This window comes from Pelodiscus sinensis, chromosome 20, assembly GCF_049634645.1.
Source record: "Pelodiscus sinensis isolate JC-2024 chromosome 20, ASM4963464v1, whole genome shotgun sequence".
Lineage (NCBI taxonomy): Eukaryota > Metazoa > Chordata > Testudines > Trionychidae > Pelodiscus > Pelodiscus sinensis.
In genome coordinates, this window is record NC_134730.1 from 14,985,952 (window position 1) to 15,052,470 (window position 66,519).

At 46.1% G+C, this 66,519-nt stretch overlaps 1 protein-coding gene across 3 annotated transcripts; it reads right to left on the minus strand.

The window, feature by feature from the left end:
• Positions 1-1,431: 1,431 nt before the first annotated feature.
• On the minus strand, positions 1,432-60,189 carry LOC142819121 (uncharacterized). Of its 3 annotated transcripts, XR_012896871.1 has the most exons (4): positions 55,169-60,189; positions 29,724-29,876; positions 2,806-3,251; positions 1,432-2,505 (listed from the first exon to the last, which is right to left on the minus strand). XR_012896871.1 is itself a non-coding variant. In XM_075903794.1 (3 exons), exons 1-3 carry the CDS (start codon positions 55,215-55,217, stop codon positions 2,353-2,355), a joined length of 648 nt encoding a protein of 215 aa, XP_075759909.1. In that variant the 5' UTR covers positions 55,218-60,182; the 3' UTR covers positions 1,432-2,352. The 3 variants fall into 3 exon arrangements, 1 of the variants encoding a protein (XP_075759909.1); XR_012896870.1 differs by lacking the exon at positions 55,169-60,189 and having other exon boundaries at positions 29,724-33,763; XM_075903794.1 differs by lacking the exon at positions 29,724-29,876 and having other exon boundaries at positions 55,169-60,182.
• Positions 60,190-66,519: the final 6,330 nt, after the last annotated feature.

Genomic DNA, 66,519 nt, shown 5'->3' on the forward strand with positions numbered 1-66,519 from the left:
GCATATGATTTTACATGGGGCCTTGCCACAATTTAAAAAAAAGAAAAAAAATAATTGTATAGAACAGAAAATGCAGCACTGGTTCAGGGCTTAAGGAACTTAAAAGATTCAAAATATTCAGAAACTATTTGTCCTCACACTGATGTAAATCAGGAATAGTACAGAGTCATGTCAGATTAAAACCATTCTATGTGAGTGGATAATCAGAGCCTCAATATACAGGGTCCTTGAAAGGCAGTTCAACTTCATTGTTTTTTAATATCAGTTGTATTAATAGGCCCCAACTGCAGTTTTAAACCTGAGATTTTAATGGCTGGTATGACAAAAAGCCAAATCAGCAGGAACAGGTTTTAGAAAACAAAATATAAGCTCTCCCTCTGCCACTCAACCTGTGTCTCTGTGTTTATGTAATAATACAGAATTTTAGCATTAAGGCTGCATGAGTCCCTGGAGTAATTTGAAAATACCAGTCAGAGGAGATGCCAGGCCACTCATGGCCTTGCTCCCGGGACCTCAACATCCTGTGGCCCAAGGATTGTTGCTCTCAGCTCACTGAGGGCAAAGCCTCAGGGATAGTCTCTCCAGGGATAACTGACCACCTCTCTTTATTCTATTTAGCGAGATCAGCTGTTACTGTGGGGTGATCACCACCAGCAGAGCCAGCCGCCCAACCCCAGAGGAGCTACAGGGTCCAGGAGGACTTAATGAGGGAGCATGTGGCTGTCTTCTGGGACATGCAGCAGACGCTGGCCCAGAAGGTCTGGGATGACACACAGGGTACGTCTAGACTACATGCCTCTGGAGAGAGAGGCGTGTAGATTAGACTACCCGGCATAGGAAATCATTTAAATTTAAATGGCTTCATTTAAATTTAAATGGCTACCGCGCTGAGCCGATCAGCTGTTTGTCAGCTCAGCGTGGTAGTCTGGACGCTCCACAGTCGACATCAAAGGCATTTGTTGATCTCCCAGGTATGCTTCCTGGGATGAGGCATACCTGGGAGTTTGACAAATGTCTTTGTGTCGACTGCGGAGCGTCCAGACTACCACGCTGAGCCAACAAACAGCTGATCGGCTCAGCGCGGCAGCCATTTAAATTTAAATGAAGCGGCGATTATTTAAATCGCCGCTTCATTTTCCTACGCCGGGTAGTCTAATCTACGTGCCTCTGTCGCCAGAGACATGTAGTCTAGACGTACCCACAATGTCCAGCCCAGATATGGACCAACCTGGTGCAGCAGGGCCTCAATATGCGTGCCATTGTCCGGGAGATGGCAGCCTATCTGACTCCTGTCCCTGCCCCCCTTTTCATGCCAACCCCTGCTCCCCCACCCATGCCAACCCCCACTTCCCTGGCCATGCCTGTCCCTGACCCCCTTACCATGCCTGACTCCGCCCCCCTGCTAGGCCTGACACTACTCCAGCCCCCCCTCCTGCCTACCCCTCTGTTCTCCCTGGAACTCCTCACCCCCAAGGTTTCTGAAGTCCCCGGACCTGAGGTGGAACTTCCAGCCACACCATGCGCCACTCTCAGCTCCAGCTCTGAGCCTCTCCTCCTTCCTCTAAGGTTCTCAGCCCCACCTCTCCCTCCCCATATCCAGGTTCTCAGCCCCCTTTCTCCCCAGTTACTTTAAAAAAAATACTTTTTTTTGAAAACAAAACTATTGTTTTTATTGAATATACAGGGAAGGGGGGAAGGGAGGGGTTATTGTGGGAAAGGCATAGAGGGGCAAGGCAAAGGCCCCTAGTGGGGAGGCCCTGGGGAGAGGTCCTGGGGTCCTTCAGTATGTGCACCCCCACCTGATGAGTCTGGCAGATGGCAGCTCTGCGTGGCTGCTTGAAGACCCATACCTCCCAGCTGGCCTCTGCCCCCCGCCCCAGAAGGAAGACCGCCCCCTTCCTCCACAATGTTGTAGAGAACACAACAGGCTGAGACTACCTGGGGGATGTTGTGCTCTCCCACATCGAGGCAGGTCAGGAGGCACCTGAACCGCACCTTCAAGCGCCCAAAGGTGCATTCCACCTGGATGCGAGCCCTGCCCAGGCGGGCACTGAAATTGTCATTGCTCAGGTCCAGGTGGTCGGTGTACAGCTTCATAAGCCACAGCATGAGGGGGTAGCATGCGTCCCCTGTGATACACAGTGGCATCTCCACATCCCCAACCCTGAAGTGAGTCTGAGGGAAGAATATGCCAGCCTCCAGCTTATGGTAGAGGCTGGAGTTTCTGAACACGTGGGCATCATGCACCCTCTCCAACCATCCTACGAAAATACCCAAAAACTGTCCATGGTGGTCGACCAGGACCTGCAGGACCATCGAAAAATGGCCCTTGTGGTTGATGCACTGGGCAGCTCAATGGTCTGGGGCCTGGATGTGGATGTGGGTTCCATCTATGGTCCCCCTGGAGTTAGGGAAGCCCAAGGCAGCAAATCTGGCCACGATGAGGTCCAGGTCTCCCAAACGAATAACTCTGCACAGCAGGACAGTGTTTATGGCCCTCACCACCTGCAGGAGACAAACAAAGACACAAAAACAGTGAATCAAAGGGGGTGCCTGAGCCCTTGAGAGGTCCCTGACCCTCCCCTTGTTCTCCCCCACAAACACTCAAGGAACTACCCCTATGAAGTTGCCCTCTCGTCCCTCCCCCCCGGCAGGGCTGTGTGAGGTTGGGACTGCAGAACCCCTGGGGGGCAGGGCTTTTCTCCCACCCCCATTCCACTCCCTATACCCCAACCCCATTTTCCCTAGGTCCCCTTTTCCAGTACTCCCCCCCCATCCAGGGACTCCAGTCTGAGAGTGTCTTACCACCATGAGGAGGGCCCCGACAGTGGACTTTCCCACGCCGAACTGGTTGCACACAGACCAGTAACTGTCTGGCGTGGCAAGCTTCCAGATGGTGATAGTGACCCACTTCTCCAGGGGGATGGCGGGTCGCATCTGGGTGTCCCATCGATGGAGGGCAGGGGCAAGCCATAGACACAGCTCCTTCCTCATTCGTAAGTTGGGGAGCCACTGCTGGTCGTCCCACCGCTCCATCACCTGCCGGTCCCACCAGTAAGAACTGGTGTCCAGCCTCCGGAACCGTGGTGTGTGGTTGCAAGGGCCTTGTTCCCGCACATAGGCAGAGGATCTCGATGAGCTCTGAGTCCAACTCATGCAGGACCATGAAGGCAGCCTGCAGAAACTGCAGCATGACAGTGTGGGGCCATCGCATGCCCAGAGGTAGCTCCGGCTCCATGGCAAGGAGTATGCTGTGGTATCCAAAAGCAGAGCATGCACTGCAAATGCTTTGCTGTCCCTCAGAGAGGTAGGCAAGCAAGCAGAAGAACCTGAGAAATGGCTGTCCAGGGGGGTCCCTTTAAGCACGCATCTCAGATAGTCTTAGACAACAGCACCTGGAAGTAATTGCTGACTTAATGTCCCACCTCAACTGGTTCCGGGTGGCCTTAAATGCAAGATAGCGTCCAATCAGTGTTTTCCAGGAAAAGCTTATTCCAAAAGAAGCTCGCAGGGTAGACATACCCTAGGATTTTAACAAGGCTCAAAAAAGAGCTAGATTCATGGAGGATAGATCCATCAATGGCTATTAGCCAGGCTGAGTAGGAATGGTGTCCCTAGCCTCTGTTTGTCTGGAAATTGGTGACAGGAGAGGGATCATGTCTGGTATTAGCTACTGGTACAGGCATTCCCCGGGTTACATACAAGATAGGGACTGTAGGTTTGTTCTTAAGTTGAATCTGTATGTCAGTCGGAACTGGCGTCCAGATTCAGCCGCTGCTGAAACTGACCGCCAGTTCTGACTTACATACAGATTCAACTTAAGAACCCCAGGTGTCCCCAAGTCAGCTGCTGCTGAAACTGATGAGCGCTGATTCCAGGAAGCCTGGGGCAGAGCAACTCTGCCTCGGGCTTCCTGTAGTCAGCGCTGGTCAGTTTCAGCAGCGGCTGACTCGGGGACGCCTGGGGCAGAGCAGCTGGGGTGCTGCTGGGTTGCTCAAGTAGCGCCGCTCCTCGGCACTACTGGACCAACCCAACAGCACCCCAGCTGCTCTGCCCCAGGCGTCCTGATTCAGCCACTGCTGAAACTGACCAGCAGCGGCTGAATCAGGACCTGGGGCAGAGCAGCTCGGGTGCTGCCGGGTTGGTCCAGTAGTGCCCAGAGCGGGTGCTGCAGGACCAATCCGCAGCGCCCCAGCTGCTCTGCTCCAGGGTCCAAAACAAAAGCCTGGTCTGCTGGGGGGGGGCACACTATCCGCGCTCCCCCCCAGCAGACCAGGGACACGGGGAGCAGAGCAGCAGCGGCAGCGGGGTGCCGTGCCTCTGAGGCTTTGCTCTGGCACGGGACCCCTCCCCCCCGCAGCTGCGGCTTCAGGATTGCTACCTGCGAGCTCCGGGGCGAGAAAGCCCCGTTCGTAAGCTGCTCCGGTGCCCCTGGTCTGCTGGAGACCGTCTCCAGCAGACCAGGGGCACCGGGCGGGTTCCCGCGCTTCTGAGGCTTTGCCAGAGCAAAGCCTCAGAAGCGCGGGAACCGCTGCTGCTGCCGCTTGAGACCCGGTGCCTGTGGTCTGCTGGGGACCATCCCCAGCAGACCACAGGCACTGGGTCCCAAGCGGCAGCAGCGGCGGTTCCCCGCGCTTCTGAGGCTTTGCTCTGGCAAAGCCTCAGAAGCGCGGGAACCCGCCCGCTGCTGCCGCTTGGGTCCCGGTGCCTGTGGTTTGCTGGGGACCGTCCCCAGCAGACCACAGGCACCGGGTCTCAAGCGGCAGCAGCAGCGGTTCCCGCGCTTCTGAGGCTTTGCTCTGGCAAAGCCTCAGAAGCGCGGGAACCCGCCCGGTGCCCCTGGTCTGCTGGAGACGGTCTCCAGCAGACCAGGGGCACCGGAGCAGCTTACGAACGGGGCTTTCTCGCCCCGGAGCTCGCAGGTAGCAATCCGCTACCTCGACCTCCGGGGCGAGAAAGCCCCGTTCGTAAGTGCGGATCCGACGTAAGTCGGATCCGCGTAAGTCGGGGACTGCCTGTATTGGAAAAAGCCGTACATTATTTTGACTTTCTGTTGAAATAACGCAATTGCAGCGTGGACACTAGTATTGTTTTTCCGGAATAATGGTCATTATTTCGGAAACGGTGCAGTGTAGACACACCCTAAGAGTGGATATCATAGAGGTCTATAAAATCATGACTGGAGTGGAAAAAGTGAATAAGGAAAAGTTATTTACTTATTCCCACAATATAAGAACTAGGAGCCACCAAATGAAATTAATAGGCAGCAGGTTTAAAACAAACAAAAGGAAGTTTTTCTTCACTCAGCACACAGTCAACCTGTGGAACTCCCTGCCAGAGGATGTGGTGAAGGCTAGAACTTTAACATGGTTTAAAAAAGAGCTAGATAGATTCATGGAGGTTAGGTCCATCAATGACTATTAGACAGGATGGGTAGGAAAAGTGTCCCTAGCCTTTGTTTGTCTGGAGATGGATGTCAAGAGAGTGATAATGTGATGATTACCTGTTGTGTTCCCTCCCTCTGGGGCATCTGGTATTGGCCACTGTCGGCAGACAGGATAATGGAATAGATAGACCATTGGTCTGATCCAGTATGGCCATTCTTATGTTCTTATATTCTTATTAGTACTGTTCCCATGACTAATCATTGCAGGACCTAGTTTCCAGAGGGACAGCAATGTAGTTTTGGGAGGTTTTTTTTGTGGGGGAGGAGCAAGGGGGGGATGGAAAGGTATTTTTACAGTTTGATTTTAAAATGTGAAATAATTACAAAGGCTATTTCAAGAAAAGAGACAAAGCTGTATCTTTAAAATTAAAATCATCGGGCCAATTGGGGAAAAAAAAACAGAATTCATTGTTGTTGGAGCAGATTAGCAGGTGTTAATTGCTTCAATAAACATTCCATCATGTTATTTTTCTCAAGATTCTGGTCTCAATAGAGATGGAAGTAGGAGTTTTCCCCATCTAAGCAGGTTGTTGGATCAGTTAAAAGAAATGGCTTCTTTTCAGGTCTAATGATAACGACAGGATTTTGGAGGCTAGAATCAGAATTAACCCTAGTAATGTCATCACTCACTTCATCTCTAATTTAGTGCTTTCATTGTATGTATAAGCCATCAACTGGACATTTTCTTGTTTTATCATAAAATTATAGATTAGGGTTGGAAGGGACCTCAAGAGGTCATCTAGTCCAACTCCCCATCCAAAGCAGGACCAACCCCCAGTAAATTTTTCCAAACAGGGATTTGTCAAGCCTGGCCTTTACTCTGCTCTTGGGCTCCTAAAAATTTTTGATGATCAAGCCTTAAAAGGTTATAAATATGGAAGCTTTTCCTTTTAAATATTTTGAATGTTAAATACATGAATTGGTGGTAACCTGAATTAAATACACAAAGTAAACAAATTCAGAATTAAGGCAGCTATGGGATCCTTAATTTTTTTATAGTTCTAAAGAGGGAGATGGACACTTTTATAGTTTAAAGAAAATGTTTAAAGTAGTAATCATTATTACTCTTTGAGGCACATGGTTCTCATGGCAATAAAAGACACTAACCAAAACCCTAATCTCTTCACTCAGAGGTTGGGTCATCAACAAGAAAGAAATAAACTTCGAAAGGAAGTTTTGTCATTTTCCTTCATCTGTCTGGGAAGAGAATTCTGACTCCAGCACTGTCGTGGCTACGGTATTTTATGCCATCCACATATAATATATCAAAAGTAGGATTCCGTAATGCTTTAATATCGAATTACTAGAATTGCAAAAGATACAAGATCTAATTCAGCATGCCTCGCACACCAAAAACCTTCAACTGATTTTAAACAGAGTTTTGGGTTCACAAAGAATGTGGAATTGCACCTACAATGTCTTATTTATTTTTATTAACATACAACAAAAAGGCCCCTTTCCCTAAAATGTAGGAATATCTTTAAAAACAAAAACAATAAAAATAATTCCAGTAGTGAAATTTCACTCACACTGCTAAGCTTATCTAACCCGATGATTAATTTTAGAAGAGAATAAGTACAGGCAGTCCCCGACTTACGCGGATCCGACTTATGTTGGATCCGCAGTTACAAACGGGGCTGCCCCAGAGTACACGGACTGCGGGACCTCGCGGTCCTGCCGCTTGTGTACTCTGGGGCTTTCTCTGCGTCTCCCTGGTCTGCAGACCAGGAAGACGCAGAGCAAAGCCGCGGAGGGGCTCGGGCAGCCCAGGGGCGCCTGGGCTGCCCGAGGCCCCCCCCCCCGCCTCCCCCTCCCGCAGAGCAGCTGCGGGGGGGGCTCGGGCAGCGAGGCAGCCCAGGCGCGCCTGGACTGCTCCGCTGCTGGCTTCCCCGCGGCTTTGCAAAGCCACGGGGGAAGCCGGCAGCGGGACAGCCCAGACGCCCCGCGGCTGTCCCGCTGCCGGCGTCCTCAGAGGCTTTGCTCCCCGTCTCCCTGGTCTGCTGGTCTCCAGCAGACCAGGGAGACGGGGAGCAAAGCCGCGGAGGACCCAGGCGGCGGGACCGCGGTGCATCTCGGTCCGCCGCCCGTGTCCTCCTGGTCTGCTGGGGTGTGGGGGGGGGGGGGCGCAGCTAGTACGCCCCCCCCCCCAGCAGACTAGGCTTTTCTCCGGACGCCTGTGGCAGAGCAGCTGGGGTGCTGCCGGTTGGTCCCGCAGCGCCGCTCTGGGCGCTACTGGTCCAACCCAGCAGCACCCCAGCTGCTCTGGTCCTGATTCAGCCGCTGCTGGTCAGTTTCAGCAGCGGCTGAATCAGGACGCCTGGGGCAGAGCAGATGGGGTGCTGTTGGGTTGGTCCAGTAGTGCCGAGGAGCGGCGCTACTGGAGCAACCCAGCAGCACCCCAGCTGCTCTGCCCCAGGCGTCCCCAAGTCAGCCGCTGCTGAAACTGACCAGCGCTGACTACAGGAAGCCCGAGGCAGAGTTGCTCTGCCCCGAGCTTCCTGGAATCAGCTGCTGATCAGTTTCAGCAGCAGCTGACTTGGGGATGCTTGGGGTTCTTAAGTTGATTCTGTATGTAAGTCAGAACTGGCGGTCAGTTTCAGCAGCGGCTGAATCTGGACGCCAGTTCCGACTTACATACAGATTCAACTTAAGAACAAACCTACAGTCCCTATCTTGTACGTAACCCGGGGACTGCCTCTATAGTGCTTTTCCCTTCCTGACAAACCCAACCCACCTTCTTCCCTAAGGGTATGTCTACACTGTAACACTATTTTGGGATACTGGACTATCCCAAAATAGCTATTCCGCGTCTTCACAGCAAGCCTGTTATTTTGGGCTCACTATTCCAATGTCCCTGTAAACCCCATTTTATGAGGAGTAAGGGAGTTTTCGGAATAGCGCTTTATTTTGAAATTTGGTGCTGTGAAGACAGCGCCAAATGGTGAAATAAGCTATTTCAAAATAGCATCGAAATAAGATACACAATTTGCGTAGCTCAAATTGTGTATCTTATTTTGAGTTACAGTGCTGTGTAGACGCACCTTAACAGACCAGCACAATATGAGCAATAGACAATGTGGGGAGTGAAAATGAAAGGCCACGGAGAAGGCCCTATCAGCAGTTCCCTCTCTGTTAAATCAAAGGGCTCCTTTTTGAGCCCAGCCACCAATCACAGCAGTGGCAATAGCATGTGGTGGCTGCCATCTTGAACCAGGGATCTCTACAGCTAAAATAAATGAGTTGCTACTGTCTGAACTAACAAGCTAAGCTTTGTAGTAGAGAATTGCAACAGACTCACATCCTGAGAGAGGGACATGTCATGTACTCTTACAAGTGAGTTGCAGTAGCATAGAAAGAGAGGTGGTTTCTGAAAAGGTAGGACCAAAGCTATATGATAGAGGAGCTTGAGGCTTCTTTTACTTACCAGCAAATGTCAGTAAAAGACTCTGAAAAGAATTCAGTGAAAATAAATACAGAATCTTCTCAGCAGAGCCAGCTTAATACACTAGGCCTGATTCTCCACTGCCTTGCCCTTGTGTAGTCATTTCCATCTGTGAAAAGGAGGAGGCTAAGAGCTAAAACATCAGACTGCTTTTACAGTGACAGATGATTTGTAAGTAACTATATGAAATACAAGGAAGAGGAGAATCAAGCTTATAGTGTGGTGTGTATCCACCTTTATTTTGAATATTGATCTACAAACATGGATGCAGAAACATACTTTTCTAGAACACAAGCTTTCTGGATAAAGCCTTAACTTTGGTGAGACCTTTTGTTTGTTTTTGTTAAATAAAGGGCATTGTCACTGAGGGTGTGTCTAGACAGTGTCACTATTTTGGGATACTTCCAGTATCCCGAAATAGCATTTCCCACATCTTAACAGCGCACCCATTATTTCTTTCGAAATAACAGGCATGCTATTCTGACATCCTGTAAACCTCGTTCCATGAGGATTAAGGGATGTTTCGGAATAGCGCTCTATTTTGAAATTAACTCGAAATAAACTACGATGCTATCACCACCATTAATGAATAGGGATAGATTTAAATAGACATCTAAGGGCTTTTACTTTTCACCTTTCCAACGTGTACTTTTTACACATCACTCAAAGTGGACAAAGTATCAGTAAATAAATTAGTTAGATTTAGGTTTCCTACTGCTACGTAGAGCCCCTCAGCAAGGGCACAACACTTTCCTTTCATAGATTCTGTTGGAGAATCTATGCCTTTCCTTGTTTCCAGTCTGTGGCGGGGTAGCCCCGCCCCTCCCGGGAGTCGCCGGCACGCCGCGGAGAGGGGGGAGGACTCAACCCCCGGGACGGCACAGCCCGCCGCCTGCGGCTTCAGCGCAGGGAAGCCGGCGCCCCGGCCGGGGAACGAGCCGGGGCGGGCGGGGGCGAGGGAAGCCGCCGCGGCACAGGCGGCCGCGCACGGGGCAGGAGCGGGAGAACCGGCACCCCGGCCGGGTGACGAGCCGGGGCCGGCAGTTAGCGCCGGAGGGGGACGAGGGCGGGGTGACGTCAGGGGGACGTCACCTGACGCTCTACCCTGGGAGGGCCCGCAGGCAGACGAAGGGGCTGACGTCATCTGCCTGCGACCGGCGGCCCATTCAAAAGTGGCCGGGCGGCCGGCAAAAGGGGAAGACGCCGAGGAGACGTTTCCCCCGCAAAGACCAGCGAGCGTAAGCTGGTGTTGGAGGCCCTGGGTGGGGGCCGAGGGAACACCCAGGTGAACCGCTTGGTTCCGGGGGGGAAGAAGTGGCCCAGGGCAGGGATGTGGACCCTGAGAGCAGGGGAGTTTAGGGGTCTCGACCCCCCCTGTTAGGTGGGGAGTTTTTCCCTCACCTTAGGGCCCTGGGCTGGGGTCCGGAGCGAGGGCGGGCCCGGACCCCCTTCCCCCAACCGCCGCGGGGCATACCGAGTAAGTTGCGTGCAGCGGCAAACAACGCTTTGGTGACTGAGGGGGCGGACATAAGCCCCCCCCGGGGGTCAATCCCCTACACGTGGTGGAGAATGTGGGTACAGTAGGCCCCGGAACGGGGGCCTGGACGGGGTAAGCGAAATTAACAAGGTATCGATTAGCAGGACACGATGGATGCAAACAAGGTCTTGGAATGGTGGACGGAGACCCAGAAAGTGCAACAGCAGCAGCAAATGCAAGCGCTACAACAACTCCTCAACCAGTTTCAGGAGCGGCAGGAGCAGATGGCGCGAGGGACACCAGTGACGGTACCGGGGGCAGCTGGAGGGACCGGAGGGGCAGAGGGGGTCGGCACCCAACTACCTATACGCCTCACGAAACTGGGGCCGGACGACGACCCAGAGGCATTTCTGGTAACATTCGAGAGGGTGGCCACCGCTGCGAAATGGCCGCCAGAACATTGGGCGACCCTCCTCGCACCCTACCTATCGGGGCCGGCCCAATTGGCCTACCGGGGAATGTCTGCCAACGACGCCTTATGTTACTTTAAAGTCAAGGAGGCCATTTTGGATCAACTAGGGGTCACCCCGGAGACCCACCGCCGCCGGTTCCGCGAGGCCAAGTACGACCCTCGCGAGCGACCGCGGGCAGTGGCTCAGCGGGTAAAAGAAGCAGGGATGCGATGGCTCGAGCCGGAGGCAAAGACGGGGGTCCAGGTGGCCGACCTAGTGATACTGGAACAGTATGTCCGCATCCTCCCGGCCGAAGGACAGCAGTGGGTCCGGCGGCACCTCCCAGAGACACTGGACGAGGCGGTGACCCTTATGGAACACTACCTGGCCGCCGAGGGGCCGGTAGGGAAGGAAGCCACAGGAACCTCGAGAGAACCTCGGAGAAGCGAGACAGGGACGGCCAAGCCGGCAGGGGCCCAACACGCCGGAGGAGGATCCGGGGGCTCCCTGGGGCCCCTCCCGACAAGAAGGTTGGCACCACGGTGGAGCCGCCCGGGGGGAGAGGCCAGGATAGACCGAGCAACGGAAACGGGGCCGGGCGCCCCACTGCCCGAGGGGGCCCCGAAGGTAGTCTGCTACCAATGCGGTCAGGAGGGCCATTACAAAAGGGACTGCACCCTGATGGACTGCACCTTCGGGCAGCGGCGCACGGGAGGCACGGACAGGAGGACGGCTAGCGTGGCGCAGGTAATCCGGAGACTATGGGTCAATGGGAACCCGGTGGAGGCCATATTAGACTCGGGGTGTGGGCAGACCATCGTCCGGAAGGACGTGATATACCCAGTGCGGGCCCGGGGCGCGCCGATAGCCCTCCGATGCGTTCATGGGGACATCCACTACTACCCCACAACCCAGGTACGGATAGGGGATGGGGAGGTGGAAAGGAACTGCATAGTCGCCGTTGGCCCAAGATTGGCATACCCGCTCCTGCTAGGACGGGATTGGCCCGGCCTGAAGCAACTCCTGGGCCGGGGGGACAGGGGCCGGAACCCCGGACAAGAGCCCGAGGTGGGGCAAGGGACCCTGGTAGCCCAAGGAGAACAGGAGGGGGAAGAAGCGATCCCAGGGGTGGCCCCGGCGGCTGAGGCATCAGGGCAGACCCGACTCGACGTCGAGGAGGGGGACTTCCTTACACAACAGCGGGAAGATCCTACCCTACGGGCAGCCTGGGAGCAGGTGCGCACTACGGGAGAAACTCCAGGAGAAGACCCGCCCAAGCAACCGGACGGACCTCGGTTCGAGGTAAGAGATGACCGCCTTTATCGAGTGTCTCCAGGGGAACTCCCAGGGGAGGAGAGATGGCAGCTGCTGGTCCCGAGGCCGTACAGATGGAAGGTCCTGGAGCTAGCGCATGAACACCCGTGGGCCGGACACCTGGGCACGGAGAAAACCCAGCAGAAGGTACTCCAGAGATTTTTTTGGCCCGGGGTGTACCAAGAGATTAAAAACTTTTGTAACTCCTGTCCACAGTGCCAGCGATCATCCGGGACTCGGGTCCCACCGGCGCCCCTTGTCCCCCTGCCAGTAGTAGGGACCCCCTTTGAACGGGTGGCATTGGATCTAGTGGGGCCACTGGAGAAATCGGGGCGAGGGCACAGTTACATCCTAGTCATCATAGACTACGCCACCCGTTGCCCCGAGGCGGTGGCCCTGAAAAGAGCTACGGCCCCCGCTATTGCTGAGGCACTGGTCAAGCTGTTCTCGTGGGTCGGGCTGCCCAGGGAGCTGCTGACGGATCAGGGGACGAACCTAACCTCGAAAGTTATGACAGAACTGTGCAGGACTTTGCAGATCCGGAAGCTCCGGACGTCGGTATACCATCCCCAGACCGACGGGCTAGTAGAGCGCTTCAACCGCACGCTGAAGGGGATGCTCCGGAAGTTCGCCCAAGACGACCCCAGGGAATGGGACAAGCTGCTCCCCGCACTGATGTTCGCCGTCAGAGAGGTACCGCAGGCATCGCTCGGGTATTCCCCTTTCGAGTTGTTATACGGGCGGAGGCCGCGGGGAATCCTGGACCTGGTAAAGGAGGGATGGGAAACGTCGGTCTCCCCCGCCTTGGGGGCAGCCCAGTACGTGCAAAAACTGAGGGGGACCCTCCATACCCTGGCGGGCCGGGCACGAGAGAACTTAGGAAAGGCGCAAGAGGGGCAGAAGGCCTACTATGACAAGAAGGCGCAGGTGAGGGAGTTCGAGCCCGGCGAGCAAGTCCTCCTATTGCTACCCAGTGGGGAGTCCAAGCTCTTGGCCCACTGGCAGGGGCCCTTCCGGGTAATAAGGAGGCTGGGCCCGGTAGACTATGAAATACGGGTGGACCGCAACCGGCGAGACACGCAAATTTACCATGTAAATCTTTTGAAGAAGTGGCACCCGCGGGAGGTCCTCCTAATTGAACCCAGAGACACGGATATCGAGCTGGGTCCGTGGGGGGAGCCCGAGGTGAAAATCGAGGGAGTAAGGATCGGAGAGGAGCTACCGGGCCCGAAGCAAGAACAGCTGCACCACCTCCTCGATCAGTTCAGGCCAGTATTGACTAGCCGACCCGGGCAGACCACGCTGGTGCAGCACGAGATCGAGACAGAACCCGGCAGAGTGGTGAGGGACAATATGCGCCCCCTTCCGCGAAAGTTATGGGGCACGGTGAAGGAAGAACTCCAGGCCATGCTAGAATGGGGGGTGATACAAGAATCCCGTAGTGAATGGCGAAGCCCCATCGTGTTAGTACCTAAGGCGGATGGGTCAACCAGGTTCTGCATCGACTTCCGCAAAGTCAACGCGATTTCAAGGTTCGATGCGTACCCTATGCCCCGTATAGATGAACTACTGGGACGCCTGGGCAGAGCCACCTACCTGTCAACCCTTGATCTTACCAAAGGGTACTGGCAGATCCCGCTCTCGCCCGAGGCCCAGGCAAAGACGGCGTTCGCCACACCTTTCGGGCTATATCAATTTAGGAACATGCCATTCGGGTTGCACGGGGCCGCAGCCACGTTCCAAAGACTCATGAATCAGGTCCTGCGAGAGCACCAGGACTACGCGGCAGCGTACATTGACGATATTGTGATATTCAGCGAGTCCTGGGAGGAACATTTAGGTCACATAACAAACGTGTTAGGAGCCCTGAGGAAGGCAGGGCTGACGGCCAACCCAAAGAAGTGCCAATTCGGGAGGGCCGAAGTCTCATATCTGGGATACACGGTGGGGAGGGGAAAGCTCAAACCCTTAGTGGACAAGGTTCAGGCAGTACGGGACCACCCAGTCCCAACCACGAAAAGAAAGGTGCGGCAGTTCCTGGGGCTGGCAGGTTACTACCGGCGGTTCATCCCTAACTTTTCCTCGCTAGCAGCGCCTCTTACAGACCTTACACGGAAAGGACAACCAGAAAGGGTAAGGTGGACCCCAACCTGTGAGGGCGCATTTCGAGAACTAAAAGACCGGCTGGTAAGCGCCCCCGTACTAGCTCAACCGGATTTTAATAAGCCCTTCACCCTTCAGACGGACGCGTCCGAAGTAGGACTGGGAGCGGTGTTGACGCAAGAGGAGGGGGGCGAGGAACACCCCATCCTCTATCTAAGTCGCAAGCTCTTCCCTCGGGAGAGGGGGTACGCGACAGTGGAAAAGGAGGCCTTGGCCCTCAAATGGGCTATTGACTCACTAAGATACTTTCTCGTAGGTGACGAATTTACCGTGGTGACGGACCATGCCCCATTGCAGTGGATGCAGCAGATGAAGGACACCAACCCACGGATTTTGCGGTGGTACCTCAGCCTGCAGCCCTACCAATTTCGGGTCATACATCGCCCGGGGACCAACAATGGAAATGCAGACTGGCTGTCCCGTGTGGCCGAGAGCTCGGAAACAGAGACGGCAAGTGGGGCACCAGACTTAAGGGGGAAGGCGTGTGGCGGGGTAGCCCCGCCCCTCCCGGGAGTCGCCGGCACGCCGCGGAGAGGGGGGGAGGACTCAACCCCCGGGACGGCACAGCCCGCCGCCTGCGGCTTCAGCGCAGGGAAGCCGGCGCCCCGGCCGGGGAACGAGCCGGGGCGGGCGGGGGCGAGGGAAGCCGCCGCGGCACAGGCGGCCGCGCACGGGGCAGGAGCGGGAGAACCGGCACCCCGGCCGGGTGACGAGCCGGGGCCGGCAGTTAGCGCCGGAGGGGGACGAGGGCGGGGTGACGTCAGGGGGACGTCACCTGACGCTCTACCCTGGGAGGGCCCGCAGGCAGACGAAGGGGCTGACGTCATCTGCCTGCGACCGGCGGCCCATTCAAAAGTGGCCGGGCGGCCGGCAAAAGGGGAAGACGCCGAGGAGACGTTTCCCCCGCAAAGACCAGCGAGCGTAAGCTGGTGTTGGAGGCCCTGGGTGGGGGCCGAGGGAACACCCAGGTGAACCGCTTGGTTCCGGGGGGGAAGAAGTGGCCCAGGGCAGGGATGTGGACCCTGAGAGCAGGGGAGTTTAGGGGTCTCGACCCCCCCTGTTAGGTGGGGAGTTTTTCCCTCACCTTAGGGCCCTGGGCTGGGGTCCGGAGCGAGGGCGGGCCTGGACCCCCTTCCCCCAACCGCCGCGGGGCATACCGAGTAAGTTGCGTGCAGCGGCAAACAACGCTTTGGTGACTGAGGGGGCGGACATAAGCCCCCCCCGGGGGTCAATCCCCTACACAGTCCTATTCACTTTCCAGTTCCCATGCACTGGCCCAGTGATGTTTGCTTCAAATAACACAGCAAAGGAAGGCACATGTTTAGAACAAATATCTACCTCTTTCCCCAAAAAATTTGGTACCTGAAATAACTGATAGTGCACCTTTTACATAATATATTAATATTAAAGGTACTTGTGGGGTGCTTATAGAGTTCTGGGTCCTCACTCACCAATAAACCCACAAATACCAAATTACAGTTTAAAAGATTTACACTATCTTGGGAAAATGTTCTATCAGAAAAGTATAAATAAAGATAACTGAAGTGAAGCAACATCTTGAGAATTGTCAGTATACTGATAGACGCACCGAATTTATTCTCTCTAGCCACATCTGCAGTGACTGTATTTCTTTTGATCTTCTGTGAGCGAATGCTGCCTTTTCCAGAGTATATAACATTTATGCTGACAATGAAACAAAGCTTTGCAGGGTAGAGGACTGAGGCAGACATAGTCTCTCTTTTAAATGCTTTTCTTTGTGGAAGCAAATCTCTCCTTTCAGCTTGGGGGACTCGGGCTTGGATATGGAAAACTTTGGCTGTATTTCCCCTAATGCTCTCCCAACACACACATCTCTACTCTGACAGCAGCTTTTTGCACACTCATCCCCGTTATCTAAAATGTGACCAGGGTCGTGCATCCTGATTGCTCTCCCACATGTTTCTCCTGGTACTGTGATCCTGAAATGTAGACTCTCTTAGATTTAACTTTATCAATTCAGGCAATGACTTCTCCATAAATGTGACTGCATCAGATGCTGCTTGATGTCAAGAGATCTTTTACCACCGCTTCTGAAGGACTTCAATCAGGCTCAGTCAGTGGAAGCACTTTGCTGTAAAACTGCTTTTAAAAGGTGAAAAATCAGGCCTATAAAATGTGGAATAACAATCAACAGAGTTCAGACAAACTGGTGATGGTCTAGGGCTTTGAGGTGGGCTGCATGAGATAAATCCTAACTTTATTGTGAAACCCACTCTTAGGTCTTTGCTGTTGTTTGTAGCCAAGGTGATAATGAAAGAGGAACTGAATATCAAAAAAATGATTTTTCTGTAGCTGTCACTAACGATTTCACCAGGAGGACTGAAGGTTAATGAAGACATTATTTTCTATAGATAGTTTGAGTGGTCAATCAAACAAGTAGCTCAAAGTGATTGGATTCTGTACCAGAGATCATTATTTGGGTGTGGAAACAATTCATTTCAGGGCCTCCCTCAGGGTAAGATTCCTATTTGGGTTTTATATTGTGTTACTATATCTAAAAGAAAAAAACTAACCTCTATCCAATGCCTAGAAGCTCGACAGTCATGTTCCAAAATCCACTAAAGTTAATGAGAGTATTTCATTGGTTCAGGTTCTAGATGCTTTGCTACCAAGAGCTAGAGCTCGACCTGTTCAGGATCATGAGTCAAGAACCCAGTCTGTACCTCCAGTCCCGTGCAATCAGTTCACTATGGAAAAACTCCTCCAACCTTGCATTGTATTTGCAGGATAGGCAAATGTGATTTTTATAAAATAACATTAAACACTAATAAGGAATATGTTCTGTTTTACAGAGCACTGCTGGTGCCTATAATGAAAAGGTTATTTGTCATTCACCAGCAGTGTAGCTGATGGGGATCGTGTTCTTTGTTAATCTAACATGAGATGGTATCAAAGTTGCCTCTTCTTTGGGAAAAATCACTAGAATCTTGGGTAAGACATGGTATTCAGTTGCTAGCTAAGAGAGAAGAATAAAAATAGGACAAACTTCATATCCTTTCCTGGGGTCAAAGCCCTACTCCCCACTTAGCTTTAGCTCCCATGCTTTCTATTTCCCCCTAAGGAATGACTGATGCTGGGAAGGCTCCATTCTAGAGAAACAGGCCAACAGGTAATCTGAATATTGGGAGCTGGTTCTGGACTGGCTAGCCAAAAATATAAGGGAAACAATGTAGGGAATAAGGAGGAATATAAATAAAATTTTCAAGAAAAATAACACACACACACACACACAAGCTAGAAGATTTACCCAGCATTGCCTCGGTCCAGCCAGAGGCGGGGCTGGAGTCAAGCTTCTTCCTGGGTCAACCTTGAACTGGGGGTGGAGGGTGGTAGGACATGCACTCCAGCCACTTCCTTCGTCCTGGTGCTAGCTGGGGGTTTATACCTTGGCTACCAGCTTTGCCCTGGGCCTGTCCCAGGGGTGGAGAAGGGCCACGTTCCCCAGCCACCCAGCCTGGGGGGTTGCAGAGGCCTCCCGCCAACTTCCCCTGGGCCCAGTTCAGGAAGAGGAGCATGCAGGCTGCCTGCTTGCACTCCTTAGAGCTAGCCTGGGAGCAGCAGGGGCTGCGCAGCAGCTGCCAGCTGCTTCCTGGGCAGGCCGGGATGTTGGCTGCTATTGGCCAGTTGCTTCCCACTGGAGTGCTTGCTGCCTCTTGTGGTCATTCTATGGTATAACACCCTTCTACCAGTCCACTCTCTGTCCATTTTATGAGAAACAATTGAATTCCAGGCACATCCTGTTGTCCTGGCACAACCAAACCCTGACCTTACTTTAAGTTAGGATAAGAGGAAGCTGCATACCAAATTTGGTGGTCCTAGCTCTTATAGTTTAGGTCAAGTTCTTGAACAAATGGACTCACAGACAGCCTGACAGATGCATATTTCTAATTATATATATAATGAGCAGTAAAACATTCTATAGAAAGGGAGAAAAACAAGCTAAGAAAGAAAGAAAAATGTTTAAAAAACACCTCTAGAAGGCCTGCTAATTAAATGTTTTCTACAATAGATTGGTCAGTATCTAAGGAACTTTTTATTAAAACTCAGGATGCTTTTTTCTCCTACAGTGTGCCTTTTAAGTGGAAGAATGAAAACTTATGGTCAATTAGTTACATGGTATCAAATTATAGGCCAAATTATGGAGACGTGACTGTTATTCAGTGAGCTAAAAGAGGGCACGACCCTGATCTTGCCTCTTCTTCCTTTCAGATCATCTTTAATGGGAATCTGAGCTCGTTAGTTTTTCAACTTTATGAATTTAGGTCCTATCCAATGTTCCTTCTAATCTTTTCCATCCATGTGTGAAATAAATGTTTATGTGCACCAAGACATGTACACTTGTGCACCACTAATAGAAGCATAAAACCTAACTGCTAATCAGCTGGGAAATATTTGAATTTCTCTGAGCAGCTACATAAGCACACAGCTTACAGGGAACCCTGATCTTATCTATGCTGTATTTTGTTGGAAGACCCAGTTTTCCTGGAAAACTAGTAAGTTTATCAGAATTAGGTTATGAAACTTGAGTAACTAAGGCTACGTCTACACTATAGGGTTTTTGCACAAAAACAGCTGACTGTCCATACCTCAAGCACGTTTTAGTGCAAGTAAATTTACAGTAAATCAAAAGAACAGAGGGTTTTTGGTAGTGTAGGTATTCCTCTTTCTACAAGGAATAACTCCTTTTTGCACAAGAGTTCTTGCACAAAAAGGTGTGTGTGGACGGGCAACAGGGGGTTTTTGCACAAAAAGAGCCAATCGACAAAAGTACAGGTGCGCTGGTGGCTATTCTGTGAATAGCAATCAGAGCTTTTTTTCAAGAGCACATCCATGCAGTCTGGACACTCTCTTGTGCAAAAGCACATCGCTTTTCCAATGCGCTTTTGTAGTGTGGATGCGCTCTTGAGCAAGAAGCCTGCAGTGTAGACGTAGCCTTAGAGAAAAAGTGATTTTCATTCAGACAACTTTAACTCTTTGGTTTTTGTTTGTTTTTAAACCGCTGTTTACCACAAAGGTCTGACAAACAGAAGAGAATGGCGCTCTTTTGTTAATGTTTTAACATCCTAGTCTCTTCATTTAAAATCAGTGAGCTTTCAGTCTACACTTTTGAATCCTCCATGAGAAACCTAGAACAAACAGACAAAATATGATATTCCTTCCATTGTAAAGGCTTTTTTTAAAAGCAGAACCTCCTTTTATTTCAGAAAAATAAAACAACTGAAGAGTATTAAATAATTTGAATAAATGTCTTCCATAGTTGCTTACTATCTAATCCTGTAAACGGTGAATCTGAATTTGTTTCCGTTGAAGTCAAGAGCAATGTTCCCATCAAGATACTTGGAAGAGGATCAGCCCCTCCTTGTTCTCTGGTCTTTAAGGAGAAAGCAAGGTGAACATGGTCTGACTATGTCATGTTTAAAAAGAATATAAAGCTAATTGCTTGGTTGTGTGTAAGGAGGAGACGATCTCATCACATTCCTGATCAAGATTTTAGAACAACCCCTATACTTTCAGTCCTTACTTGGATTGTAAGATCTCTGCACTAAATACCATCCTATGGTTCTATGTTTTTATAACACCTAGCACAGCCCAGTATCCTGATCTATGACTGGGGCGCCTCAATGCTATTGTAATTCAGGTCATTAATAATCACAGAGTTTTGCATACATCCCAGTGTGTGTTCTGGGACAGGAATTTGGGAGCTTCGTTAGTCGGTAATAGATGCCATGCAGAGTAGACATAGTCAGTACAGCTGATAGTTACATTCATTAATACTGAATCTTAGAGCATTAATTCAAGAAACCTCCAGTAACCTGCTGGGCTGTCAAGCTGTGACAATCTGAATGATGGTGACTTCAAAGTAGAGCGAGTTTGAATGTCAATGTCTTGTTAAAGGACACAGCATGAAAATTGTTTTCATAAGAGGAACAGGTTTTAAAGCTGCCTCACACAGGGGAAGTCTCTATCCAAATTAAGGGAGATTTGAACCTAAGGCACTACATTTCAAAGGATGATTCCTCCAAGACCGAATGTCACTTACAACTCCTTTGTAGGCAGCATTCTGCTCCTCTGCTGTGAACCCACCAAACTTTTCTACCTCCAAAGAGGATAGAAGCTTGAGGAAAGACTCACTAGAATCTCTGCTTTTAAAAAAAAGTGCATTTGAGGAGAAATTTGACACCATGCCAGTTAAAATGTACATGTATTAGAGGGGTGTGTGGATAAAACAGATTGCAGGAGAGAATGAGTGAAAGTTAAAGATATTCCAGGTGCCTGAAAAAAACACTGCAGACATAAAGAGCTAGCTGAACTCAATGGAGCTACACTGGTTTACAACAGCCGAGGATTTGGTCCTAATTCTCTAACGATGTGATCCAAAGGCCCAGGAAATGAATGGGAATTTCCATTGACTTCAGAAGGCTTTAGATCCAGCCACAAATCAGCTATTTGTAAAAATGATGGCATTATACAGATATAAAACTGGTATAATGGAGCAAAGACTCAGGCCCCATGTTTCTTCCTGAGAGGTGGAAAGCAGGTTCTAACACAGTCCAGTTTCCCTATATGGAATCACTAGAGGACTAAATCTGTCACTGATGACTCAGCATGCCTATGCTTACGAGAAGATGAACGCTCCAAAGGTCAATCTTCTAGCATTCAATTTAGCAGGTCTAGTATAGACCCCTAAATCGAACCTGAGGGCAGCCCCTGCCAGTGTCCCATACTCCTCCTTCGGCAAGGAGTGAAGGAAACCGATGGGGATCATGTGGTCCCATCAGCCTCCCACTATGTGGCTGCTGCCACAGCTTGGCTTAAGGTAAGCAGACTCCAGCTACGCATTTTGTGTATAGACCAGGCCTCAGTGTAAATCATCACCTTATAACAACAACCCCCAAGCACAGTAACCTTCTTCTCCAATCCCTTAATTCCTTCTTTTTAGCGGGCACGCTATTTCCAGAGGGAGGATGGAGTGAGTGTAACCCACACACCTAGGCTATGTCTACACTGGTGGGTTGTTGCACCAGAAGTATGCAAATGAGGCTAAGCATCATTTGCATATCTAATGAGCCACCATTTTTGCAGAAGAGGCTCTTGCGTCAGCAGGAGCATCTACACTGCCCCTTCTTGCGCAAGAAAAACCCTCTTGCGCAATGCCCTTATTCCTGAAAATATTCAGTCTCTTCCGCAAAAATGGCGGCTCATTAGATATGCAAATGAGGCTCAGCAATATTCCACGCTTAACTTCATTTGCATACTTCTGGCACAACAACCCGCCAGTATAGACATAGCCCTAGTGTGGTTACTGAGTAATGAAAGTGGCACCTAGACCACTGTAACAGTTAAGATCAAGAGACCTCTACAGCATGGGCTAGATGCCAGCCAGCTGGCTTTTAGCTAAGAGGGTAGAGGCCGCTATAGTAAGGTTCCAGGTTCAAATCCGCCTTGGTGGTGGTTACATGATCAGGGGTGGGGCCTCAGAGAAGGGGCACAAAGAAGGCAGGGCAAGGGTATTTGGATGTGAGGTAGATCTTGGATTGCATTTAAATTCAAAAAGTGATTTCATGCTTAAAAATGTTGGAGACCACTGACCTAGGGAGAGGGTACTTCCCTGGTTTGAAGGCTTAGATGGAATAAGAACAATTTTTGTAATAAGTTTATACTGAGGTTTTAGTGTTATACTTAACTAAGCATTTTCTGTTATTTTAAATGTGTAATCTACTTTGCTTTGCCTGTTCTCACTTATTACCACTTAAATCCTACTGCTTGTACTTAATACAACCACTTTTATTTACAATCAAGCCCCGTATAAATAATTGTTACCCGGGGGCAATCAGTGTGTACATTCTCCTTTCATTGTTAAATGGGGCCTGCCTAAATAATTTATTTGGGGTTCTGATCCCATTTGGGGAGTGGTGTGCCAAGAAGCTGGGCCCCAAACTGCATTTTTCTTGGACCTGAAGAGTTTCAGTGTCTGTACTGCTCCTCATGGGGGCAGTGATCTCAGCTCTGTGCCTTCGCAAGGGGACACCAGAGAGCTGTCCCAGCAGGACAGGGTAGTGAGAAACCTCACAGGGCAGGAAGGCGAGTGGCAGTTACCGTCAGCACCCCAGTGGTCCCCAACGCAGTGCCCGTGGGTGCGATGGCGCCCACCGGGGCATTTACGTGTGCCCGCTGAATCATCTGGGCCGGCCCCGCCCCCGGCGTGCGACACATGCGCGGTGTCGTACCCGGGTGCAGAGCGCGTGGACAGCCCCTGCCCTGGACGCGCGGCACATGTACGGTGCCAGCCCCGGGCGCACGGCGCATACGTGGCCCTGCCCCCGGATGTGCAGCGCGTGAGCCGCCCTGCCCCCGGGCGCCCGGCAGCCCCGAAAGGTTGGAGACCACTGCCCCAAGTGGTCATCTGTGACCTCACCCTGTCACACATCGTATTTACCTTACCAGACCAGACAAATGATCCATCTAACCCTCCTATAATGGAAAGACATCATGTCAAATCTATTGCCACTGGTCTAGGTCTTCCAGGATTTTATGGCTGCGATTTTGTACATTATGGCCAGTGAGGATAGATCACAGATCCTCCTGCTCCAAAAATAACAGCGCCTATGATAATTAGTTGAGCAAGTCTGAATCTACCCGGTGGAAAGGGCCACCGACGAGAAAAGAATGAAGGAGAAGGGAGGGAGGGAGGGAAAGGGGCAGCTATCCTGGCGCCCGTTGATTTAAAAGGCCCAGGGATCCCAGTCACCGCCACCACTACCATGGCCTCAGCAATGGCCAGAGCCATGGGCTCTTCAAATCGCTACTGGAGCCCTAAATAGTGTGGACCAGGCAACGCTGAAGGGCTGGTCTTGGGGTTAGCCCCTATCCTACCCTTCAACCTTTGGCCCCGCCCTTTCGAGGGGCTCAAAGTCACTACCCTGTTTCTCACTACCCTGTCCTGCTGGGACAGCTCTCTGGTGTCCCCCTGCGAAGGCACAGAGCTGAGATCACTGCCCCCATGAGGAGCAGTACAAACAAGCCAGCACATTCTTTTCTCTTGAATTGACAAGCATGTAGAAACTAGTATACTGTACATTTTTTATGACCAACCAATATTACAGATTTGATTCTGAACCCAGTAGCAACTGTTATATTGTTAACAGACTAATGACCAGTTTGGTCCAATATTCTCTATCTAATAGTAGCTATAACCATATACTTCAGAGGAAGACAAACACACTTTATTATATGATGCCAGAGAGCTAGCTAGCTTTCTTTCTTTCTTTCTTTCTTTCTTTCTTTCTTTCTTTCTTTCTTTCTTTCTTTCTTTCTTTCTTTCTTTCTTTCTTTCTTTCTTTCTTTCTTTCTTTCTATGATTAGCTTATTCATTGGAGCATTAGGAGAAAGAACCACATAATTTTATCTTAGCTAATGTATCTCAGCTTTTGTCAATAAGATGATTCTGCCATATGACCATATTATCTCAACTGCTTTGTCACCAACGCATAGAAAACTGAATACAAAATTGGATGAACACAATTGAGCACTGATTCACCCTCCAATTAGGGTGAATGGTGGAGCATTTTAAACTCCACCAACTTTGAACTTTTTTGAGGCTCACATTGAGAGATGAAAGCTCTTGATTTAGCTACTCGCACTCCAAATAAACAAATCTATTTACTTTCACCATCATCCTACTTCCATTTCTTGGGGCTAGAATCTACAAATCCACCTGTTGTCACAATTGGATTTCCTTCTGCATTATCTTGATCAGTTTTCTACTGCAAACTTATTGGTTCATTTACCTGTGATCTTGCAAATACAATTCCCGTGACCGTGACAATTCCCTTTCATACTGCTAACTTTTAAACTCATCTCCTTTCTCTGGACTCCTAACCCTCTCCTAAGAAAGACTTCATGAATGTGAACATATTCTTTTCACTATAAATTCTCATGATTTCATTTTGGTTGCTTTTTAATTAATGAAATTTTCTCACAATGGGTTTGTTCCATTCCAAAGCATGTGGAAATGCAAATATGTTTCCAAATGTTTTAACTGGAAATATCCTTTTTGCTTTAAAATGGCCTCACATCATAACCCTGTATTTGGAGGCATAATACGTGTGAAAATTTTTGCATGTGTGTTTTACATTACATCAGGACATTTTTGCAATGAAATGTGAGGAGGCCTCTCTGTTTGCTCACGCCTCACTTGCCTGTTAGTTTGAATTCCTTTTCCATTTGAGAAGCATTGGTTCAACACTGACAATTCAACAACAAATGGTCTGGTAGCACTTTATAGACTAACAAAACATGTAGATGGTATCATGAGTTTTCGTGGGCACAGCCCACTTCTTCAGATGACCAGAGTTATGAATTTAGGGGGTGCACACCCAAAATAAATAGGAGAGGGGAAGGAGAAGGGGGAGGGAAGAAAAAGGAAGCAGGGTGGGAGTCAGAGAGCAGAGGGAATCAGTAAGTATCTGAAGACTGGGTAGTTAAAATAAGCAGATAAGAATCTAAGTTAATAGATAGTATCCTTCCTGGTATGGGAGTATACACAAAGAGCTGTTTGCACCTTCAATGGCTGTTAAGTTGGTAGTGTCCCACATGTTTTATTAGTCTATAAAGTGCTACCAGACCATTCATTTTTTTTTCTGTAACAGACTAACTCGGCTACCCCCTGAAACTTACTGACAATTCAGTTAAGTTTTAATTTGTGTGATTTTAAGATTGATTAATATAGGCCTAGATTGATGAATATAGGCCTAGAACAGAGGGCCCCAAACTTTTTGCTTGCATGACTCCATTTCAATGAACTATTTCATCCCAGAATTCAGACAGGAGGGATGATGTCATTTTGCAGACCCTTGACCAGTGGAAAGGGTTTTGGTTTGGAAAGTACCACATGCATAGAGAAAAGGACTGTCAAAAGCATGCTTTTCACACCAGTAAAAAAAAAAGGACACATTTCCAACACAGGCTGCATTTGACAGAGATCACACTTGTATTATAATAAGAGGTCTATTTTCAGCTTCACTGCATAACACTAAAGGAAGATTCAAGACCCTGTTTTAGTCTGTGTAGTACCGTTTGTTTAACTGTTGGATAACTGTTCCCAGAGAGTAATTATCAGTGGTTCACAGTCATGCTAGAAGGGCATAACAAGTGGAGTTTCACAGGGATCAGTTTTGGGAATGGTTCTGATTTAGATAATGTCACAGAGGATATGCCTTTAAAGTTTGGGAATGATACCTAGCTGGGAGGTGTTGCAAGTGCTCTGGAAGATAGGATTATAATTCAAAATGATCTGGACAAATTGGAGAAATGGTCTGAGGTAAATAGATTGAAGTTTAATAAGGACAAATGCAAAGTACTTCATTTAGGGAGGAACAATCAGTTGCACACATATAAAATGGGAAGTGACCGTTTAGGAAGGAGTACTGCAGAAAGGGATCTAGAGGTCACAGTGGAGCTAAATATGAGTCAACAGAATGACACTGTTCCAAAAAAAGCAAACATCATTCTGGGATGTAGTAACAATAAGCAAGACATAAGAAGTAATTATTTTGTTCTACTCTGCGCTGATTAGGCCTCAGCTAGAGTACTGTGTCCAATTCTGGACCCCACATTTCAGGAAAGATGTGGAAAAATTGGAGAAGGTTCAGAGAAGAGCAACAAAACTGATTAAAGGTTCAGAAAACATTATATATGGGGGAAAATTGAAATAACTGGGTTTGTTTAGTCTGGAAAAGAGAAGATTGAGGGGAACGTGATACCAGCTTTCAAGTACCTAAAATGGTGTTACAAGAAAGAGGGAGAAAAATTATTTTCCTGCCCTGAATCCCCCCAACCTCTGTTCTAACTCCTTCACTCTCACCCCCTTCCTTGAGCCCCCCCCCCCCCACTTCTCAGGCCCCTGCCCTAACTCCTACATCCCCACCCTCTGACCTGAGTCCCCCCCCCCCCACAACCAACAGCCTGCCCTGAATCTTGTACTCTCCACCCCATCCTGAGCACCCCATACCTCTAGGGTTGCCAGACGTCCAGTTTTGAACCAGACAGTCCAGTATTTGAGCTTTCTGTTCGGGAAACAAATTGAGAAAATATAAATGAGAAAATAGAATTGTCCGGTATTTTCTAAATAAGATGTAATGTCGATTGTGATGTAATGTCAAGTGTGTCCGGTATTTTTGTTGAAACCATCTGGCAACCCTACATACCTCCTAGCCCCTTGCTCTGACTCCTGCATCCCCACCCCTTGCCCTGAGTGCTCCCACCCCACACCTAACCGCCTGCTCTGAGCCCTCCCACCTCCCAACCCCCTACCCTATACAATCATTTAAATAAAGCATGTACATTTTCTTTTAAAACCGGGTTCATCTGCTAGTCTTATATGATTCTGTGATTTGCTTACAAGTCCCTCTGCATGCCTCTACCCCAACCCTTCAATGTTCTTACCTATGCTAATCATTACATCACCCATACATGACAAGGGGAAGTTTTATTTTCTCTTAGGGTGTGGCTAAACTACATGGCTCCATCGATGGAGCCATGTAGATTAGGCTGATCGGCAAAGGGAAATGAAGCCGCGATTTAAATAATCGCGGCTTCGTTTAAATTTAAATGGCTGCCGCGCTGAGCCGACAAACAGCTGATCAGCTGTTTGTCAGCTCAGCGCTCTAGTCTGGATGCTCCCGCACCAACCTGAAAGCCCTTTATTGACCTTCCATTATGCCTCGTAGGATGAGGTTTACCGGGGAGGTCGATAAAGGGCTTTCATGTCGGCCGCGGAGCGTCCAGACTGCCCCGATCTGCCAACAAACAGCTGATCAGCAGAGCGGAGCAGCCATTTAAATTTAAATGGCTTCATTTCCCTTTGCCGAACAAACAAATCTACATGGCTCCGTCGACAGAGCCATGTAGTTTAGACGTACCCTTATTCTTTCGAAGAAGGAAAGTAGGGCTGGGGGAATTGTAGAGAGACAGTGGAGGTCAAGTATTACTCAAGCTTCAACCTATGCCCACTGATGGGCCAACCAAATGGAGTAGCCACACCACCATACACCAATGAGAAGCTTTTGTGGGTGGCTGGGTCTCCAGTAAGAACTTCAGTTAATTTTGCAGTGAAAACCAACCCTGAGAAAGAAATTCTTCAAATATACAAGGGACCATCCAGAGCAAAAAAGGGCAGGGCCTCATTGCAGAAGGATCTCAGAGCAGGTGCAGAATCCAGTTATATTAAGTTCCAGGACAGAATGTTTTCCCAATCAATGTCCTCCACAGCAAACAGAGGGAAAGGCAGCACAATTCAGATGAAGGAATGCATTTAAAATGAGTGCTGCAGAAACAATGGAAACAGTAGTAGTAATGTTTCTTAGGGTGTGTCTAGACTACAGTGTTTTTTCGAGAAAAACCTCTCCCCCCACACCTTTCACCTGCATCTAGACTGCAGCCGCGTTCTTTCAAAAGTAAATCGAAAGAACGCAGTAGTTTTTTCGACCGCAGTAAACCTCGTTTTACGAGGAAGAATGCCTTTTTTTGAAAGTGTGCTTTCGCAAAAAGGCGCTATGTAATGCAAACTGTGCTTTTTTGAAAGAGAGCATCCAGACTGCCTGAGTGCTCTCTTTCGAAAAAGCAGCTTGCTTTTTCGAAAGTACTGGTTGTTGTCTAGACGCTCTTTTTCGAAAGAGGCTATCAGTCTAGATGTAGCCTTAGTTAGGACTAAAGAGGTTGTTAGGCTTTTTTGCAGCTGTACTACCAGAATGAAATGAGTGGAACAACTTCAGTTATGCCTTGTGGCATGTGCCCCAACATATAGCTAGCCTGTCTAAAGGCAATGACACAGACAAAAAGGTTTGAACAGAATCCCTTTCTAAGGCTTTCTAATCCTACTGGAAAATACACATTGGCAGAAGTCACACAGTCAACTGAAAAGTCATGTCCTAGTGTGAACCTACAACAAATAAAAATGGAAAACTCGATGATTCTGGATTGAGCGTAACCTTTAGGGATGGAACCAGGATTCAGCATGTCAGATTACTAAACCTGCTCTAATCTGTCACACAATAGAAGCATAGGACTGGAAGGGACCTTGAAAGGACATCTACTCCAGTCTGCTATTCTAATAGCAGGACTATTGTCTAGACCACCTATTACATGTGTTTGTCTAATTTTCTGTTAAAAATCTCCAATGATGGAGATTCCACAACCTCCCTAGGCAATTTATTCCCATGCTTAGCCACCATGAGGTCAGGTCTACATTAGATCTGGACTGTTGGGTTAAAATACGCAACTCCAGCTACGTAAAATATGTAGCTGGAGTCATTTTACCTTAAGCCCAGCTTAGTGCTGTCTTCACAGAGGGAGGCTGATGGGAGCATTTACTCCCATCAGCTTCGCTTACTCCTTGCAACTGGAGCCACCCTCAGTGTTCAATTTATTGGGTCTTAAATAGACCCACTAAATCAAATGCCAGCAATGCGGCAAGTGAAGATGTGGCCTGACAGAATACGTCTACACTGCGGCACTATTTCAGGATACTTCAGGTATCCCGAAATAGCTATTCCGTGTCTTTGAAATAAGCCCTTATTTCGAAATATAACGGGATCGATATTCTGACATCCCTGTAAACCTCATTCCTCGAGATTTAAAGGGACATTTTGGAATAGCGGCTTATTTTGAAATTTGGTGCTGTGTAGACAGTGCCAAATTACAAAATAAGCTATTTTGAAATTAACTTGAAATAAGCTATGCAATTTGCGTAGCTTAAATTGCATAGCTTATTTTGAGCTAAGGGTGCAGTGTAGACACACCCCCTTAGGAGGTTTTTCCTCATGTCCAATCTAAATCTCCCTTGCTGTAATTTAAGACCAACTTAAGGATTGTCAGGGGCAAACATCTGCAGCTTTACAAGCATTGAATCCTTTCAGTAGTGCCGTCCAGTAGTACAGTCTGAAAAATGTACCTGGCACCAGCTAGGTCAAGGAATAATCTTTCTAACCAGGAGGAGGCAAAATACTTTCCGTGAACTCAAAAAAAAAATCACACTCCCCTGCAATGTAGAGAAGTGACACAGCACAGATGTGTCCTGGCTATTGTATACTGCAATCAGTCTAAAAAAGTCAGATCCAATGTGTCTCAGGTTGGACACTCAAGCATTAATTACATGAGGCAGCCAAATCAATTACCAGTTTTGAAAAAAACTGTCTGTATGCGATGTGCTCAAAAGTGTGTGAACAATTGAGGCAGACCTGACACAGAACTCAGAAGCTGGTGCTGAGTATTCAGTACCTCCCCTCAGCTGTGTAAACTGTGAGCTGGTGGTGGCTGGGGCATAATTTTCCATTGGTCTTTGGTTTAAATTTACATTTGATAATCTAGATGTTTTAAGGTGTTTATTATTACCTTGTAATTTGTTGATCAGCGGTACTTTAGCCAAGTCGCCCCATGTCTAGAGCTGGTGTTCTGCTAATGTGTCACCTTTACCTGAGTGAACTGAAAGCTTATCTCCTTTAGAAATGGGAAAATGGCAAACACACTTCTGACTGCCTTTGGTTTCTGCAAAGACAAATTTTTTAAAATTTAGATCAAGGAATCTTTAAATGAAACAAAAGAAACCATGCCACCTGTATCTGCAGCTAGAAATAAATAGAAGCAAGGCAAACATAAAGAGACAGCCTTACTGAGCAATGTCACTGCTAAGTGAGTGTCTGAAAATGACAACATGGCTGGCTTTGAAAAATACAAGAGTTTAATAAACTGTTGCCAGGCATCTGGCAAATCTTCCAAAATATACTTGACTAAAACGTCCCTAAATTGCTACCTTTTTTTAGTAAATCACAGTTGCCACTGCTCTGTGCATCACACCAGAGAGAATTTTATAGCAATATCAGTGATAAAACACAGATTGTTGTTCTCCAAAAGCAAAGGCTCTTGTCATTTGAACTAAAGGAAAATTTTCTTTGGTTGTATATGTCTTATGTCACACAGTTGAGCAGTTTGGACTCCACACAGTTGAGGGCAGTGTAAACATAATCACTAGCCAGTTCATTGTAATACACAGTAGCATCAAACAAACAAACAAACAAATAAACAAAACAAAACTAACAAACCTGCTGGGCACCTTAAAAAAATACCACTCTAGAAAATTAAAAATTACTCCCCAAAGTATATTCTGGTCCACTTCCATGTGTTAACAGAAGCTTCTTCCTCTTTTGTTCATTATCTCCTCCTACTAGGCCTATAATCTACTGTATTTATGACAATGAGATCAGTTCCATGACACTTGTGAAGTGATATTCATCATGATGACCTGTGACCATAATACTGGGAGCACCGGAATGTGTGTAATTCTCATACATAAGCTGCCTGGGAGGCAGCTGTAGTTCCTATCTGGTGACGAGACTTTTCTGTGTTGTAATGTGCAGACAGTAAAAGTTATTTTCAGCTTTTGTGATCTTATTTGTTTAACATGGTGGCGGGTGGAGTCTATCCTCAGCTTGGAGATATAAGCCAGGAGTCTAGGGATAAGAAGAGAAGTGGGAAGCTGACTAAACAAGAGGTGCTACAAACAAAATTAACATGAAAATATTCACTGATGAAAAAGGGAATGCTGTTGTATCAGTAGCTAACGGAGATACTTGATACTGATCTCTGCCATGTGAACAGTTTGTAATCCTGAACCATTTCAAGTGACCAGGGCTGGACAATACCCAGACCTATCTCTTAGCAGCACTCCTGTGTGTCTTACCTTTATTACAGCGGGCAAACTGGGTATTCGTCAAATGAGTTTAGCTTGGGTTTGTTTTAACTTTTCCTACATCTGGGAATAGCTCTTTAACAAAATGCTACCAGGAGACCTTTGTAGGACAGTGGAAAACAGTACAAGGAAATAATTATAGCATTTCCACCTACAGTACGTCTGCTTAAGGGCAGGTATAAATAGATCTTTAAGTGTTTGTTCACTCAAAAGAGAGTTAAGTCTAACAGCATTCTCAATTGCCTGCAATGGATTTGATGGCTGTGATTTTTTTCCCCCCTTAAAAGTGAAGTCAAAAATCTACTAAGTATCACCCTTCTTTCTTTCATGCTACAAGTAGTGTTTAAAGTCTCCCACAATTGTACCAAACCCAGATGTAGGGTGTGTCAAAATAAGACAGGGAAATGTTTCAGAGCCATTATACTTGTTTGGATAAGGAGGGATAATTAGATGAGAAATGCAGTTCAGTTTCAGAAACTAGGAAATGAGTGCAAATTAAATGTGTTATTTCCTTCGCTGAGGACACACAGGGTGGACAAAAACCCTTAAAGTAAGACATGCAAACTGCACAAAGTTCCCTTGTGCAAGGGCTAGCCCAATACACCTTTGCTCATTTGCTGTTCTGAAAATGTTGCTCTTCTTCATCCACAGGCAAGCAGTAAGAACAAGTGCAATGTAGAAACCACTGAGACCAGACTGAAACAGAACTAGATAGGGGATCTGTCTAGAAACACAGCTGTATGCTTGCTTTTAGCTTTAGAGCTGGAGCAGCCCAGAAATAGCACATCTGCCTCAAAGCATGGAAACGAAGCCTTCATTTGTTACCATATCCACTTCTCTGAAGGGGAGAGAGGAAAGGAGAAACAGCCCAGCTGCCAGGATCACTATCCTAGCAAACAATCAAACAATGACTCCCTTGACTCTCCTTAGAGTAGTAGCACTCCCACAGCACCATCTACTGTTCCTGCAGCAGCATCAGATGACAGGCAGAATGCCTGCAAAGTGCTGCATCGTTTATTGGCAACATTCCGATTTTCTTTTAAGGAAATTTTAAATAATATTTTCCCTAGGCCTCTTTTGGTGTCTAAGTAATGAAACAAACTTTATTTTATTAGGTGTATCAGTAGCATTTTTCAAGCATGTGTTATAATGGCATTATTAGGCCTTCTAGGTCCTTTAGCAATACTCTGCCTTCAGTCTGGCAGGTAAACATTCACCTTGGCATAGAGTGGTAGTCGCACTAGGCACAAGAAGCGCATTATGTGCACACCCTGTCACAGCCCATTGTTCAAGCTACAGGTACTATATTTTACTAAAAAATACTAACAAACCAAAACCATTTTAAGTGTTTTGTGAGGGCGACAGAGCAGGTGCCCACTAAATACCAACTGCTTTCCCTTGTCTACTGTAAACCCCTGAGTGCTAGTCACTTGTAAAGGCCTAATAAAAATATAGAGCAGGTTAAATGATTCTGATGGGGGAATAAAAACAACGGCTGAATCATAAAAACAAAAGGCACATGTAGTCCACCAGAGAGATGCAAAATCTAGATACCAAGGAGGCTAGCTGCAATAATACTGCTCCAACAGTCGTCACTCTGGACTCCTGAACACCTTACTCAATTCAACCTCTTTGAACGTAGACAAGATTTAGACATTCATGCTAGAAATTCTAGAGGGGATTAGTTACCTGACCTTTAGGACTGAATTAAACTACCCTTTGAATTAAAGGTATGAGATGCAGGGCCTTGTGACCCTCTATTGCCTTGCACCAGTTAAGTAGGGCTAGTTTAAGGCATAGGCATGGTAGGTAGTGCCTAAGGCCTCTGGAGTCGTGTGGTTAAATCAGAATCTCAGCTATCACTTTAAAGCTTCACAGTGTGCGCGCAGTATAACCAGCACATCAATATCTGACTGAGTCTGATCAGAAAGCCTGAAATGATAGGTCAGAGGTATGAGCTGTCCCATGCATCTCAATGGGGTGTTAACTCCCAGAACTACTGCTCTAAGGTTCCCCACTGTCACCGCTCCAGAAGAGAACTCTGCACAGCCAGAAGAGAAGAGTGCAATAGGCCTGGCTGATCCATTTAAACAAATACCCTATAAAATGATGCAGCAAGAGGTGGAGTCTCTTGTTGTCACCCCTACCCCTCCAGGAGATAGAGGGGAGCCCTGCCTTTACTATGCCTGAGGGAAAGTCTTCCTGTGCTGCCACTTCTGTACATAGAAAGGATCCCATGCTGTTGCCCATGCCTCCCTGGGAGAGGAGGAGCGCTGTTGATTTCAGAATGCTTGGGACTGGCAAAACTGATAACATAAGTCAGCCCTGAAAATGGAGGGACAACTTCTAGGATTATCTCAGTGCTCAGTAAATTCCTGTTCTCTCTACCATGCTTCCACAAAGCATGTTTGTGATGCACTTTGGGATTGATGACTTACACAAGGTACTTTTCAAAAATATTGTCATTGTCCAATTTTTTGTTCTTGGGTCTAGTGAGAGGAAAATAACGTTTATAAATATAGGACTCGTGCCTGATCTAAAACATGTGGGCTTGATCCTAAATTCATATACACAGGTACTAGGCCTCAGAGATTGCCCAATTAAAATCATTTACTCTGCATCAAAACACCAAGGCTGTGTCTAGACTACATCCCTTTTTCGTAAAAGGGATGCAAATTAGACATATCGCAATTGCAAATGAAGCGGGGATTGAAATCTCCCTCGCTTCATTAGCATAAAAATGACTGCCGCTTTTTTCTGGCTTGGAGCTTTGCCGGAAAAAAGCGCCAGTCTAGATGCGGATCTTTCGGAAAATAAAGCCTTTCCCAAAAGATCCCTTATTCCTCTTAAAATGAGGCTTTATTTTCCGAAAGATCCGCGTCTAGACTGGCGCTTTTTTCTGGCAAAGCTCCGAGCCAGAAAAAAGCGGCAGCCTTTTTTATGCTAATGAAGCAGGGGAGATTTAAATCCCCGCTTCATTTGCAATTGCGATATGTCTAATTTGCATCCCTTTTACGAAAAAGGGATGCAGTCTAGACACAGCCCAAGGGTGTGCCTATACTTCACCGTAGCTTGAAATAAAATACGCAATTTGAGCTGCGCAAATTGCTCATCTTCTTTTGATCTTCTTTTGAAATAGCTTATTTCGTAATTTCGAAATAACCCGCTATTCCAAAATGTCCCTTACTCCTCATGGAATGAGTTTTACAGGGACGTCGGAATAGTGAGCCATTTATATTTCAAAATAACGAGTTTGCTGTGAAGATGCAGGCTAGCTATTTTGGGATACTCTGGTATCCCCAAATAACATTGCAGTGTAGACATAGCCCAACACAAACACAGGCATCTGACTTATGAACATGTGCACATACAAACAAAAGCGCTCCTGCAGACTCTGCAGGAAGCAGGCAAGAGGCACAGGTGCTAGCTGGAGGACTCTAGAGGAGCAAGGAGTGGTCAAACAGCCAGCAGCTAGAAAGAAGCAGCACTTTAATGGGAAACTGCCGCTTCTCTCCAGCTGCCAGTCCACCCCCTGCTCCTCCATAGTCCTCCAGCTCATGCACATATTGCTCACTGCCAGGGGACAAGCCAGCCCCGAACTTTGCTGCAGCAGGACCCTCAGGCCAAGAGTATTCCTGGAGCCCAGACACGACGGGCCATATAACTCTCCACCCCTGCGGAAGTCCCCTTTAGACTCTCCACCTACTTCCTCATTCTCCTCTAAATGTTATTTCCCCCTGCTCCCTGACAGAGTCCTAAAGAAGACATAAGGCAACTTGGCCTTTCACTCTTTCTCAATGAAAATTGCTGACTGTTACCATTTTTACTGGGTCAATGAAATGACAGTGGAGCATTTGGTGGGAAAAACAAGGAAGGGGAAAAGAGTTCTCTAAGTCACCCCATTGTGCCACATATTTTGAGGCAGCTAGAGATTCTTGGCCAGTGCTTAATTTGTGCCGGGGCTAAGCTTTGGCACCTCTAGGCTTGGCAGCTCATAGCTACGGCTTCTCTTGGCTTGCCGCATCAGTTATGCGACTAAAAAATTGCCTGAGCCCTGGCACCTCTTCCCCTCAAAAACAAGCACTGTGCTTGGCACCACAGCAGCCTGAGGCTGCTCTGTTTCAGGGAAGAAACTGAGGATAACCATAGTGAAATGGGCTCCTTCCCATCCAGTCTCCTAAACCACCTTTGGTATGCCTGCAGAGCCCTTCCACCACCTCTAGGCCAGCTAGGAAGGTGTCTGCCCAAGGGATGGTCTCAGTGTCCCATTTCTGTCCCCTTTTTATTTTACCAAAGAGCAGTATGATGTGGCACAATGGAGAATGAGACCTGTGGAGATGAGAGTCAGGACAGCTGAGTTCTATCTTTGGCTCCGCCACTGAACTATGTGTCACCCTGGGCAAGTCACTTAATCTCTCCCTGCTTCAGTTTTCCCATCTGCAAATCGGGATCATAATACTTTCCTATCTCCCAGGGGCATTAGGAGGATTAACCCATTCATGTTGGTTAAACACTTTGAGGTCCTCAACCAGAAAGTGCTGGGTAAGTGCACCCCATGGATATTACTCCATGTTTCTCTTTTCTGTGTTGGCTCCTTACTCCCAGCCCACTGCCAATTGCCTCTCTCTGACCTTCTACAAGACGGGGTGTCTTTGATTATTATGTAGAACCTCTGATTGCTACAGTAATTGTATAATGTTCAATACACATTGTCCACTATTTAGCTGGGGCTTGTAGCTGGCACAGATATTTCATTGGCTAGTGCAAATCTGTAGTTTAAACCTCATTTCCTATTCTTCCCCCAGCCTCCTCTCCTATCTTCTTCCTGTGACTTCTCACTCTTTGTATTTCATTTTCTTCCAATGGTGCTGGAAACCTTATACTTGGGTTATTGCTACTTCAAGCCAGGGGGTGCAGAAGCACCCCTACTTCCAGCATCTGTGTGTTCTTCCATGCTATTACCTTTATATATGCCAAACAATATCTTTCAGATTCCTCTTTAAACCCCACCCCTTTTACAAAGCCTTCCTGTATTGATCACCTGACCAGTCTCTGTCCCCTTGTCATCTTGCCTCTCCGTGTCCTTTTGTTTTCCCAGTGAAGTCACAGGCAAAACACTCATTGACTTCAATGGGCAGAGGATTAAGGTCAAGGATCATGGTTGGCATGGGATTCTAAACCACCATGCACATGCATTGCTCTGCATGCACTAAGGTTTTGTCTACACTGCAGGATTTTTGTGCAAGAAGCTTTTTGCGGAAGAGATCTTGCGCAAAAACTTCTTGTGCAAAAGTGCGTTTACACCTCAAAAGCGCATCGCAAAAGCAATGTGCTTTTGCGCATGAGAGCATCCACATTGCAAAAGGTTTCAGATTCCATTGCTCTTCTGAGTGCATTCAGACTTAATTTTAATAGAAAACTGATCAAGTAAACAGACCCCACTGTCATATGGTGTCCCAGCCAGGAGCAATGCTCCAATGAGCCAGGAACACACATGCTATGCAGTATTTCCTTCCACCTGGAAAGATACATTGTATGGAAGGTCTATAATGAGTGAGGAACCTCAGGCCTAGTGGCTGGATGCGGCCCCTGTCTTGTCTGGATCTGATCCCCGAGACTTAGGGCCTGCAGCATTGGGGAGTCCGTGCTGGTGCTGCAGCCCCCTCTACCCCACTGTGGGGCTGGAGCAAACAAAATCTATTAGCCTGCCCTCCGCCCCAGGCTCAAGTATGTGATGGGAATGTGAGGAGTGTCTTTCTCCTTCTCAGTTGGGGGGCCACATCAGTGAGGGGTTTTTTGGTTTTGCTTCTCACTTGTGGGGTGTGCAGGCCCCGACTGATTTTTATGTGGATCAGCGGCCCCTGATCCAAAAAAGGTTCCCCACTCCTGGACTATCAGCTTATAGTTAAAGAAAGAAAAGGCGCTGATAAGAGATTCTTAGATTTACTATGATAGTATGGCCCAAGGGCTGGGTGTCAGGAAGCCATATGGATTCAGCCCTGATTAGTGTTCCCAGTAAACTGGGCATTTGGGTGGCCACACAGAAGAAATTCAATGTAGCCCACTTGATCAGCAGAGCACCCACAGCCTCCCACAGCCAGGATGGTGGTGCACATCTGCACATGCCTCAGAGCACATAACAAAACTTATTCTGCACACAAATGGAAAAAATTAGAGGGCACATTGGCCCTGACCTATAACGCAATATTGGGCAAGTCACTTCACCTCTTTGTGCCACTGTAAGCTCTTCAGAATGGGGATGGTCTCTTATTCTAGGTCTGTACGGCACCTAGCATATTCTGTACTGGGGCCTCTAGTGACCGCAGTATCACAAATAAGTTTTAAACAATAATGGCAGCTTAGGATGGCTTTTATACTGAAAACTGCATATCACTTTCATGATAATTTACTATCTTTGCAGCCCCTAAATGGCAGTCGGTATTACCAGATCTGCCCCTACTCCCAAAGGCCTCACACAGGCTAATGAAGTACTTTATTCCAGTTCTCCTAAAAAGCACTCTCATTGGGTCTTATTCACATTGGTCAGCACTTGTACAACTAACCCCATGGAAGTTAGTGGAACTACTTGTGTGAGTAATGGCTCACCAGCATGAGCAAGGGTTAGAACGTAAGAACGGCCACACTGGGTCAGACCAAAAGTCCATCTAGCCCAGTATCCTGTCTGCCAACAGTGGCCAATGCCAGATGCCCCAGAGGGAGGGAACACAGCAAGTAATCATCATGTGATCCCCCTCCTGTCATCCATCTCCAGAGAAACAGAGGCAAGGAATACCATTCCTACCCATCCTGGCTAATAGCCATTGATGGACCTAACCTCCATGAACCCTGTTAAAGTCCTAGTCTTCACCACATCCTATGGCAAGGAGTTCCACAGGTTGAATGTGCACTGAGTGAAGAAAAACTTCCTTTTGTTTGTTTTAAACCTGCTGTCTATTAATTTCACTTGGTAACCCCTAATTCTTATATTGTAGGAATAAGTAAATAACTTTTTCTTATTCACTTTTTCCACTCCAGTCATGATTTTATAGACCTCTATCATATCCCTCCTTAGGGTGTGTCTACACTGCACCATTTTTCCAGAATAAAAGCCATTACTCCAAAAAACAATACTAGTCCACACTGCAATTGCACTATTTAGACAGAAATTCAAAATAACAGATGGCTTTTTCTGATGGTGGTAAACCTCATTCCACTAGGAATAAGCCCTTTTCTGAAAAATATTTTTCAGAAGAGGGTATGTGTAGACACTCCACTGCTGCTACATTGAAATTTGAATTAAGATACACACATTGTAGACTTAAGAGCTGGATTCCAAACACCAAAGTGTTTTGGGCACATTTTAAAATTAGGGGCCATCTCCCTGCCCCCCTCCTTCTCTCTCTCTCTCTCTCTCTCTCTCTCTCTCACACACACACACACACAAACACACACACACACAAACACACACACTTACTCTTACAGGCCTGGTTTACACTAGGGGATAAATTCGAATCAAGATACACAATTGCAGCTATGTTAACTGCGTAACTTAAGTTGAAGTTGAGATAGCGCATTCACATTTGGGGAGCCTGCCTCAAACTAATTTTGAGGCTTCCCTATAGTGTGGATGCTCTATTTCAAAATAAGCTTTTCTGGAAGATACCTTCTGGAAAAGCTTATTCCGAAAAAAGCTTGCAGTGTAGACATACCCTAATTAGTCTCCTCTTTTCTAAGCTGAAAAGTCCAAGTCTTCTTAACCTCTCTTCATATGGGATCCATTCTTATAATTTTTGTTGCTCTTTTCTGAACCTTTTCCAATGCTGGTGTATCTTTTTTGAGATGAGGTGACCACATCTGTACACCTTATTCAAGCTGTGGATGTACCATGGTTTTATACAGAGGTAATAAGATATTCTCTGTCTTATTCTCTGTCCCCTTTTTAATGGTTCCTAACATTCTGTTTGCTTTTTTGACTGTTGCCGCACACTGAGGATGTGTCTAGACTGGCAAGTTTTTCCGCAAAATCATCTGCTTTTGCGGAAAAACTTGCCAGCTGTCTACACTGGCCGCTTGAATTTCCGCAAAAGCACTGACGATCTCATGTAAGATTGTCAGTGCTTTTTCAGAAATACTATGCTGCTCCCGTTCGGGCAAAAGTCTTTTTCCGAAAAACTTTTGCGCAAAAGGGCCAGTGTAGACAGCTCAGATGTTTTGCGCAAAAAGCCCCGATCACGAAAATGGCAATCGGGGCTTTTTTGCAGAAAAGCGCGTCTAGATTGGCCACGGATGCTTTTCCGCAAAAAGTCCTTTTGCGGAAAAGCATCCTGCCAATCTAGACACGCTTTTCCGAAAATGCTTTTAACAGAAAACTTTTCTGTTAAAAGCATTTCCGGAAAATCATGCCAGTGTAGACATAGCCTGAGTGGATGTTTTCAGAGAACTATCCACAACGCCTCCAAGATTTCTTTCTTGAGTAGTCATAGCTAAATTAGTCCCCATCATATTTTATGCACAATGTAGCCCTGAATAATCACAGTGCTTAGCCTTAGTGATAAGGTAGGGTGGCATAAAACCCTTCTGAGAATTTGCTCTAGCTTCTTTTAGGGGAGGGGAAGCATGGATGACTTTTTAGGTGAGTTGACTGTATCCACCAAAATAGCATGTACTTCTCAAGTAAATCAGCAAATCAAAACTGCACATAGTTTCCCTGCTCTAAGCTAGCAGTTAATTTTTCTTTATCAGGATTTGTATTTATTGATTCCCGCTCCATTCCCCCATCCTGTCTTCAGTACCATTTTTCCTTGCAAGTGAAAAATGGACCCTGAGTCACAGCTAGTTATTTCCACTTGTCAAGACAAAGGTTAATTAAATCTCAGCAACTACATCTAAAATCTAGCTCTGTATGTATTGAGAGGTTTATGTGACATGTGGCACTGTGCTACCTAAGCCGAAATAAGGCTGTAATTCAAAAATGACAAAGGGCAGGAAATTCACAATTAAGGTAGCTGACATTCTGCCTTTCACCTCCCTCTCTATGCCACTGTAGGAGGAAATAAAAAGCACTCACACAATTTGTACAAGAGCCGAGACTTATTCCCAAACACAAAACAGGTTCTGCAGGATCATTGTATTTAAATACTCCCCTCTTCCCCCCCACCAAACGTTTTCTTGCTCTGAGTGAATTGTTACTTAAGTACAGGAGGCCCCCGAGATGCGACTGCCCGAGTTCCGGCCCCCCGCACTTACAACCATTTTTGTAACTTTTGGAAGGGGCCGGAAACCCCAACTTACGTCCTCAGCCTGCACTTACGACAGTTGAAGTTACGATGCCCCCGACTTGCAACACTTCCCCAGGAACCAATCACGTCGCAAGTCGGGGGCCGCCTGTATTTGGTTTTACTGAAGGGTTACAGGACACAGAGGATTTAGCTGCATCATCTACATACATCTTTTATATCTACCTCAAGAGAGATTTGTATTATGGGTGCACAGAGAACTTTACATATTTTTTGCAAAAGGTTTCTGCCTAGAATATGAAATGAAGACATAGGGACTGTCAGGCATAGCAGTGTACTCTGCAAGAAGCTTCAAAGGTTTAGAAACCAATAAATGGGTAAAGTAACTTCACTAAAGAGACCAGACTCCAGTTGGAGCCAAGGGCAAAATCTTCACTTGAAGTCAGTAGGAGTAGTAACCAGACCCTACAACTAAATACTTGTACTCACTGGTGAAGTTGATTGTTTTATTTATTTATTAAAGATAAGTCATACCAATATTTGTGATGAGTCTTAGAAATTGCTGTTTGGGATGACTCATGACTTTGGCATGTGGCGTTTTTCATTAATACTGGCTTCAATGCAAAACACAGAAAGGAAGCTTATAAGAAGTGGAAACTTGGACAGATGACTAGGGAGGAGTATAAATATATTACTCGAGAATGCAGGGGAGTACTCAGGAAGGCGAAAACACAATTGGAATTGCAGCTAGCAAGGAATGTGAAGGATAATAAGAAAGGTTTCTACAGGCATGATAGCCATAAGAGGGTGATCAGAGAGGGTGTGGGGCCCTTATTGGATGAGGGAGGTAACCTAGTGACAGATGATGTGGGAAAAGCTGAAGTACTCAATAATTTCTTTGCCTCTGTCTTCGCAGACAAAGGCAGCTCCCAGAATACTGCACTAGGCAACGCAGTATGAGGAGGAGGTGGGCAGACCTTGGTGGGGAAAGAACAGGTTAGGAACTATTTAGAAAAACTAAACAGACATGGGTCCGGATTTAATGCATCCGAGGGTATTGAGGGAGATGGCAAATGTCATTGCAGAGCCTTTGGCCATTATCTTTGAAAAGTCGTGGAGATTGGGAGAGATTCCGAATGATTGGAAAAAGGCAAATGTAGTGCCCATCTTTAAAATAGGGAAGAAGGACAATCCAGGGAACTACAAACCAGTCAGCCTTACCTCAGTCCCTGGAAAAATCCTAGAGGGATCCTCAAGGAATCCATTTGGAAGCACTTAGAAGAGGGGAATGTGATGAGGAACAGTCAACATGGCTTCACAAAGGGCAAGTCATGCCTCACCAATCTGATTAGCTTCTATGATCAGGTAACTGGCTCTGTGGACATGGTGAAGTCAGTGGATGTGATATACCTTGACTTTAGCAAAGCTTTTGATACGGTCTCCCACAATATTTTTGCCAGCAAGCTAAGGAAATATTAACTGGATAAATGGACTGTAAGGTGGATAGAAAGCTGGCTATATTGTTGGGCCAAACGGGTAGTGATCAATGACTCGATGTCTTGTTGGCGGTCGGTTTTAAGTGGAGTGCCCCAAGGATCGGTTCTAAGGCTGGTTTTATTCAACATCTTCGTTAAAGACCTGGATGGATTGCACCCACAGCAAGTTTGCGGATGACACTAAACTAGGGGGAGAGGTAGATACGTTGGAGGGTAAGGATAGGGTCCAGAGTGACCTAGACAGATTAGAGGATTGGGCCAAAAGAAATTTGAGGAGGTTCAACAAGGACAAGTGCAGAGTCCTGCACTTGGGACAGAAGAATCCAAAGCATTGTTACAGGCTGGGGACCGATTGGCTAAGTAGCAGTTCAGCAGAAAAGGACCTGGGGATTACAGTGGTTGAGAAGCTGCATATGAGTCAACAGAGTGCCCTGGAAGCCAAGAAGGCTAATGGCATATTAGGATGCATAAGGAGGAACATTACCAGCAGATCTAGAGAAGTGATTATTCCTCTTTATTCAGCACTAGTGAGGCCACATCTGGAATACTGCATTCTATTCTGGGCCCCCCACTACAGAAAGGATGCGGATGCACTGGAGACGGTCCAGAAGAGGGCAACTAAAATGATTAGGGGGCTGGAGCACTTGACCTATGAGGAGAGGCTGAGGAATTTGGTCTTATTTAGTCTGCAGAAGAGAAAAGTGAGGGGGGATTTGATAGCAGTCTTCAACTTCCTGAAGGGAGGTTCCAAAGAAGCTGGAGAGAGGTTGTTCTCAGTAGTGACAGATGGCAGAACAAAGAGCAACGGTCTCAAGTTACAGTGGGGGAGGTCTTAGTTGGATATTAGGAAAAACTATTTCACTAACATGGTGGTGAAGTACTGGAATGGGTTACCTAGGGAGGTGGTGGAATCTCCATCCCTAGAGCTTTTTAAGCCTTGGCTTGATTTTAAATTTGTTTCTGTTTGGTCTTTCATTTTAGAAACTTAGGTCCTCTCTAGCAGGAAAGACAATGATTACTGGAGGTCTTCTCAGATTATATCAACATCAAAGTGGAGTCACTGAAAGAAGAGATGAGACATTTAATCACTGGTTAAAACGTGTTGATTTTTGTTTGATTAAGTTAGCACATATTTAAGTTCAAATTTTAATGGACCATTTGGAGAAGGGAAATCTTTGTTAAAGAATCAATTCTGTCCCTTCAGTTAAAATATGAGTGCCAACACTATACATCCTCTGATACCCTTAACAAGAATCTCTCATCAAAAGCAGAATTGGCAAACTAAAGCTAGCATTCCTGAGCTTTCCCAGGTAAAAAATGAACAGAACAAAACAATTTAAAAATGTTAGGTCTTATGTATGCATCAAAAAAAAAAAAAAATGACACTCGCCCATTAAAATTCATTTGCAATTTAAAAAAATTACACATTTTTCTATCAACTTTTTTAAAACTTTGCCCACTAGATGGCTGTAATTGTTACTGTCATTATTAATTACTTTTCCCATCCACATTCTTGTCTTTAAGATATTGTAGTCTCCATTTTGTTATTTTTAATTCTGTTCTGTTAACCTCTGGCTTGTTATTTGAAGCCTTTGAAATATTCATGTGATGAATTTTACTATAATGCAGCAAAATGGTTGAATGTCTCACATTTGTATCATTTTCGGGAAACAAAAACCTTTATTTACAAGCCTGCAATGGCAACTTATCTTTCATTGTTGTAAGAAACAGTGTTGATTTCTGACAGCGGCAAAAATTATTGAAGACTAAATGATGCCTGGTTGAGGCTTTTCCAGATGGTAAATCATTGGACGAAAGTAGTTGGCAATGAATCTCAGCTATTGCAAACGTTTTGCTAATCTTGTGGATGAAAGATCAAAAGGTGGAACCAAGTATGAGGTTAGGTACAATGGGCTATCTGTTTTATAGACACTGCTGATGCATTAAAGTGGAAAAAAACCTATAACAAAATTATGCTGCTTGGTGTCACCAACACATACAATCTCTCTAAGGCCCAGAATACTCTCAACGACAGTGAAATGAAATGACCACAATGCAGTGAGAAAACTAGCCATCAAGGCAAGCTGGAAGTCTTCTTGGAAATTACTTTCATAACCAAATAGATTGTAAGTTTTGCAAGTAATAAGAACATAAGAATGGCCATACTGGGTCAGACCAAAGGTCCATCTAGCTCACAATCCTGTCTGCTGATAGTGGCCAATACCAGATGCTCCAGAGGGAGGGATCACAACAGGTAATCCTCACATGATCCCTGCCCTGTCACCCACCTCCAGAGAAACAGAGGCTAGGGACACCATTCCTACCCATCCTTAGGGTTGCCAGGTGTCCGGTATTGACCCAGACAGTCCGGTATTTTTGCCTCCTGTCTGGTAAAAAAATTCAGAAAATACCGGACACCAAAAATGTCCGGTATTTTCTGATTTTTTTCCCAGCCAGGAGGTGAAAATACCAGACTCCTGGCAACCCTATGACACACTCGGCAACTGGGCCCAGCCCCTGAAGCCCCCCGTCCCCGGACTCCCTGCTTACTTAGTTCCGCAGGAAAGCTGTGTTCTGGCTCCATGAAGAAAGCAAAATGGCCACCGGCAAAAAGCCTAAAGAACTGAAGCCTTCCCTGGGTCTAAGTGCTCAACTTCTCCCCTCTTGCTATCCCTGTTCTGACTACAGGCACTTACAGCTGTTTTAATGCTGTTTTATTTTTTTATTATCAACAACTTTGGTCTCCCCCTTTTTTTCCCCTCCACAGAATTTTTCCCCCGGTGGTTTTTTTTTTTTTTTTTTTTTGTGTGTGTGTGGGGAGAGGGTTTGGTATTTTTGGGTAAACCATCTGGCAACCCTACCCATCCTAGGTAGTAGCCATTGATGGACCTAACCTCCATGAATCTATCTAGCTCTTTTTTGAACCATGTTAAAGTTCCAGCCTTCACCATAGCCTCTGGCAGGGAGTTCCACAGGTTGACTGAGCACTGAGTGAAGAAAAACTTCCTTTTGTTTGTTTTAAATCTGCTGCCTACTAATTTCATCTGGTGACCCCTAGTTCTTATATTGCGGGAATAAGTAAATAACTTTTATTTATTCACTTTTTCCACCCCGTCATGATTTAATAGACCTCTATCATATCCCTCCTTAGTCTCTTCTTTGCTAAGAAGAAAAGTTCAAGTCTTTTTAATCTCTCTTCATATGGAACCCATTCCAAACCCCAAATCATTTTTATGCCCTTTTCTGAACCTTTTTCAATGCCAATGTATCTTTTTTGAGATGAGGAGACCACATCTGTACACAGTATTCAAGATGTGGACAAACCATGGTTTTATATAGAGGCAATAAGATATTTTCTGTCATTCTCTATCCCATTTTTAATGACTCCTAACATTCTATTTGCTTTTTTGACTGCGACAGCACACTGAGTGGATGTTTTCAGATGTTTTCATGGACATGAGGTGTGGCCTAACTGAAAAGAGGTATCTATTTCAGGGGAAAGTGTTAGATACTTAAGCTGGCACTTGGGACTACAAGAATCACTCTTGTTGCCTATTACAGTATATAAATCTGAGTAAGGTTAAGAGATGAGACCTCCACTCCACGTCTCATGTTGTTTTCCTGTTGCCATTGACCCTTTTTAACATAAAACCATTCTGGTGCTTTACCATTTTGGGTTTTAGGAAGCAGCTTTTCCCAATAAAACCATAAAGAAACCGTCCCTGAACAATGCTGCCAATCTCTGGTCCGTTTACACATCTGGCTTTAGGTCCCGATTAAGAGCTTTGCTTAAACGCATGCTTAACTTTAAGTATATGCATTAAATCCCATTGGCTTCAATGATACTTAAGCATGATATTAACTGCTTTGCTGAATTGGGGCCTTAGATTAGTGAACCAAACTGTTTATATCAGTATAAAAGTAATCACACCAGGGACTTGTCTTGCTTTAACTGCATCAAGTTTCTAAACCAATAGAGTTGTGTGCAGACAAGTTATTGGAGGGAAGGGTACCACCTACTAGGTAGTCATCAGGACTTTCTACACCACCCTGGGTCAACCAACCAAATCCTGACCACACCTGACTACTTTGTTTATGAGATCACAATTCAAGGTGTTTCCTTTAGCCACCACCCATGACTCAGTTGTTTTATTTTTGAGGGAGAGTGTATTACTAGGTCTGAATGCATCACCCTTCATGGTGTACATGCATCTTATCTGTAGAGGTATTTTAACCACACTCATCACACTGATAAATATGAACAACTTCCAAAATGACAAAATCAACAAATATTGCAACTAGCTCTCAAATCAAAGCAAAGAAGTTTCTGTAACTGAAGTGACTCTTTCATATTATCTTGATTATTTAGAAACATTTACACTTCCTCTGCCTGACGAGGTTTGGCTGTCTTGTCTATTACCCCAATATGGTTATTTCTCTTCCTTTTCTCTTGAAAATATTTGCTATTTTCACCTCTTTGAGCCAATAGATTGGTTCTGCCAAACACAGACACACACTTGCTACTGCTCCTTCTTTGTGCCTATTTCTGCAGTAAACCTTGTTGAACAGGTTTTATTAAAACAAGCCCTATGCAACCACCATGCAGATAGACCAATTCTGCATCCTGTAAAACAGGGACTGATCCCATTAAAATTAATGGAAGCCTTTCTTATAATTCTCTAATGGGAGTGTTTAATGTTCTCATTGGCCTTGTGTATGCCAGCATGTTTTGTTGCAAAAAACTGCCTTTTGATGACACAAACCTGTGAGCATCCATGTTAGAGCAACTAATGTCCAGACACATGGCTGTTTTTGGCGTCAAAAAACTTCCAACACTGTAAGTTACTTTTGTCTCTGCACTATTGACAATCACACAGTGTGTACGAGGTAGGGTTTTTGTCAAGTTTATTAGATTCCAGCATGCATCTCACAATGCCCCGTTTAGCCACTCTGGACATCATCTTCAACTTGGCTGCCCTTCAGTCACATAATGTTAATAGGTAAAGAGTTGCTCCCCTCGTACCTGCAAGCCCTGGGAAATTTAAATCCATTTCCTGTGTCTGTGGTAGGGATGTTAAATATCAGTTAACTGAATAGTTGATTAACTGCATGAATTCTTATTGGTTAAATGACTAGTCTATAGTCTCCGGAGGTGGGGTCGGAAGCCAGTGCGTTCTGTCCCCACTCCAAAGGAGCCCCTGCCTCTCCACACTGCTGCCTCTGATTCAGGGGAGGGGCCGAGCCCCTGGACCCAGCACAAGCCAGAACTGAACCAGGCTGCCTGCCTGCCTGGTTCGTAATATACTTAAAAGGCAGAGCTGCAGCGTGGATAGGTCCCAGACTTGGCACAAGCCAGGACTGAGCTGGGCTTAAAAATTTACTGGCAGGTGGAGGGGGGGAATGCATGTAGTCTATATCATTAATCTATAAGCTTTTGCTTATCGATTAATCAGCTACGCTATTAGGGTGTGTCTAAACTACATGGCTCCATCAATGGAGCCATGTAGATTAGGCTGATCGGCAAAGGAAAATGAAGCTGCAATTTAAATAATCGCAGCTTCATTTAAATTTAAATGGCTGCTGCGCTGAGCCGACAAACAGCTGATCAACTGATTGTCGGCTCAGCGCGCTAGTCTGGATGCTCCCGCGCAGAACTGAAACCCCTTTATCGACCTCCCTGTTATGCCTCATAGGATGAAGTTTACTGGGGAGGTCGATAAAGGGCTTTCATGTCGACAGGGGAGCGTCCAGACTGCCCCGATCTGCCAACAAACAGCTGATCGGCAGAGCAGGGCAGCCATTTAAATTTAAATGAAGCCGAGATTATTTAAATTGCGGCTTCATTTCCCTTTGCCGAACAAACAAATCTACATGGCTCTGTCGAAGGAGCCATGTAGTCTAGACGTACCCTTACATCTCTATTTTGTGGCACATTGTGCAGTGGGCTTCATGGCATCTTCTCAAGGAAATAAGGGTGGTAGCCTTCAATCCAAACTGCTTGGAGCAATGCAGAGCTTTTGGGTCTAATCAGTGTGTGGGTGAAAATTAGGGTTCTGAAGTGGTTTGCAATTTTATTTTCATCATACACTTTTAAGTACCTACAGTAATAATGCAAAATCCATACTCTGTCTACACGGCAGCAGACAATGGGCTTGGTCCATCTCATGACAAATACAAAGCTATGGTAGCCAGCATTTTCAAAGGTAGTCTCTGATTTTGAATGCCTAACTTGAGACAACTTGAACCTAATTTTCAAGGATACTGAGCACTTGTAGCTCCCATTAACTTCTGATGGAGTTGTGGATACTCATCACTTTCTGGTAATCTTATTCAAGAGGTCTCAAGTTGAGTGCCCAAGAACAGAGGCACTCAAAATTACTAAATATTTTTAATAATACAGACGTGGTTTACACAGGAAGCAGGGCATTTCTTGGGGCTGCTTCAAACTGTGGAACCAGTTTGTCAGGAAGCAGAAACTATCTCAAACCTTAACACTTTACAATCCAAGTGCAGAAGTCCCTTTATCTTGTCTTCCCAAATAAAAATGCATACTGCACAGGACATTCACTTCAATAAAAAGACACACAAGCAGTATATCGTCCGGTGGAGAACAACGAAAACAGAACGGTGTATCACAGATGTTCCTCACATTGTATAACCCATCACTGGAAAGTGCTCAGATATTTTCGAGTCAGGCAAGCATGAGAACCTCAACAGGGATGAGTTTTACTGCATCAGATAGTTCTTTGAATTCTGGTAAAGATAACCAAGTTTAAGCAAAAATAGCCTGCAGAAATTAATAATGCTGAGGCCAAAGGAAATTCACTCAGAGGGCTGCTCTGTTTCTCATACAGGGAGATCAAGCAAGTGATCTCCCAGGGCCTGAGCAAAAGTCCACTAAAGCCAATAGAAAGACTCCCATTGATTTCAGTGAGCTTTGATTCAGGTCACTACTGCAAACCCCAGGCCATATTTTCTGAGAATATACATTTGTGGGTTTTATTAAGGTTATCTAAATGTCTTTCTCTGTACCAAAATATCTCATTAGCATGAACAGACCTGCCAGAAAGCTTTCAGTAGTGCATTTTTGGCATAATCCAGTTTTATTTTGCATGATTTCTGACCTTGCTAATAAAAACATTTCCTTTGACTGTGTTTCCCCTCCTAGAAGCTATATATTCCAGACACAGCTGTTCTGCCACTATTTAGCTGGGTAAGCAAGAGGCCATTAAAAATACAGAACTAGAGCATTAGCAAAACACTTGTCTCAATCCAAGGCCAACCAGGCAGACTGTACCATTGGGGTACAACCTTGGATGTCCCTGAGAGCTTTTTTGTTTATGTAATGTGGGCTTGTGCTGAATTGGAGGCATCTAGGGATAGAATCTGAGACAAAATGTGATATTGTTTTAGAAGCATTATTGCATCGCCTCAGCTATTTACATTTTTTGGCTCTCTCTGTTGATCATAGTATGATCAGCAGATTAATGATTTAGCTGCAAGAGACTGCTTGTATCCTTTAGTCATTAAAGTACACATTTTTTAATATAATGTGAGGGTAGCTTCTTTTTCCCCAGCTAAAAATTCTCTTCTGTTGGGAGAAGCCGAGTCATAGCTCTGCTCAACTGGCTTTCTGCCATCTAACTGCTCCTTTAAAAAAACATACCTCCCGTTCAAGGAACTCGATGTCCTGTTAGCAGAGCAGGACGTCAGTGTTTCTATGGAAACTCTTCCCTAAGAGTCTCTCTCCGCGCGGCTGCTACGTATTGTATGACCAGCTTTGTATACCTCAATTCATTACAGGCACTGTGACGAAAAGAGACCAGATTTTGCCTGAAGGGGGAAAAGCATTTTTAAAAAAACAAATATTAATAAAACAAACCACTAAAACTGAAGGCCCTAAAGCCATTTGGTGTTTGAGCTGTGAATGGAATCTGCTGTCCTGTATTCTACAGAGAATGAGAAATACCATCGCTTGAATAATTAGCTCAGCTGAAAAAGCTAATTAATTCTACATAGGGCCCTTTCTCTACCAAGTATCCAGGGGAGGCGGGAGGAGAGGAGTTGCCATCCAACTATCACAAGCTCATCACCGTGTTATTTGAGCAACTTGGAGATTAGAGCTGGGATTGTATGAAAATCCTCTGATATAAACTGCCTTGAGCTTATTGGCAGTTCAGATCTAGCTCCAAATTTTGCAGAAGAATGAACGTCTCTGTGAATGGTGCATGAAATTATAATGAAGGTTAAATAAGGTTAGAGTCCCAAATGCCCCATCACTAGAACCACCACTGGACCCAACAGGGAACCATCTGTATGGCATTTCAACATGAACTCCACTTGCTTGTACTACGGATGGTCACTAATCACATTCAAAGTATCCACTCGGTGCCATTGCAGTAACTGAATGCACTGGGTAAGGCACTGGACTGGAAATTTGAAGACCTGGCTTCTATTCCCAGGTCTGTTATGGATTTGCTTGGTGACCAGGCCCGCCAACGGGGGGAGGCAAAGAGGGAGTTGCCCCAGGGCCCTGTGATTCTAAAGAGCCTGGGACTCCCAGCTGTTCCCCTTGCTACTGCAGCAGCAGAGGCAAGCAGAGCCTCAGGCCCCTTAAGAACCATCGCTGGGGCACTGTGGGGCATGCTCCGGCGGGTTCTAAGAGCTGGTACGGAGATAGGGGCTAGGCCATCTGGGCAGTGCTGGGGGGGCTGGCTGCCTCAGCCCCGCCCCTTCTGGCTGAAGCCCCGCCCCTTCTGGGAGCACAGAGCCACCCTCCCACATACATTGCCCAGAGCCCAGTGATCCTGTTGGATCCCCTTTTTGTGCCCTTATATTCAACAATGTCTGCTCCCCTGGGATCAGCTTGCAGGACTGGTGAGCAGGCACAGCTCCTATTTACGTCAGTGGGAACATCGGGTGCTCAGCAAATCAGAAATCAGGCTTCAAGGTTGGAACCTAACTAATGACGCACCTAATATTAGTGAACACTGTTGAAAAAGTGAAACCTTAACCACTCTGCACTCTTAACCAGTCTGCAAAAAAATGTGCTAGCATTTGATATTTTAGATAAAAAGATTATACATATACTAAAAGATTTACCTGACATTGCTTGGATCCTTACCTCAATTTTTGTTTTTTTTTTTTTTTTTTAATAAAATGAAAATGTATATGTTTCATTCAAATTATTGCCCTAGGGTAGGGCTGGGAATGAGGTTGCCCTCGGGAGAGAGGACAACATCCGTGCTCTCTCATAGCAGCAGCTTCGGGCCAGGCGAGAATCACAGAACACTAGAACTGGAAGGGACCATGAGAGATCATTGGATCCAGTTCCCTGCCCTCACAGCAGGACCAAGCACTTTCAGGATCAGGGGTGGGCAATAATTTTTGATGGGGGGGCCACTCCAAGAGTTTGGAAAGTGTTCGAGGGCCACACTCTTCCATGATATTAATGGAGGAGATGTGGGATCTGGGATGGGGGTTGGGTGCAGAAGGGAGCTTGGGGTAAGGGATTGGGGTGCAGGAGGGAGACTGGAGTTTGGGAGGGAGTTGGGATGAAGCAGGTGGTTGTGACCTAGGGCGAGGTACTGGAGTGCTTGGGTTTGGGATGTGACCTAGGGTAGGAGGGTATTGTGATATGGGGTAGGAGATTGGGGTGCCAGATCTGGGAGAGGGTGTGGGTGTAAGAGGGAGACAGAGGGTTTGGGTATGTTGAGTGGGGCAGGAAAAGGTTGGGGTGCTAGAAGCAGGCTGTGGCCAAGAGACTTACTTGCCAGCTGCCAAACTAGCCTGCTTGCTTGCCTGCAGAGGTTAAAATGTTTCCCAGTCTGCCTGCCTGCCTGGCCATGTGCATCATGAATAACTGAGCCCAGGAAAGGGGGGCATGAGTCTTCTTAGCTGCCTCTTAGTTCAACAAGCAGCTCCCATTGGCTGGTTTCTGCCAGAAACTGGCCAATGGGAATGTGGTGGGGACAGGGTGGCTTCTAAAACTTCCTCCCTCCCCTCCAGTTTTAAAACCGAACTGGAGCCCTGCAGCTGCATTTCTTCCTGGCGTGCAGGGCTCCCCGCTGCCTCCGCAGGCTGGATCTGGTGGCTTAGCAGGCCGGATCCGGTTCGCGGGCCATATTTTGCCCAGGCCTGTTCTAGTTCATTCCTGATAGATGTCTGTCCAAACTGCTCTTAAATATCTCCAGAGATGGAGATTCCAAAACTTCCCTGGGCAAAATATTCCAGTGTTTAAACACCCTGACATTTAGGAAGTTTTTCCTAATGTCCAACCTAAACCTCCCTTGCTGCAATTTAAGCCCATTGCTTCTTGTCCCATCCTCAGAGGCCAAGAAGAACAATTTTTCTCCCTCCTCCTTGTAACAACCTTTTAGATACCTGAAAACTATCATGTTCCCTCTCAGTCTTCACTTTTCTAAACTAAACAAGCCCAATTCTTTCAGTCTTCCCTCATAGGTCATGTTTTCTAGGCCTTTAATTATTTCTGTTGCTCTTCTCTGGACTGTCTCCAGTTTTTCCACATCTTTCTTGAAATGTGGTGCCCAGAACTGAACACAATACTCCAACTGAGGCCTAATCAGTGCGGAGTAGAGCAAAATAATGACTTGTGTCTTGCTCACAACACTCCTGTTAATGCATCCAGGAACCCACATGATTGCTTTTTTTGCAACAGTGTAACACTGTTGATTCATATTTAATTTGTGATCCTCTATGACCCCTCAATCCCTTTCTGCACTACTCCTTCCTAGACAGTTGCTTCCCATTCTGCATGTGTGAAACTGATTGTTCTTTTCTAAGTGGAGTACTTTGCATTTGTCCTTGTTAAACTTCATACTATTTACATAATACAATTTCTCTAGTTTGTCCAGATCATTTTGAATTATGACCCTATCCCTCCAAAGCAGTTGCAATCCCTCCCAGGTTGGTGTCATCTGCAAACTTAATAATCATATTCTCTATGCCATCATCTAAATCATTGATGAAGATATTGAACAGAACCAGTTCCAAAACAGACACCTGCAGAACCTCACTTGTTATGCCCTTCCTGCATGATTGTGAACCATTAATAACTACTCTCTAGGCTATGTCTACACTATGAGTTTTCTCGGAAAAAATATGCTAATGAGGGACTCATTTGCATGAGTGGCAATATCATTTGCATATTTTTTGCCGATCTGTTTTTGCGCTGGGTTTTTGCACAAAAACAAGCAGCGTGAACGAATTTTTTTGCGCATTCACTATGTTAGGCTTTCCGTCAACATCAATCTTCTTGACAAAAACCAAAACAAAGAAGTTGTTAAGCACCTTTGCCATTTCCAAGTTTCCTGTTATTGTTTCTCCTTCACTGAGCAATGGACCCGGTCCTTGGTCTTCCTCTTGCTTGTAATATATTTTTAGAATGTCTTCTTGTTACACTTTATATCTCTAGCTAAATGGAGCTCGTTTTGCGCCTTCTCCTTTCTAATCTTGCCCCTGCATACTTGCGTTGTTCGCTTATATTCATTCTTTGTAATTTGACCTAATTTCCACTTTTTATACAATCCTTTTTTATCTTTAGAAGCGTCTGTCCATGGCTGCTGCAGCTCCAGCAAACAGAACTGGGGGAGGGGTGCATTTCCCCCAGCTGGGGCAGATCCAGTATCATCTGCCTCCTGCACTCCCCAGCCAGAGGGAGGAAGGCAGCCAACTGTGCACTTTCCTCTTGCTCCCTAAGGAAGGGGAACAGCCAGTTCCTATACAAACCGGGAGAGGAGGAGCCTTAGTCCCTCCTCCCCGCCCTCCTTAAATGGTGAGTGGGGGGGGGGGGGAGTGGGAGGCTTGGAACTAGGGCAGTACTGGAAGAGAGGGGGCTCCCAACCAGACCTTTTCACCTTTCTGGTGATTCTGTCTCTTTTTTGTATGATTTTATGAGAAGCTATCCCAATCCTCAGCTTCCCACAGATGTGCTCTGGCTCTTGAACTTCTGAAGATTGTCATATGTGGCCTGGAGGGCCATTAAGTTTGGCCACCCCAATATATGCTAAGCAGGAAAAGGTGCTATGCAAATGAACAATATATAAAAACATGAGTAAAAGAGAAAAAAAAAACCATTTTATTATGGAATCATACAAATGCCCAAGAAGCTTTGGGGTTCTTTTTGTTGTTGCTGTTTTTAGTTTCCTAGGGAAGCAAAGAGGGTTAGGAGACTTAAGTAATTTAAACTATTCCAGTTTCCTGATACTGTGGTAAAAAATCCTATTAACTTTAATTGATGCTTCTGAATACATTCTCATTGATTTAATACAAGCTCACTCTTTATGCAGAGAACATTCTATTCTCAGCGCCTAATCTAGAGTATTTTAGACCCGTGCAAACATTATAGACATTTCCTGATAACATAATTTAGAAAGAGATGATCTAATTACCGCCCATGTTATACACCCAGCACTCACATGCTTGCCAACATACAATGAACTTTGACCTCTTTCAATGTATGCACAGAGGGAAACACTGAAAGCTTTGGTTAGCAGTTCTTGTTTTACTTGAAAGCCTTTTCCATCTTTTTGATGATCTATTCCTGGCCTTTATGACATTGCTTTTGTAGCTCTATGTACCTTCACAGTAATGTCTCACACTGAAATTATCTAGAAGGATCTCAAAGCATTTTACAAAAGACATTCAGAGGAATCCATTCATGCAGCACTGAAATTCATCTATTCCTGGAGTGGAGCATAAGCAACCAGATGGACAATTGGCACAGGGCATGCTGCATAACAGTGGAAAGTGATCAGGGAAATTTTGGCTGGGACAAACTTCTCAACTGAAAAAAAGTGCCATAGATCTTCCATGTCCATATGGAACAGGCAGGATCTCAGTTTCTAAGCGCTTGTCTTACTGCTCCAAAGCGTGGGTGGGAATGCAGTTGATGTATTTAAAAAGTGTCTCTGATTCCATAAATGTAATTGTGATAGTACCATTGTTATGGCTCAAGATTGATGTTTTGAAACATTTTGATCTTGTAAATCAACCCAGAAGCCCTGGCCATATCACTACTGCAGGGGTGAGGGGAAATATAGCATGGAACATTAAAGTCTCAGCTTTTCACATCCAAGTCACTAGTTCAACTCTGCCTGAATTCAGAAGTGACTGGAATATTTTGCTTGCTAACGCTAGCTTATGTGAAGTAAGCAAGCTGCCCTCACCGTACTCAGCAATAAACAAATACCTACATATCAAACAAACACACACACACACACACACACACACACACACACACACACACACACACACACACAAAATCACTCCTGTAATTATGCCCTATTCTGCAGCCTCGGCTGAGAAGTCAATGAGATTAGACTGGTCATGAAGACTTACCTAGTCTCTCAGCTAGAAAGTGGTCCCTCCACAATACATTTTCCCTCATAACAACGTCACTGGCTAATGGAACAATTTAGCTCAGCTGTCAGTCTCAGCTAAAGATAGGTCTGGAACTGTAAGAGGAGACAGGCAGGTTAGGACTGAGATGCCTTGGCAGAGCAGTCAATGGGAACTGTGCCACACTGATGGGAGTTTTGCCATTGACTTCACTAAGACAAGAATCAGACTTTAAGCCTTCTGCAATTCTCTTTTGTATGATGTTTATCAGGGATTCTGGCTCACTTGTGTATTACCGCAACAGCGGAGGTCAGCTTTAGTGCTGGAAGGGATAGTCATGTTGGACAGTTACATCCTGGGGCTGGTAACAGTGGGAGGCCCTGAATTCCACAATTTTCTTTCCTTCCTAGTCCCAAATTTGTTACCTGTGAGGACACATTGCAAAAGCACACCTATTAAACCAGGAAATATTTGTTGCTGCGGCTATTTTTGATGGCAGTGTGTTATGGCGGGTATTAGGTAAAAAAACATGCTTATTACTGTCCATAGAAAATAATAAATAAAATGACTGTGTATCCCTCACTCTTCTGGGAACCAAACTTATATACAATTAAAGAAGGGGAAGGTACACCATCTCCATCATGGGCCTTGTGTACAATGGGACTAAACAGTACTAAATGAACTGGTTTCAATACCTCTTAAGGTTGGTTTGACTCCCAGGGCTGCAGATGCACTGCCATATCAGAACTCTTTAAAAATCACATCCTGGACTAGGCTCCTGATCCTACACAGTGATCCACACACAAACACCCTTCACTAGGAAGTCAATGGGGCTCTACCCAGGAGTCGGGGTCAATGTGGGCACAGCCTTCACTGGACTGGGATTGCCAAGTCTCTTTGGGCATAGCTTTGAAGTGGTTGTGGGGTATCTTCATGTGCACAGTAATAGAAGGAAGGGTTACTCCCCACCCCTCTACTTTCCTTCCCTCCAGAGGCCTGTCCTCCCCCAACTCCACTAGAAAAATAGAATGTGAGAAGAACAAAACAATGGCCTCCCCTCCTCCCCCACCTCCTCTGTCTTTTTCCCATCCCCGTCTCCTCACCCTCTACCACTGACCAAGGCCTGATGAGCCATACTGCCAGAAAAGCAAGTTGCAGAGAAGGAGAGCACCAGCTACTGCACATTTCCTGCTCTGCCCCTGCTGGGAGGCCTCACTTCTTCCCTCACTCCGCTCAGTGGAGTCAGCGCAAGTGTTATGAGGAAGCAGCTTAGAGCAATGGTGGGAAACCTAAAGCCGAGGGGCCAGATGTGGCTCCTGGCTTGCCTGGATTCAGCTCCCGACGCTAAGGGGAGTCTGTGCTGGTGTTTCAACTCCCCTGCTGGCCCACCGCAGTCCAGGATCACACAAAATCAATTAGCCTGGGCCCTCCCTAATCTGTGGTGTGTGAGGGAAATGTGGGGAGTATCTTTCTCCTGAGACGGGGCCACGTTTGATTGGTTGGTTGGTTGGCTTTTTTGCTTCTCACTTGTGTGTGGCCCCTGACTGATTTTTCTGTAGGTCAGTGGCCTATGACCCAAAAAAGGTTCCCCTCCCCAGCTTACAGGATGAGCGCTTAGTCAGGAGTCTGTGGAGAGACCAGGCATTTGAGAGGGAAGCGGGCAGATCATGACTAGTAATATGAACTGGGGTGGTGAGGAAGCTAAGGGAGGACTAAGTGTGAGCTGGGATTCAGGGACTAGAAATGTAGAGGCCAGGGAGACTGAGAATGTGAAATGGGATAGAAAAAGTCTTCGAGGTGATCTAGGAGTGCTAGGGAGAGGCCTGCAGGGGAGGACCATGAGAGAGAAGGGCTTTTACAAGCAAGATGCTGCTTGTACAAACAATCCCCTCCAAGATTATAGTCATGCAACCCTCATGTTACGGTACATGTACCAAGGGCTCTAATTCACATCAGCAGAGCTCTGAAATCCATGGACGTAGATGCAGATATAACAGTGAGCTGCAGATATCTAGGACCCTGAAAATGTTGTGGATTCCACAGGTATCTGCAGATCATTTTTGCAGGGGCAGATGCGGATACAAATTTTGTATCCACGCAGGGCTCTCTACTCGTCAGCTCTGGAGAAAGGGGAGCAGAGAACAGAGAGAGGAGGGGGAAAGCTGGTGAGGAGATCATTCAGACTGGCGGCGGGGAAGCAAGAGAGAATGCATAAAGAAAGGATGAGCCTGGAACTAACCTTCTTTCCACACCGCCCGTACATCAGATGGAAGCCAGGAACCTCAGGCTTAGGAATCAGTATCTCCAACTCTGGGGCTGTGTTTTTTATTTTTTAACTAGCAGCCCCTTCTGTCCTAGGATTCTGTGACCCAGGGAAGTCACTAAACAAACAGTAACTGACAGCAGTGAGGCTCATTAGTGCTAACTCAAGCAACCTGTGCTGTCTGCAACCCCCTGAACTTGGGCCCAAACAAGGCTTAGGAAGCTGTTTTTTCACCAGTTTGGCAGGAGTCTGGGACCGGGGGGGTGAAAGGGTTATGTGCAGTGCTTGAATTATGGGGAAAAGTGTGTGTGGGAAAGTCTGACTGTCAAGTTAATTGAAACAGTAAGTACGGGATCCATGAGACAGAAATGAGGTAGCCCTTAAAAGTAATAAGGGAGGATGCCCCCCCCCTGCAATGTGAACAGTAGTTATGAGTTTAGTGATGGTTAACAGTAATTCTTCGTCTGCTCTCACTGGCTTCATCTTACAACTGGGATCTTGAGAGAAAAGGGTTGCTAACCTAAAGGAAAACAGAAGCAACTGAATGCTTTCCTGCTTAGCAGAAAACAACCTAAGAAGAAGTTCTTGTTTGCAGAAGTGAGGGAACTTTTGGTAGTTTTCAATTTCTCTTTTACCTTAATGCCTATGGGGTATTGTTGCAAATCCCCAATCTGCACTGGGCCAAGAACTGTCTGATGAACCTGGTTTAAAACTGGTTCTGGCTAATTCTGCTACTCTGTAGATTGGCTGCTCAGTGTGGATAGGCCAAAAACTATTCAGTTTCTAAATACAGTTTAAATACAGGAACATGCAGCTTCTGGTTTCTAAATGCAGTTTCTAGGTGGGCCCACAGAAGGGATAAATAGTGGGTAGGAAAGATTATGGTGGGGAGGGAATACAGACTAAAGAAGAGAGAGAAAACGTAAAAAAAGATTTTAAAAATATTACTATATAAAACTCAGACATTCAATTTATAAGATTCCTGTATTTTGTTTTCTTTAACAGGAAAATTGTGGTTAAAATACTAATCTCTGTTGGTTTCATTGTGGAGCAACAAAAATTAGGGTGGCTGAAAGGACTGATCTGTGAGAAAAGATTAAAAGAGCTAAATATGAATAGCTTGGCTAAGCAACAGCCGGGGATGAGATAAGTATGGAGTAGGGAGACACAGTAGGGAAACACAGATGAAGGAAGATTATTTAGGGAGATATCTAAAAGGGTGTCACAAGGAGGAAGGCGAAAATTTGTTCCTCTTGGTTTCTGAGGACAGGACAAGGAGTAATGGGCTTAAAGTGCAGCAGGGGAGGTTTAGATTGGACATTAGGAAAAAATTCCTAACTGTCAGGGTGGTCAAATATTGGAATAAATTGCCAAGGGAGGTGGTGGAATCTCCCTCTCTGGAGATATTTAAGAACAGGTTAGATAGACATCTGTCAGGGATGGTGTAGACGGAGCTTGATCCTGCCTTGAGGGCGGGGGGCTGGACTCGATGACCTCTCGAGGTCCCTTCCAGTCCTATTATTCTATGATTCTATATAAGGAATCTGAGTATTGATGATGGAAGGAAAATTAAATTGTTTAGGTTGAATTCTAGGAAAAACCTCCTCTCAGACAACTTACAGGGATAGCTGTGTTAGTCTGTAACTTTAAAATTGAGTGGCCCTGTGGCACTATGTAGAATCATGAGCTTTCATGGTCAAAACCCACTTCAACAGATGAATTGGAGTGAAGCATCTCAAACAATAAGGCTGCGTCTACACGACATGATTTTGCGCAAATACTTTTAACGGAAAAGTTTTTCCGTTAAAAGTATTTGTACAAGAGAGCATCTATACTGGCATGTGCCTTTGCGCAAAAGCATCCGTGCCAGTGTAGATGCTCTCTTGCACAAGAAAGCTCCGATGGCCATTTTAGCCATCGGGTTTTCTTGCGCAAGAAATTAACGTTGCTGTCTATACTGGCCCTCTTGCGCAAGAATACTTGCACAAGAGGGCTTATCCTTGAGCGGGAGTGTCAGAGTATTTGCGCAAGAACCACTGATTTTGTACATTACAAAGTCAGTTTTCTTGCACAAATATCCGCGGCCCGTGTAGACAGGTGGCAAGATTTTGCGCAAAAGCATTTGCTTTTGCGCAAAATCTTACCAATGTAGACACAGCCTAAGTTATGAAGGCACAGTCACTTGGAAAATTTAAATACAACATGGGAATAAACCTTGTTGCCAATATTTTTAAAAGTGACTAGTGATTTTTAACACCTCCATTTCTGAGTATCCAACATGAGACACCTTAAGAAAGGGCTTCATTTGCAAAAGTCAGTACTCAGTAATTTCTGTAATCTGGCCCCTTTTCAGGTGTCTCAGATTAAGCATCCACCAGCACTACTCCCAGAATTTTGGCCTATGCTAACTCCTTAATCGACTAGTCTATTCCCCTGCCCCCTTGCTACCTCTGTAAGATAGAGGTAGGAAAGGGGGTGAAGAAAGGGTACTTCAAAGCAGCAGCGCCATGCACGCTGCCACTTTGAAACCCCAAGGCAGGATTTCAAAGGGGCAGCCACTGCACAGCTGAGCCCAGGATCAGCTGTGCAATGCTGCCCCTTTGAAATGTGGAAGCAGTGTTCAAAGGGGCAGCGCTGTGGAGCCCAGGGTCAGCTGGGGACTCCATGAGGGCGCTGTGGACTCTTGTACATTTCAAAGCAGGCATGCCCGCGTGCAGCCCAGAGTCAGCGGGACTTCCCACGGGCCCTGGGCAGCACGCAGCCTTCCGCATTCCTCGTTTGAAATGTACAAGAGCCCCAGGAGGGGCTCTTGCACATTTCAAAGGAGGAATGTATAAGTGCCTATCAAGTAGATTAGTTGATGGAAATTCCATCGACTACTCAATTAACTGCAATTTAACATCCTTAATGCTAACCTGGGATTCTTCAACACAAGGGAAATCATCCCCTTGGCAGCTGTTCAGGTTTTAGAGAAGCTTGGCAAAGGTCACTCTGAAACTTTGCTTATAAAAACAAAACCAAGAAACTGAATGCCTTGCTCTTTGAGTTAACTGAGAAAGCCCAGTGCTTTCCCTTCCCCCACCTGAACAGCTGAGTACACCTACCTTCAGTGAAGGCTGAGTAAAACCAAAAATCTGCAAAAAATATCAAGCAGCTGTGGCCTAAGGATATAGCCAACTGATTGCCAAAGATTGCCATTACCTACTGGAAATCAGTCTTAATGCCGATGTCATACATCAGCCATTCTTCTACACCTGTTCAGAGGAAGTCAGTTGATCCTGGAATTGAATGGTGATGAAGGAAGCTACTTGTCACTGCTTTCTGAGCTGACAGAAGCTGGCCGCTTCACTGCTTTACTAGCTTCATCAATAGGTTTGTGTATGGGAGGAATGACTAGGTTAGATCAAGTTCATCTGAAGAACTGGGTTTTGCCCATGATACTATATATATTTTGTTAAGTGCCACAGAGCTAGTTGTTATTTTAAAAGTTACAGACTAACCCTCCAAGCCTTTTAGATTGGAAAAGTGTTCCCAATAAGGGTAAGAGGCAAGAATTAAAAGCTGACCTGTTCTATCATTCATAATCTCTGCTTGTGATAAAATTGGTGACCTTGTTACCAGGTTCTGAATACTGGGCTGCGTGGTCTCAAAGATCATACTCAGTGTTAGAATAATGCAAAAAACCCCATTACACTTACAAATGGCAAATGTTTTAGTGAAAATACTGAGGCTTATTCATCAACCTAACCTTCTTCCTCCAATGACACTAATCTAATAGTAGAGACAGACAAAAACAGGAGTGGCTTGGAGTTTGTAAAACATTGTGGCTACATCTAGACTGGCATGATTTTCCGCAAATGCTTTTAACGGAAAAAATTTTCCGTTAAAAGCATTTGCGGAAAAGAGCGTCTAGATTGGCACGGATGCTTTTGCAGAAAAGCATCTGTGCCAATCTAGATGCGGTTTTGCACAAGAAAGCCCCGATCGCCATTTTCTCCATAGGGGCTTTTTTGCGCAAAACAGTTTTTAGCTGTCTACACTGGCCCTCTTGGGCAAAAGTATTTGCGCAAGAGGTCTTTTTCCCAAGCGGGAGCAGCATAGTATTTGCGCAAGAACACTGACAATCTTACATTAGATCATCAGTGTTTTTGCGCAAATTCAAACAGCTAGTGTAGACAGCTGGCAAGTTTTTCTGCAAAAGCAGCTGCTTTTGCGGAAAAACTTGCCAGTCTAGACGCAGCCTGTCAGTCAGGTTTTGCAGAACCAGCAATAGCTTGGAACCATTTTCCATTTTATCTGAACTCCCAAATCTCCTGGTGGTTTGAGTAAATGGTTCTGGTTTTGATTCATCTGTCCATCCAGAATTTCAAAGTGTCTAATTTGTGTATGTAAAAAGATGCTTACCACCGGGAAGGAAACGTAGAATATGTAATGGCTTAATTACGTTGCATGTTACCGCTTTGTATAGAGAGGTTCTGATGATGCAGGTTACGTAACTGGATTGTTAATGCTTTTTATATGTTGGCAGAATTGAAATTAAAAGAGGAAATTATTCTCCTGATGCTCAACTCTAATCCCCATCTGTCTGTGTTTTTACTTTTCTGCACTTGTAAAGCTCCCTGATCAAAAGGTCTTGAACAGATTCCAGATTTCTAGTTTAGTTTGCTTATGCAACCAAAAATATTATGGCAGAGTTTCCTGGGGGTGATGAAGCATATATTTTCAGTTCCTCTGATTCTCTCAGTCTCAGGGCTGCTAAAAATGGCAAAGATTTAGCTCATTTCATAGTGTTACCACCACAACCAGCTTTTTTATTTTAAGGTCTCTCTTTTTTTTTTTTTAAAGAAAAATATAGCCTCAAGTTTTGCTGTGTGGCAGTATGGTTAGAAACAGAGACTTGCTGAATATACCTTGTCTTTCAGCAGACAAAGGCTGTCTTAATACAACCAAGGCAAACAAGTGGGGACTAATCAATAGAGGAGATGGCTCCTGAATTGCAAACTGGGGAAGTCTAGACAAAAGAAGTTGAAGGATTTTTGGATTCAGGGCTCATAGAGATAAGGGTTAGTGGCTAGGTTGGGAATGGGATCTGACCTTCCTTATAATGGTTTGATTGTACTTGGGCCCATCCCTAGTTGAAAATTAGCAGACCATTGACCTGCTTAATCTTCTTTCTGCCCCTGCTACCTTCAAACCCTTTCTTTGGTTTTGGAGACCCCTATCAGTGCTAGAGTTGCATGGCTGTAGGCAGGCTTTGCTTCATGGATGCTGATGGGAACCTTACTGAGAGTTTTCCACAGAGTTTCATATTTTGTGTGTGGAAGGAACCCAAAGTACAACGGATACCAATGTGGTTTGTCTTGATTTGGTGGTGGATATTGTTGGGTTCATATTCTGCTTAGGAGTGGGATGAGGGTGGCAAAAGAAGCAATGAGTGTGAAGAAAGAAATTCAGTGGGACAGGGAAAAAGCATAAAATGTAGCAAAGAGCAGGGCAGAAAAAGAAAAAGAACAACAAGGGGGAGAGAAAATCTATTGAATAACAGCTATTATATAAATCTTTCTCTTGCAACACTGGCTAATCTCATTAACCTTAAAAGGGCAGGGGAAACACCCCGTGAGGTCTCTTTCAGACAGCCATCCTGTTGTAATTGCCGGAGGAACATCAGATAGGTCTTGGCACCAGCAGGTGAACACCTTTCGGTTCACCTCTGATGTTCGCTGTATGTTTCTAATGTGGGACAATGGAGACAATTAATATCATTTGGCAGTCTTTCACAGGCAGGAGGACAGCCAATGCTTACAATGTTCATCCACACAGTGCAGGATCTCAGAGCTGCAGCAGATGGCAGGAAGGATGTCTTGGGGGTGCAGTTAATAAAGAGGGTTTTTTTTAAATTCAGAGGAAAATCTTTATTGACCCATAGGTTGACATGCATGCCTATTTATGCACTGTACCTTTCAGTTTGTACTTATTGTCACAGTTATGGATGCGCCAGACAAGAATACATAGGGGGACACATCTTCGGTACCAGTGCAGTCAGATTTCTGGGGTTTGGCTTTGTTCTGCAATTCTGGATTTAAAAGTTTGAACCACAAATTTTCTTTTCAAAAACAACATCCTTCACTCAGTAAAGGGCCCCTGGGCAAGACAGGGGGAAGTCAGCTCTGTACTTCTGGAAAGGGTGGGACCTCGGGTGGAAAGGACAGGTCCTCTGCACTTCCTGGACCACGGTGGCCCCCAAGACCTTAAAATTGCCCAAAGCACCCCGTCAGCAATTTAAAGGGCACAGGGCTTGGTTGACCCCTGCTGCAGCAGTAGCAGCAGCAGTGGTGGCAGCTAGAAGCCTCAGGCCCTTTTGAATTGCCGGGCCCCAGGGAAGTTGCCCCTTTTGCCTTCCTCCCCATTGACAGGCCTGATTATATCATAGTGCAGGCAAAAGTCATTAGAACCATCAAGAATCTCTATGATAATGCTGAGCGCAGTCAGTGATGGTGCCAATCGTTTGCAGAGACAACTGGAGTGAGGGAAGGGTGAATTATGTCCCCACTATTGTTTGCACTGGCCAATGACTGTGCCATGAGGAAAATTACTACAGAAAGCAACCAAGGAACTTACATAGACAAATGCTAAAGCACCTCTGGATTGGCCTCATCTTTACTGATGTCACTGCCCTGCTCAGTTCAACACATTGCTTAATGGAAGCTTTTGGCCGACACAGCAAAAACAAGCTGGTTTGTTCAACAAGAGAAAACAAAGTACATGCCTATCATTAGAGTGGATAAAGCAACGATAGAAGAGGCAAATCCCTTCACCTACCTAGGAAGAGGGATGTGTGGTGATGGTAACATCATGCTAGATATCATGCCACATAAACCCAACTCTCTAAAAAAATAAAAATAAAAAGAGCAACCAATTTTTATAAACTTGAAAAGTAGCATGATTGGCACTGACACAAATATTATTTTAAACACTGGCTTTGTGACTGTTCTCCTTTATTTTGAACAGTCCCATGGAAATCTATAACAGAAATTAATAAAAACATCGACTAATTCCAAAGTAAATGTCTGTGGAATAGCTTCAGTTAATTCGAAAGCGTTTATTATGACATCAGAAATTTTCAATAGAGCACACCCATCTAAGGCTTTGGCTACACTGCAGGGTTTTTGTGCAAGAAGCTTTTTGCAGAAGAACTGTAGCACAAAAAGGAGTTATTCTTCATGGAGAGAGGAATAACTCTACTGGCAAAAGCCCTCTGTCCTGTTGATTTACTGGGGGAGGAGGGAACTTCGCAAAAATGCACTTGAGATGTAGATGCTCCACTGGTTTTTGTGCAATTTTGCGCAAAAACTTTGTAGTGTAGACACATAGCCTAAAGCATCAGATATAGTAAGAAGACAAGAATGGGCATATTTAGGTCTTGCTTTAAAGATACCACCAACAAGATTTCCAAACAAATGATAATATGGACTCTACCTAAAAAGAGACACAGAAGGCCACCTAGAGAAACATTATGTGGAAGAATACAGAAAGAATCCTGATCCATCAATATGACACACTCAGAAGATTGAAAACAGTAGTACAAAACCAAAAATAAGTGTCAGAAAACTAGAGGATGTTGCAGAAGGATAAAGAAAGAAGAATTGGATTTGGAATGTAGCAGCTTTATGGAGTTTTGATCATTTCAACATAGTTTTACATTGAGATGTCTCCTTCATGGAACTGAACTGAAACAAAACTTTTGCATGAACCTTTGAAAAATTAAAAACGTGAGTTTTCTGGTTCTGTACAGGCAGTCCCCGAGTTACGCGGATCCGACTTATGTTGGATCCGCAGTTATGAATGGGGCCCTCCCTCTCCCTGGTCTCCAGCAGACCAGGGAGAGGAAGCAAAGTGGCGGAACACGTGGGCAGCGGACAGCCCAGACGCGTCTGGGCTGTCAGCTGGCCGCGTGCTCCGCGGCTTTGCTCTGCTCTGCTCCCCGTCCCCCTGGTCTGCAGACCAGGGGGACGGGGAGCAGAGCAGAGCAAAGCCGCGGAGCACGCGGCCAGCTGACAGCCCAGACGCGTCTGGGCTGTCCGCTGCCCGCGTGTTCCGCCACTTTGCTCCCCGTCCCCCTGGTCTACAGACCAGGGGGACGGGGAGCAAAGCAAAGCAAAGCCACGGAGCCCGAGGGCAGCAGGATAGCCACGGCGCGTCTGGGCTGTCCCGCTGCCCCCGTTCTCCGCGGCTTTGCTCCTGACGCCTGTGGTACAGCAGCTGGGGCGCTGCCGGTTGGTCCCGTAGCGCCGCTCTGGGTGCCACTGGACCAACCCAGCAGCACCCCAGCTGCTCTGCCCCAGGTGTCTCCAAGTCAGCCGCTGCTGAAACTGACCAGTGGCTGACTACAGGAAGCCCCTACCCCGGGCTTCCTGGAATCAGCTGCTGATCAGTTTCAGCAGCAGCTGACTTGGGGATGCCTGGGGTTCTTAAGTTGAATCTGTATGTAAGTCAGAACTGGCCTCCAGATTCAGCCGCTGTTGAAACTGATCAGTTTCAGCAGTGGCTGAATCTGGACGCCAGTTCCGACTTACATACAGATTCAACTTAAGAACAAACCTACAGTCCCTATCTTGTACGTAACCCGGGGACTGCCTGTAGTAATAATTTATGCCAGTGAGCTGTCCAGATGGCCACCTAAGGCTCAGCCAATTTGGATGATATAGGTGTGTTGAGAGTTCATTCCCATTGTAGAGCCCTGGAAATATTGTCAAAAGAACAACCAGTTATGGAGAAAGCTAGCAGATTTTTTCCACAAGAAGACAACACTGGGGAATTTCCAAAGGACATGGAAAAAGTATCTTCAAAAGCAAAAGAAAGTTATAAAAGCAGAAGTACCACAGGTGTTTTTAAATCCAAAGATTTCCCATACAAAGGTAAAAGCTTGTTTCTCCCTCTGCTGCTGCAGCAATTTTAAATGACTAATAAGTTGCGCTGGATGGAGAATGATCATTCCATTTTGCGGAGGATTCCAATTTGGAATGAAAACAAAACTTTGAAATTCTCCAAAGCACATATCTGAAAAAAAGAAAGAATAAAACACAAACTT

Coding starts and splice junctions, on each gene's coding strand:
- LOC142819121 (XM_075903794.1), bottom strand. CDS start 55,217: ATGAGGGAAAATGTATTGTGGAGGGACCACTTTCTAGCTGAGAGACTA. Junction 3,252..55,168: donor CTTTCTAGCTGAGAGACTAG/GTAAGTCTTCAT, acceptor TGGATACCACAG/CATACTCCTTGCCATGGAGC. Junction 2,506..2,805: donor TCGGGGCCCTCCTCATGGTG/GTAAGACACTCT, acceptor TGTCTCCTGCAG/GTGGTGAGGGCCATAAACAC.